We start from the raw sequence: 72,089 nt of genomic DNA on the forward strand, positions 1-72,089 counted from the left end.
GGAAAGTACTAAGCATATAGTGCTTACACTCATCGGTATACACGTATGTGGGTTAGACCAAAATGAACATTCTTTATCCCCGATGCAAATTTAACATCTATCAAGATTATACACGTTTTCCGACGGTGTACTGGCTGCAGTAACCAATGGCAGGTCGGGGTCGGGGCATTGCAGGGGTAAACGATATCGACAACCAGTGTGGCCACACGGCCATTTTCATCAGTGATTTGGAACGCCAAAGGGCACTCGTCAATATATTAATTAAAGGGGGGAAACAGTGGACCGTTGATTACTGGCTAGTTATATAAAGGACTGTGCCACTGTTACATCACCAAGCACTGACAAACTTTCTTCGTGGATCATTAACAAACCAACCTGTTTGAATATAGGCCTACTGAGTAAAATATTTTTTACGCAAATTTCTCTCAGCCCATAATGTTGTTTCGTTTTCTAGCTCATTTTGTTCATCCTTTTTTTCCACTAAAAGGCACTGAAAACTGTTGGCTATTTCTCAAAATATTTTTTTGCGTAAAAACTGACTTGGTAGTTATTGCTCCATGGTATTAAACGAGCAGTTGAGAGATGTTGATAGTATACAACATTATGAGAAACGGCTAGAGAAAGAAGTAACTTTCTCCTAAAATACTCGGAGTTTGATTTCTAGACCTCACAACTTTGTGTGACAGTGGTGTTTTTTTCTTTCATTATTATAACGACCTATCGTTATAACTCTGACGAATCGATTGGGGGAGGGAAGGGGGGGCAGTGGAAAAACGCAGTCCTTGTGCTACATTAACCGTTAGTAAAGTCATTCTATTTTAGGCGTGGCATGGTTTGCTAAGGCCTCTACGTTCGTGTCCATGAGCCAGCTCTAAAGAAGAACCGTTTGATCAATACCGATAATTAACGGTTTGAAATCCATATCTAAAGGTTAGATGGGATGGCCTGTGAATATATCAAAGTTGATAATTATCTGGAAAATAACAGCCAGATATTTTGATTGGTTTTGAACTGAACGATCACCAGATTGCATCCATTTACTGTCCCACATTATGTCAATACGCAGTCTCACCCACTCAATTAAATACGCCTTGTTTCGGACGGCCATACGAGGCAATAAGCCGTTTGCGAGTTAGATTTGAATACAGTGACTTGCTTAGTCGCAAGTAGCACCTTAAATTTTAATTCCTCAGAATTACCAAAACTCTAGAGAAATTATTTATGTGTGAAATACTGTCAGGTACGAGCAAAATTAACATTCATGGGTCCCCAACACACAGAAGTTTGTATACGCATGTAAGAGGCTCCTTTTGGTTTTGAACACGCTTTGTAACTCTGGACTTTCCCGAACCGTGGACCCTTTTGCCCTCTTTCGTTGAGGATATGCCTTTCTTAATATTTATGCATGCGGTACGTCACAATGCTAATCCAAAACGAGGCGATGGGCGCAGCCACTGCAAGTGGTGGGGAACGTGCGCCCATAGCCTCATTTTGGGTAAGATTTATGACATCATGCATAAATATTAAGAGGGGCGTATAGGTCCCCGGTTTGAATGTGTAACTACTCACGTGCTACAAATCACACACAAAATGGGTAGTTTTGTTGTGACCTTTAATGAAGAAAAAAAATCGCCGCCGTAAAAAACAAAATCGCAGCTTAAAAAAGGCCGCCGCTTTAAATGCAAAGTATACCTTTGGTTTTTCTGAATCGTTTGTTGTTATACACCATCGAATTAACATGCAAACACTTCACTTCAAAATGGTGGTCGCGCCTTTGAGGTTTACTAATTGGTATTTCATCGAAGCTAATGACGATGAAATAGTTTAGCTCATACCAATTAGTAAACACAAAGGAAACTGTATTTATTCATCATTAATATTGATATTGTCGAAAACTAACGCCTTCGCATTTAACTAGTTTGAGCATTGAGTCAGATAAAAGCCTTGAAAAGCTATTGTGTCCATTTTATCCTTACAAAAAAAAACATTCGAGAGCCGATTATTGTTCCCAATGGGAGCTTGTACTTTTATACAAACATTACCGAAAGGGTAAAAAATTGTGCATAAATATTAAGCTATCTTTTAAAAATTGAACTACGATTCCAGTTGTTTACTGCAAGAATCTTGAAAAATTGGTTTTCAGAAACTCGGGCGGTGCAGGGACTAGAGGGTTAAAACTACGACTCCCGAGGTGATCCCCGGACCGTTCCATTTTCCCTCGTCTCGTTCCATTTCCCTCGGCTGCGCATTTGAAAAATAGAACGCACCGGGATCACCTCGGGAGTCGTAGTTTTAACCATAGCACTCGAAGCAGTCAATATTTGTCGACCAAAACACGAGTTGAAGCAGTTAATATATGTTTTATATAACACCCCAACAGACTATTTATTATCTTCGTACACGTAATGTTCGTACGCGCGTTCCAGATACACAGATGATCGGGTCGAGGTGGGTAAAAAGCATAGAGCTTTATATATTGACTAGAGCGCTAACACCCAGTTATACACGCACTAAGGTGTTGAAGCCGTGTGGGCGCATCCATGTTTTTATGTACAGACAAAAACAAAAGCTTGAAATTTTGTACCGCAATTGTACGGCTATTTGCATGATAGTGCGCTTGTTCTTTTTTATGTGCCACCGAAGCAAAAAATGCAGTAAATGTGAACGCACAATCTGCTGATCAGCGCACAAACTGCGAGCGTCATGTGCGTCATGATTAAAAGGCGCGTTTACTCTTTTTAGTACGGCAATCAAGTCGAAGTTACGGTTTTCGTAGCGCGGACGTACGCAAGTGGACAGTTGCGTACGTATACCATGCATAGATATAGAATAGAATAACTAGATCGGCCGCGCGTACAATACGCTGGTTCGGCCTGTGCGCTGCCATTAATCACGTGCTGACGGCAACGCGCAACATTTGAAATGATGTGACGAGCATGCTTTCGACGACCAAACACACATTTTGACTAAAACGAGGAGCCAAACGTCTTTAAATTTCCGGATACTGTAGTCTCTTTCCATCCATTTTAGAATAGGCCTAACGTTTACCGAGTATTTCTTATGAGTCAGTTCAGGTAAATAATTGACATAGTTGCTCACGGTCGAAAAATGGATTTTTTTTTATACTTTGTTGGTGGAAAGGCCTTGGGGTGCAAGTAAACAAAATTGCATTTTCAATTCTATATATAGCCCGTTGCCATGGTTACGGCTCATTTTGTTTTTTGGCCATTTTAGGCCGATTTTGGGGTTTGAAAAACTGGTTTTTAGCTCATATTTTACACCCCACCAAAATGTAAAATTATTTCAAAAAACCTTTTATATCACTACAAAGTATCATCCTTGGCCTTCCTTGAGAAAACAATTTATTGCTGTAAATATCACCCTTGTGCTATTTTTGCATCATGCATTACAGTATGTTTTTAGAACTTGCAAAATCGACATTTTTACCCTATTTTTGGACCCCAAAATGTCAACTTGCCAGGGGTCTCAGAAAATATTCCTTTCGGCTGTGATTAGGGCCAACATTAGTCTTTCCATATCTGGTGTCAAAAACTTGGGCAATTGTATCCTGTTGTGACAGTACTGCCTCAAAACTAGATTTTTTCCCCAAAACGTGAAAAATGCCTTTTTAAGGGTCTTTTCACATAATATCGACATACGTGTCCACGGTAAAAAAAAGGAATATTTTTCTTATACTTTGTGGATGGTAGGGACTTGGGGTCCAAATAAACAACATTTACATTTCAAATCATAATATAACACGTTGCCATGGTAACAGTTCATTTGTGTTTAGGCCACTTTAGGCCGATTTTGGGGTCTGAAAAACTGTTTTTTTTAGTTAATATTTACAACTCCACCCCACCAAAAAACAAAAATATTTCATAAAACCTTTTACATCACTACAAAGTATCATCCTTGGCTTTACTTGAGACAAAAAAATATTGCTATAAATTTCACCCTTGTGCTATTTTTAGAACGTGCATTAGAGTATGTTTTTAGAACTTGCAAAATCAACATTTTTACCATATTTTTTGCCCTCAAAATTTCATTTTTTCAGGGGTCTCAGAATATTTTCCTTTCGGTTTTGATCAGGGCCAAAATTTGTCTTTTTATTTCTGGTATTAAGAAAAACTTGGGCAAGTGTATCCTGATGTTAACAGTACTGTCTCAAAAATAGACTTTTTTCCCCAAACAGAAAAATGCATTTTGAATTGTTTTTTCTTCATATTGAATTTCTAACATTAAAAAGTAATAATTCTATCAATCTTGCAGCTTTTCCTAAGCACTAGTGGATTACCCAACATTGATCAGGAACTGTTGATGACCTTAATTTTAGAATTTGCCCGGCCCAGCCCCAATCATATTTCTTGACATTGCATAAAACAATGTTTTGTGAATAGCGCTTCTTTTTTGAAAGTGTTCCCTTTCGGTTGTTATTGGTGTTTTCATGTCTTCTGGGTAGAAACACTGTGTTTATTGTATCCTGTTGTGACTGATCATGCCTTAAGTATAGTAATTTTTCCAAAAACAATGCATGCTTGTTAAAAATCTGGCACTGTTTCCATGCCCTTTGAGTAATTAATACAAAGTTTTTATTTAAACATAATGGTATCCAACCAAACCATAACCAATGTTTTGCCACTGAGCGTTCTTGATTTGGCTACTTTACCTATTGTACAGGTATGATTCCCATTGCAAGTAGAGTGTGATGAGCATTCTTTACAAGTTGTCTTTAATACAGGGCCTACTCTCCTTGGTCCCTGCCTGCTACCAAATGTAAAACTTTTCATAGAGATAGAGATCATAAACAATGTAGTTTCTGTGCTTGAGGCAGATGGTTTTGAGCATCCAATCATGTCCAACACAAATGTGGGAAATTAAAAAGCCCGCTTAAAAGTGTTGGAAAATTTTGCCAAGATCTTATTAAAAACAATGATACTAACGATTTGCAAGATGAGCGTAAGAGATCATTTAAAAGGAACACGTTGCCTGGGATCGGTCAAGTTGGTCTTTGAAATGCGTTTGTAACCGTTTGTTATAAAATGCATGGTTAGAAAGATGTTTTTGAGTGATACTTGTGTGGATCATTATATTCTACTTTTAAAATATCTTTCTAATCATATGCATTTTGTAATAAACGTTTACAAACGCTTTTCAAAGACCAACTCGACCGATCCAGGGCAACGTGTTCCTTTAATGAAACAACATTGAAAGAAGTTGTAAATACTTGCACCTGCTCAACATAAATAAGATGCATTTGCAGTGACAAAAGTTTATTCAGGCTAGTTTGATTATTTTTTCCATTCACTATCTTACTAATTCATAATTGTTATATATGTCTCTGAGAACGATCAACAAAAATTTACCTGCTGAATTGTTTATCACGTTAAATAAACCAACTCTTTTAATGTTTGCAACAGTACAATTGAAAGGAACACCTTACAGAAGGCCAAAGCAGGTGAATGGCCATTTAGATACTTTGGATACAGTACTTGCTCACTTTTATAGCCTCTTTGTTCTGATAGGGATGAAAATGTTTAGTTTGGTAGCGGGCAGGGGACCCAGAAGACTGTTAAAAGGCCATGTATAGACAAGAATAGTAAAGAATGCTCATCGCACTACTTCTCTTCTTGCAATGTGAATCATACCTGTACAACTAGGTAAAGTAGTCATGACAAAACAAGAACTCTCAGTGGCAAAGCATGGTTATAAACTTTTTATTTGTTACTTAAAGAGCATGGAAACAGTGCCATATTTTTTTAACAAGCATGCTCGTTTTTGTTTTTTATCAATTCAAACTAAGGGATAACTTCAAAATGCATTTTTATTGTTTTTGGAAAAATTACCATGTTTGAGGCAGAAGTGTCACAACAGGATACAATAAACCAAAGTGTTTCTCCCCAGCAGACATGCAAACCATAATGATCGCCCAATCACAACCAAAAGGGAAATATTCTGAGAACCAATAAAAAATTAAGACAGTACAAACTTTCTTGATGTGCAAGGGGAATTAAAAAATGTAACTTTCAAAAAAGAGGCGCTGTTCACAAAACTTTGTTTTTTTATGCAATGTCAAGAAATATGATTGGGCCGGGGCCGGGGTGGGGCCGGGGCGGGGCAAATTCTAAGATTTAGGTCATCAACAAGTCCTGATCAATGTTTGGTAATGCACTAAGCCTACAGAGTGCTTATGAAAAGCTGCCAGATTGATGGAATTATTACTAACTTCTTAATGTTATAAATTCAAAATGTTGAAGTTCTAAAAACATACTCTAATGCATGTTCTAAAAATAGCACAAGGGTGAAATTTATAGCAATATTTGTTTGTCTCAAGTAAAGCCAAGGATGATAATTTGTAGTGATGGAAAAGGTTTTATGAAATATTTTTGTTTTTTGGTTGGGTGGAGTTGTAAATATTAACTAAAAAAACAGTTTTTCAGACCCCAAAATCGGCCTAAAGTGGCCTAAACACAAATGAACTGTTACCATGGCAACGTGTTATATTATGATTTGAAATGTAAATGTTGTTTATTTGGACCCCAAGTCCCTACCATCCACAAAGTATAAGAAAAATATTCCTTTTTTTTTTACCGTGGACACGTATGTCGATATTATGTGAAAAGACCCTTAAAAAGTCATTTATCACGTTTTTGGGAAAAAAGTCTAGTTTTGAGGCAGTACTGTCACGACAAGATACAATTGCCCAAGTTTTTGACACCAGATATGGAAAGACCAATGTTGGCTCTAATCACAGCCGAAAGGAAAAATTTCTGAGACCCCTGGCAAGTTGACATTTTGGGGTCCAAAAATAGGGTAAAAATGTCGATTTTGCAAGTTCTAAAAACATACTGTAATGCATGATGCAAAAATAGCACAAGGGTGATATTTACAGCAATAAATTGTTTTCTCAAGGAAGGCCAAGGATGATACTTTGTAGTGATATAAAAGGTTTTTTGAAATAATTTTGCAATTTGGTGGGGTGGAGTTGTAAATATGAGCTAAAAACCAGTTTTTCAGACCCCAAAATCGGCCTAAAATGGCCAAAAAACAAAATGAGCCGTAACCATGGCAACGGGCTATATATAGAATTGAAAATGCAATTTTGTTTACTTGCACCCCAAGGCCCTTCCACCAACAAAGTATTAAAAAAATTCATTTTTTGACCGTGAGCAACTATGTCAATTATTTCCCTGACTGACTCTTATGGTGTAGATGAAATGGTGAATAATTGTGCAGCAGCTACATGTAAAAGCCGAGGGAGGAGAAAAGAACCAATCTCTCCCTAAACTGAGATACCATAGGTGAGTACAAGTACATGTACATGTACACTCATTATACAAATTTATGAGTGCACTATAGTTGGGATAAATGCTAGGCCTAACTTGTTGAGGGTGGTCGATGACACAGGAGTCCAGAGTCAGAGTTCGTTATTGAGGTTAAACTAACGGTTCTTTTCAGAAAACAAGAACAAAAGAAAGAAAAGAAATTTAGATAGATTACTAACACCAACGGTGTGCCCTACTATTAACTGGACAGTCGGTAACCATGTTACTAACCATGTTATAAACCTACCCTTGGTTGTGTCGATGCAATCCACTAACAGCACTGTCCTTTCCCTCCTTATTAAGTATCATTATCTCACGTGCAATAATAATTGACTCTTCAGAAAGCCTTGCCTCTGCAGCATGCAATCTAGTTCAAGAGCGAGGCCGGCTGCACCGTGTTGCATAAAGATATAATGAGTTCATAAAAAAAGGGGAAAAAATCAAAATATTTAAATAGCTCCTCTGCATATCGAAGCATGTGAACGAGTATCAACTAAGTAGGGTTGTGGTGACACCATGTAAAATCTCTTTTGTGAGTAGTGGTGGTGGCTCTGAGATGAGCTGGCTTGTACTGCTAGACGTTTCATTCAGTGTGCTCTGACCGTCTTCATGGTGTTCAAACTAGTACCAGCACGAAAACGCATTTTAACGACTGGAGGCAAGACAGTAGTTTTTCTTCGTACATGTTGTGCTGATTATACCATACTGAAAGTAACCGCACATACAACTTATATGAATGCGCCTAACTTGATAGATTTGTAACTGCATGGCGCATTGTTTAATGGAAACGGTCGTATATGGTGAATTTTAAGGACGACAATTTTGGAAATTACGGTTAGTTTAAGACTTGCCGTCAGGGCTACTGGAGCGTGTGGTGGATACATCCGTCATGGCCGAATCTATAAACGTGAGTATACATTTTGTATGTAGGAATATTGCACTGTGACAACTTTTATTTAAACATCTCTATTTTGACGATGCCAGCAATATATTGTTTTTGAAAAAGATTGTTCTACAAACTTAAAGGAACTGGATACCGTTGGTAATTGTCAAAGACCAGTGTTCCCAGTTGGTGTATCCCAACATTATGTATAAATTACCATATTGGTCATCGAAGTTACAAGTGAATGAAAGACAAAACGCCCTTGTTGCAAACTGGTATGAGTTTCGATGCCTAAAGCATTATTTGAGTGAGAAATTGCCTCTTTCTCAAAAACTACGTCACTTCAGAGGGAGCCGTTTCTCAAAATGTTCTATACTAACAGCTCTCCATTACTCGTTACCAAGTCAGTTTTTATGCTAACAATTTTTTGAGCAATTACAAATGATGTACAGTGCCTTTATAAAGTCGAAGTACTCTCTTAAAGGCAGTGGACACTATTGTTAATTGTCAAAGACTAGCCTTCACAGTTGGTGTATCTCAACATATGCATAAAATAACAAACCTGTGAAAATTTGAGCTCAATCGGTCATCGAACTTGTGAGATAATAATGAAAGAAAAAACACCCTTGTCACACGAAGTTGTGTGCGTTTAGATGGTTGATTTCGAGACCTCAAGTTCCAAATCTGAGGTCTCGAAATCAAATTCTTGGAAAATTACTTCTTTCTCGAAAACTATGGCACTTCAAAGGGAGCCGTTTCTCACAATGTTTTATGCTAATAATTATTTTGAGTAATTACCAATAGTATCCACTGCCTTTAAATCAACAAGGGTGGTTTTTACTTCCATCATTTTCTTGCAACTTCGATGACCAGTTGTAGTGTAATGACATGTAGTTGCAATTTCAAGTACATTGCTTAGCATGATATAAAATCTTACTCGACAACGAGCAACGGAGAACTGTTGATAGAATAAAACTTAGAAACGGCTCCCTCTATTAAAGTAACATAGTTTTTGAGAAAGACGTAATTTCTCATTCACTCAAATAACAAAATACTTTAGCTGAAGCCTTTTATTATGCATCTAAAAGCACACACAGAAATGCAATAAGGTTTTATTTTTTTCATTATTCTGTGGCAAAATCGATTACCAATTGAGCCCAAGTTTTCACAGTTTTTTTATTGTATGCATATGTTGGGATACACCAAGTGGGAGTAACTGCTGGTCTTTGACAATTACCAAAGTTGTCCAGTGCATTCCAAACTCGGCATCACTTGCACCAATAATTCTTCCATACAAATTGACCTGCCCATTATTTGTGTTGTAATTAAGATGGTATCATCAAATTGCCTAAAATGCTTGACAGTGTTTTATTCTTTCATTAACCTGTTCTTTTTTCTTCAAATGTTGTTTCCACTTAAAGACACTGGACACTATTGTTAATTGTCAAAGACCAGTCTTCTCACTTGGTGTATCTCAACATTATGCATAAAATAACCAACCTGTGAACATTTTAGCTCAATTGGTCGTCGAGATAACTATGAAAGAAAAAAAACACACTTGTCACGCTAAATTGTGTGCTTTCAGATACTTGATTTCGAAACCTCAAATTTTAAATCTGAGGTCTCGAAATCAAATTCGTGGAAAATTACTTCTCGAAAACTGCGTTACTTCAGAGGGAGCCGTTTTTCACAATGTTGTATACTATCATCCTCTCCCCATTAATCGTTACCAAGTAAGGTTTTATGCTTACAAATATTTTGAGTAATTACCAACAGTGTCCACTGCCTTTAATCACTCGCCGTGCATTGCATGACTCTATTGTTATCGTACAATCATCCTCAATTTGATAAATTACATCAAATTGTACAGGGGTTGTATTTTAAAGGCAGTGGACACTGTTGGTAATTACTCAAAATAGTTATTAGCATAAAACCTTTCTTGGTAACAAGTAACCGGGAGGGGTTTGTGGTATAAAACCTTGTGAGAAACGGCTCCCTCTGAAGTGCCATAGTTTTTGAGAAAGAAGTAATTTTCCACGAATTTGATTTCAAGACCTCAGATTTAGAACTTGAGATCTCGAAATCAACCATCTAAACGCACACAACTTCGTGTGACAAGGGTGTTTTTTTCTTTCGCTATTATCTCGCAACTTCGATGACCAATTGAGCTCAAATTTTCACAGGTTTGTTATTTTATGCATATGATGAGATACACCAACTGTGACGGCTAGTCTTTGACAATTACCAATAGTGTCCACAGTCTTTAATGTGATTTGAATGTTGAAATCTTACGAAACATGATGAGCCATCCCTTCCAACCCTAAAACGATTCTTTATTCATTGTATCCTTCATGTGTTTCTTTTTTAAAGACACGGGTTTCCCTGATCCTGGCATGTTTTACGTTCATCGTTTGGTCCATAAGTGGTAAGAAATATGATATTACTATCTTTTGACCGGAAACGAAGGGGGCAAAGGTCAACACTCGAATGACCTCTGTGACTCGTGATTCTGACCCTGAGTTAGATTGATATATAAAATGGTTTATTAAAAAAACTGTCCTCGCAGCACAAAGGCTGAATTACAACAATTTTAGTCGACCCTTGTGACTTAACTCGACCCGTGTGACTGGTGACTCTTATACTCTGTGGTGACTGAAGACTCGCTGTTGGCCTTTAAGACTTAAGGCCCTATCTAATCTCAAATTTGACTCTCGCGTCTGGTGACGCCGACTCTGCTTTCTGAAGACTCGGACTCGAGTTTTCACCCTTATGAATTATTACTTTGTCTCTGACTTGACACTTGTGACTCTAATTCGAATTCGACCCTTGGTGCTGGTGCCCCTGTTATGACCGAATACTCGGACTCGAATCAGACCCTTGTGACTCGTGACTCGTGACTCATTACTCAAACCCTTGTTTTAAAACCCAACCCTGACTTGACCCTTGTAACTCGTGATTCGGAGTCTGACTCGACCTGAGTGACTCAAGCGAGACTCCGATTTGATCTAGATGCATGACTAGGACCCGAAATGAGGGTTGTAGATTCGAGTAGCAGACTGCCAGAAGGCTAGTCTTTGACAATTACCAATAGTGTCCACTGCCTTTAAATGATGTGTGACGTACCTTTATCAATATGGCACATTATGGTACCCGTACAAAACAAATATATTCTGAGACATTAAACACGAATTATATAAGGCCTATTAGCAGTAAAAAAAAAAAAAGAAAAAAAGAAAAAAAAATAAGAAAGAAAAAACCCGATATGTGGTTAATTTTGTAAACGGCGTAAAATTTTACTGCGCTGCTTGAGTGAAACAATCGATGCTATTTCAGCGTTATGTTTATAGTTGTTTGTTTATCATGTAGGCTATGTATGTTTTGACACATCTGAATTTTTCGTAATTATCACACTACGAAATAAGCCCAAACCTCAAGGTTTCTAAAAACTAGCTACACGCTTCAATGTTTTCTCTGGCGAACCACGGCGCAGCTTAAAATGTACAGCTCTCCATTGCGTGTTACCTAGTGTAACGTTTTTATGCTTAGATACCAAACGTGTCCAGTGCCTTTAACAAAGAGAAGAAAGCAACACGGAATGTTTTTCCTATCGAACATCCACATGCCTCCTTCTGTGCCTTTGTCAACATTTGGGGTCTAAAGCATCCTCTGATAGGCTTTTTCGAGATTGAATAAAACACCGTTGTACCCATGAGTGCAACGATTTTGAAAATATAGCGGGACCGGAGCGGGCCTACAGACTAGAGCACAGTTTCACCAAAAACTTGCTAAACACAACAAAAAAAAAAGAATTTGTTTAATAAGTGTACATTGATGTGGCTGTGCCCCACTTAATTGTTGCTAAGCAAACTAATTTACCGCCGAGCAGTTTTTGTTCTGCTTAACTAACAGCTTTATGAATTTGGACCCACTTTAGGGTATAGGCTTTGGAGACTGTAGCCTAAGTTGATCAGTTTATTGGTTTAAAGGGAAGGTACACGTTTGGTAATTGTCAAAGACCAGTCTGCTCACTTGGTGTATCCCAACATAAGCATAAAATAACAAACATGTGAAAATTTGAGCTCAATTGGTCATCGAAGTTGCGAGAAAATGATGAGAGAAACAACACCCTTGTTGGACGAATTTGTGTGCTTTCATATAGGAATAAAAGACTTCTGGCTAGAAGTCTGTTATTATTTTAGTGAGAAATTAACTCTTTCTCAAAATCTTTGCTACTTCAGAGGGAGCTGTTTCTCACAATGTTGTATACTATCAACAGCTCTACAATGCTCGTTACGAAGTCAGGATTTGTAATTACCAAACGTGTACCTTCCCTTTAATGGTGGTTCATAGTTAAGTTATAGGGTCAGAGGATAATGGTCAATGTTTGACCAGAATTAGGATAAGATGGTCAGTGGGTAAAAATTTGGGTGTTTGTTAGAGTCAATGGGGGCGTGATACTGTCGAAAATTTGGTCAATAGATTTGGAACCTGGATCGTATAATCATATAGTGAAATAAAAACAGCTTTGTGTACGTCTAAAAAAAAAACATCTTATGTCTAGTTATGTATATCTCTAATATTGAGCCACAATAGTGACTACCAAAACAAACATCTCCTGAGTGTTACTTTAATAAACGTAACTATTATTTCTTAAGGGAACATTTTGATCTTTTTCAATACTTTTTTCCTCTTTCTTCAAACAAAAAGTCTGCAAAAACCCCGTCAGGAACTTTTCTTTTAATTTTTTCCACAACCGCTGAGTAGATGAGTTTAACGAAAGACAATGCACCGGACAACTAAAGCCCTTTTCACACTACACTATTCCCCGGGGTTGTCCCCGGGATTGTCCCCTGGGAAAAACGGCCAACCTTTTCACATTATGATCGCTTCCCCCCCCCCCCCCTGGTCTTGTCCCGGTCTGCCCCGGCAAATGGACATACCCCGGGGAATAGCCACCCCTGATCTTGAGTAGGGGTCCGGGTATTCTTGAAACGTGCAGTGTGAACGCCCACTTGGGTAAAAACAGCCCTGGTGCCTCCTCAGGGTTGTATTCAATGGGAATAAAAGAGCTTTGGTGTTATTACGGCTCCGATGATCGTAAAAAAAAAGTCATTCATTAATTTGCGTTTACGATTTTGCAGAGATGAAAAAAAACAAGGAAGCCTTGACACTTTTTTATTCACACACCACAGAGTGTTCGTCAGTGTCTACATACACTATCCTAGAAAAGGACATCAAACGGACTTGGGACGACGCAGTGACACAGTGTGCCAGAGTACCAGGCAGGCACATTGCCCTGCTAGACACTACCGGGGAGAAGGATCTATTGCGACAGGCAGCGATGGGCGTCGGTGCGACTTTAGGCTGGTACTGGATGAGAGAGGCTGGCGTTAGCGACTGTTACACTATGAATTTAGATAATCGGAGATGGAAGTCAGCTCAGTGCATTAAACCTTGGTTCTACATCTGCGAGCAAGAGGGTACACGACATTTTACATTAGAGATGTTTCGCAAGTCTACGGATACACATACAGATGATACTGATACGTCGACACTTTGTGTGTGCACGTGACGCGTATTCGCGACTATCGTGTTTTGCACACACGTTAGCAACAGATACGGGAGCTCATACACGCCGAAAACGGATGGTGTTTGCAGACTTTTAGTTGTATTTTAACAGTTGTATCAAAAACATTTCCCACGGAATTGCTTTCACTTGTATCGTGCTTGATATAGATACAAAATTGTTAGTTATTTGCAAGCAAAACGATGAGAAAATGCAGTGTGCAACGCTCATGATGAATGCGAGAGTGCACTCAAGTGAAACATACCTATAGTTTGCGAAACAAAATTCAACACTTGGCTGATGTGAACGGATACGGTTATCATATCCGTATCTGTATCTGTATCCGCACGCTTGCGAAACCTCTCTAATCAGACACTCTATATAGACAAACCCCCGGATCAGATTTGACCCGGATTGCTTGATCCATTTGTGGGTCAGGCTGACTCGGAAAGTAGTAATACAAATGTGATGTTTATATAGGATTCTGCGTTTGACCCATTTCTGGGTTGTTTTGATTCAGATTCCGGGTCACTGACCCAAAATGAGTCAGGTCACACGGGACCTGAATCCAGTTCTATTCTAACTCGGGAGTTTTTATTTATACCAAATTAGTGGCTACTCAACTACGGCTAAGACTGTTGCTAAGTGTGTTGCTAAGGACGTATTATACTTCAACGCATGATGATGCGGAAATTTAGCCGTAGCCGTAGCTGTAGCCGCTAAATCGGACATGGCCTAATGTATCTGAATTGGTGGCTACAGCTGCGGCTACGACTGTTGCTAAGTGTGTTGCTAAGGATGTCCTATACTTCAACGCATATTGATGCGGAAATCTAGCCGTAGCCGTAGCTGTAGCCGCTCATTCGGACACGGCCCTTACATGCTCACCGGTTGGTCATTGGTTTTTCAGTCCACAACAGAAAACCAAAAACCAATTGAGCGGAGGGCAATTTATTTTTTTAATCTTTAGAAACAAAAATAGGAGACACAAATTTTAAAATGTAGAATAGAAAGAAAACTTCTGAGAATTTTTTCAGAATGTAGTATTATGAGCTCGTTTATCATGAGCTTAATTACACATCTTTTTAACGACCTAAATGTACTCGGCCTCTTTGCAAAAATACCAATTTCAGGAATGTACCAGACTAATTTGTGTTTAATGGTTTACCATTACAGTATATGGCTCCATTTTGCCTTCTATATACGTCGTTCAACGATAATAAGTACGGTTCTGAAGAGTGGGGTTAACCTCGGTGTTTCCCAGGCTTGCGAGCTAAAGTGGTTAATGAGGCATTCATGGTTTCAAAACCGGAAATATATAGCAATGATAATAATACTATTACCAATTCTCTCTTTTACTTGTTTAGAAATCCACGCTACATTGTAAAACAATTTTGCTAAGTTTTGTTTTATGAACATGATATCTTCGCACTGCGAGGATTCGAACTGCATCTAGCTTCTTGGCAATATCGGTGGACTAGTTGGTATAGAATTGCAAAGCCGTGGGTTTGAATCCCACCCGAGGAATATGCCTGTGATTTTTGTTACAGAACTCGGGAAAGTAATGAGTAAATCCGTGCTGGCACACATCGGTGTATACGGGTAAAACCAAAATTGATATTCTTTATCCCCGATGCAAATCTAACATAATAACATGAAATCTACTAGCACAAAATTTTTCTGAATTGCTAAGGGAAAATTGGTCAAAGGCCAATAGTTCTTTCTTCTTATATAATTTTCTTGTTCATAGGTACTTCCCCGGCATCACCGCCTACTACTGCTGTTCTACCATCTAGTGCTGCGACACCATCAGGGTCACCCGATGTACAAACAGCAACAAGTAAATAAGAATTACTAATGTGCAGAAACAATAGTAACTCATACTATAACACTCTCTTTACTTGTTAAGAAATCCACGATACTTTGTAAAAATAAAAATAAATTTTGATCAAATAATTTTTATTAACATGATATATACAAGCACAATTTGTTTCTGAATTGTTATATTACGGGAGAATGTCGGTCAAATACCAATAACTTGTTCTTTTGATATAATTGTCTTGTACAATTCATAGGTACTTCACCGGCATCACCGCCTACTACTGATGTTCTGCCCTCTAGTGCACTGGTGACACCACCGGGGTCACCCCATGTACAAACAACAACAACAACAACAACAACAACAAGTGAACAAGATTTACTGATGTGCAGTAACAATAGTTCTGTTTGCTACCGTGGATACAGTACTAGTTACACGATATCATCAGCATCCCCAGGCCACCACATGATGAAGTCTTCAGACTATTCTATGGTCTCGGCTGATGACGCAACACACGATCGTTTTGTTTTAAAGACGATCAAAGGATGCCGATCCCGCCTCCGGTGTGCTACCGCCTGCCTGAAAGAGTCGTCGTGCACGTGGTTTGTCTACTTGGGTAACAAGGACTGTTTGCTGTCTGGAGAAAGTGCGATTGTGAATTAGATGAGGAGAAAGACACTGCTTGGCTGTGTTTCATTCTGTATAAATAACTAGATCGGTTTTCGATTATTTCCCAGCCTCGCTACCATGAGCAGCGCGCCGTATTGCCAGCTAGCTAGTTTGCGCAAGTCTATTCCTTGGTTCGATTTAAGATAAACAGACAGTCGCTTACCGAAATGAATTCAAGAAAAAGCGCGATCTGTCGGGTTGTAACGTTATGTTACGTAACGTTACGTCACGTAATGTTACGTCATATTACGTTACATTACGTTAAGTTACGAGTATGAGATAATGACGTATTGTACCAATACTACCAGAGGAGCTGCATACAACTAATTCCTCTTGTGGCGGTTACTCGGTAGAAAACAGAAGACTGTCGTCTTGAGAAGAAGCCTGTGGTCAAATGGTTAGACTGCAGCCGTCGATTTTACCACACTCTTCCTAACTTCCTTAGGACTTAGAATTCTTCCTTAGGACTTAGAATGAGTTAAGTTCCGTATACAAAGACGTAGGTTGCATTTAACCCATCCTAAGTTAGGACTAACTCGAGATAGGATTAATCCTAGTGTTTCGTGAAATCGGCTGCAGGACTAGCAATCACAAGGTTGAATTCACACCAAGCTAGCTGCTGATTTCACAATGACTAGAGTAAGTATTGTCATCTGGTTATTGACTCACAATCTATTGACTCGTCCAATTCATAATCATATACGTTGAACCAATGGTATTTGGCTGTTTCCAGCTTAGTGGTTATTAGTCTTGTGGGAGTTTGCCGAGCTCCCTTTATGGGAAGATCGTCAAAACAAACAAACAAACAAACAAACAAACAAACAAACAAACAAACAAACAAACAAACAAACAAACAAACAAACAAACAAACAAACAAACAAACAAACAAACACATAATCAAACAAACAAAACAAACAGACCCCAACCTGTCATGAGTTGCAGAAAGATGAGATTCGTTTGAACTGTAAACCAATTGTTTCTGATGCAGAATACTTCGAAGTACATGTACATCATTGTTTTGTTGACAGAGTCAAATTAATATTGAGAACATTTACTTAGCTGTTCTAAACTGCCAAAATGACCTACAATATTTGGTAGATATTAATGTTCTCTAGTTTGTCAACAGCCGAACTGTTTTTTTTTTCTTCAGATTTGCAGGACTTGCAATCACAAGGCTGTGGGTTCAAATCCTACCATGCTAACCGCTGATCTCACAATGACTGTGAAATTAGTATTGTCGTCTTGATACTGAATTATGACTTGTGCACTTCATAATCATAGATGTTTATCCAATGTTTGTATAAGAGATATTGGCTGTTGTCAGCTTGGTGTGGGAGTTTGCCATTTAGTGAAAGATCGAAAAACAATTAGATTTGGATGTCCTGCACTTTCCGTATGTGCGATTAAGGATGTGTATAATGTCCTATATCTCGGCCTAGTAACACTTTCATCCCATTTTATGGCAAAACAGCAAATCTCTGTACTTGCGTTTCGCAAAATCCAAATCTTTTTGAGAGGTTGTTAAGTTCACATGGAAGAGTCGGTCGCTGAATATACCATGTCTGTGACATCACATGTTTGCAAAAGAGCCACAAAGCCTGGACTGTCCTGCAGGCAAGATTTGTACCAAAAACAATAAATCTTATAAGTAGGTTGTCTGATCTTTATAAAAAAAATTATGAATAAAGGAGGCACTTCTCAAAACCTGTCAACATCTGTTATTTTGTATAACTGCCAGAAGAGGTATGCAAGGTAACTCTTTTCGTACACGCTTCCAAATATGTTGCTTTTAAAGCCATTGGACACTTTCGGTAAACAGTATTGTCCAAGGCCCACACTTCGTGTATCACAACTTATATATCAAATCACAAACCTGTGAAAATTAAGGCTCAATTGGTCATCGGAGTCGGGAGAAAATAACGGGAAAACACACCCTTGTTTCAGCACGTTTCGCCGTGTCATGGCATGTGTTTAAAATAAATCCGTAATTCTCGATATCGAGAATTGATATTGTTTTAATGTTTTCTAAAGCATTTCATGGAATAATATTTCAAGAGAAGTCTTTCACCATTACCTTCTGTATAACCCTGTAAGTTATTTGTAAATCTGTGAACTTAAACCAAAAAAAATTCTGTTCCGAAAATGTCCCATGGCTTTAACATATGGTTGCTACTCTTTAAACTTAAACTGTCTGTTTTGTTTATTAATAATAATATTCTTTCTTAATTTCTCTCCGTGCTTTTTGCTTACAGTTATCATTTTGTAATACATGACCTTTAGTTACGGGTTTAGCAAGTTTTTGTGCTCATAGGCTTTATGAAATTGTACCAAGGATATAATGACAGTTAGCACTAATTTAGTGTGGTCTTGATTTGCGACCCCGTTTGGTGTACTACCAACCGGTAGAGGGAGCTGCATACAACGGTAATTCGTGTTGTGGACAGCCGTCGCAAATCAAGACTGTAAGTTTAGTGTAGTTCGTGTGCTGCTGGGCGGGGGTTATATAGAATCGAGAGTAACTGCGCCAAATCTTGTGGATTCTAAACTCATTCACCCACCATGGAGGACGAAAATGTTAAAGAAAGCGAAAGCGGTAAGTTATGTTCCTTCAGTGTTCACAGTCAGTCTTATCGTAGAGTTAGAATGGTCCTCTATCTCCAATGGTCCTATCTCCACAAGTCATTTTGAGATAATATGATGGACCTCCGAACACAACACTATGACACTTGGTTAGGTATGGGTATTTCATGGTAAATCAACTTGTCTGCAGACACCCGAACCAAACGGTGCACTCCTAGCTAGTATCCACCGTCCATACCTCAAAACGGCTAGGGTCCTGTGGTGTTACACGCCACCTGATTCTGTACACGTCTTCACCATTATCCGGATCAATATTGGGTGCGTTCGTTTAGCTTCCCTGGGTCGACCCCGGTGTGTGGCGGTTTTTTTTTTCCAGGACGAACGTGGGTAATTATCTGCACACGTTCGTCCTGGTAAAAAACCTACCACACATCGGGGTCGACACAGCAGGGAAGCTAAACGAACGCACCCACTATTGTAGAAGATATGTTTGGTCTGAGTACTTTCCTTGTCTGGGCATTGATGACAGCGCCATTGTGATGCAAAGACCTCCAGATTGCATTCTTCTTCTTTACTATTGAAGATAAACCCACTGCAAGACACACCAGGGCGAACCCCTTCTCTTTACAATAAGTGTGTACTAGAGTCTCACGTGCGTTCATAGTTTGTATAACAACACACTAACGTGTGTGAGCATGGCACTATAGAAATTCCAGTATGTCTGAGTATGGAGGTGGTCTGTTTTAGGACCTAATCGAACTAAGTTTTAACAACATCTTATTGCAGTTCAATTCTGGGCCACATATCATACTCTAAAATGTTGCTTAACAATATTGTCTGCTAAGCAGAAATGAGAGGAAACCCGTCTCAAATTTTACATATGACCTGATAGCTTGGCTGGTAGCCTTGTTCTGGCAAGCATAACTTGGTAATGCTTAGCTACTTTTTGTGCTTAAAGCAGCTCTATGAAACTGGGCCCAGCTAAGCAGTAAGTTATGCAAGTGCCTGCATTGAGATTTAATCACCACACAAGCCAACGGTTTTGTCTCCTTTATTGAGGGATTTTTAAGAAGAAAAACCCCCTCTGACACCGCGAACAACAAATTAATGTTCACATCTTTTTTGTAAATCATTTTGTCAGAAGGTTAATAGGCCTATGTGGGCGTGCGAAGCTTTGCTTGGTTCCCTCTTGCTCTATGCTCCGAGGCAGTCGGGTACAAAACTACTATCCCACTGTGAAGAGTCTTGGCTGTGTGATATAGTTACGGGTCAAGGGTCACTACTGCAGCTGTACTTTTCACCAAGATGGGATCACTTCAGAGGTTTTAGTTGTAGCAGTACTATATACAGGCGCTGGACACATTATTGGTATTTATTGTCCAGTAGTCTCACTTGGTGTATCCCAACATGCATAATAACAAACCTGTGAAAATTTGGGCTCAGTTGGTCATCGAATTTGCAAGAGAATATTGATAAAACAAACACCCTTGTTGAATTACTTTGTTTGCTTTCAGATGCATGATTAAAGGCTTCAGTTGAAATATTTTATTTTTTGAGTGGGAAATAACCTCCTCTTTCTCAAAACCTACGTTTCTTCAGAGGGAGTCATTTCTCACAATGTTTTATACTATCAACAGCTATCAATTGCTCGTCAAGTCAGTCTTGATGATAATAATCATTAGTTCCGTAATGACTTGAATTAGAACCAAAACTGGACAATCTTTTAAAGGAACACAATGCCTTGGGTCGGACGAGTAGGTCTTTAAAAACAATTTGTTATGAAATGCATTGAGGAGAAAGATGTTTTAAAAGTAGAATGATCCACACAAGTATCAATCAAAATTGCGTGGTTTTCATTTTACGTCGCGAACAAACACGGTCGGCCATTTATGGGAGTCAAAAGTTTGACTTCCATAATGGCCGACCGTGTTAGTCGACGAGGTAAAAAGAAAACCACGCAATTTCGAAGCATATTTATGTGGATCATTGTATTTTACTTTGACATCATCTCTACCCATATGCATCTTATAACAGACGGTTACAGAACGCTTTTCAAAGACCAACTCGGCCGATCCAAGGCAACGTGTTCCATAAAATTTCCACCGGAACCTTCCCGCCAGCATTCGTTCCGTCCGGTGGTATTTTGATTCGGAAGTTCGGATCGACTATCATGATTAAGAACACATGTCTGCACATTTCAACTGGAACGTCACGCGTAGACGATAAAGAAGTTCGACCTTCAGATGTGAAACGAAAATAAATATGTTTAAAGACACTGGACACTATTATTTACTCAAAATAATAGTTAGCATTAAAACTTATTTGGTAACAAGTAATGGAGAGCTGTTGGTAATAATATTTAAAAAAACATTGTGAGAAAAGGCTCCCTCTGAAATATAACGTAGTTTTTGAGAAAGAGGTTATTTCAAAAACTCAACAAGAAGACTTCAGGCCTGATACCTTTTATTAGGCACAAGTTTGTGCGAAAAGGTTTAATTCCACCCCCCCCCCACCCCACACACACAGTAAAAAACAAAATTAAACGGAACTTGTTTAAAATTTGAGGCAACTGCACATGGACAACTGTTCAAACTGTTGAGCAACCAGGGTAGAGTTAAACATTGCTTTTTGTTGTGTTCAAAATTTCATTGTTGGGGGGTTTGTTTACACTGGACACTATTGGATTATTTTCAAAGACTAGTGCTCACGGTAGGTGTATCTCAACATATGCATAAAATAACAAACCTGTGAAAATTTGAGCTCAATCGGTCGTCGAAGTTGCGAGATAATAATGAAAGAAAAAACACCCTTGTCACACGAACATGTGAATCTGAGGTTTCGAAATCAAATTCGTGGAAAATTGCTTCTTTCTCGAAAACTACATTACTTCAGAGGGAGCCGTTTCTCACAATGTTTTCTACTATCAACCTCTCCCCCATTACTCGTTACCACGAAAGGTTTTATGCTATTAATTATTTTGAGTAATTACCAATAGTGTCCACTGCCTTTAAACAACTAGCGTTGTTTCCACTACTTTGTTTAACTTATTTTAAGCAACAAACGTTAAACAACTCGGGCTGTGGTCGAGTGTTTGAGATTTCACGATTTCGGAGAGATTACGAAAAATGGAACACACATTGTGAGGAGCGTTTATACGCTTCTTGGAGTCATCCTTTGGGGCATAATCTTTTTTAAAGGCAGTGGCCTAATTGGTAATTGTCAAAGACTAGCCTTCACAGTTGGTGCATCGCAACATATGCATAAAATAACAAACCTGTGAAAATTTGAGCTCAATCGGTCTTCGAACTTGCGAGATAACAATGAAAGAAAAAAACGCCCATGTCACACGAAGTTGTGTGCATTTATAGATGGTTGATTTCGAGACCTCAAAATCTAAATCTGAGGTCTCGAAATCAAATTCGTGGAAAATTACTTCTTTCGCGAAAACTATGGCACTTCAGACGGAGCCGTTTCTCACAATGTTTTATACCATCAACCTCTCCCCATTACTCGTCACCAAGAAAGGTTTTATGCTAAAAATTATTTTGAGTAATTACCAATAGTGTCCACTGCCTTTAAGGTGCTACAGCGAATTCAGCCATACCATATTACTTCGTAGTGAAATGTTTCTGAAAATGCTTTATACTATCTTTCTGCAGAATACATGTACTTCTCGTCTGCCTCGTTCTATCTAAACTACACGGGGTCTTATGAGTTCTCGATACCATGGCGATGGAACCTGACTGTTGTACTCATAATGGCCGTGTTTGGAATCGCAGTAAACATGGCCCTACTTCTGGTACGATGATATCTATGCAGTCAGGGCACTAGTTCATAAAGCTTTTATTAAAGACACTGTACACGTTCGGTAACTGTCAAAGACCAGTATTCTCACTTGGTGTATCCCAACATATGCATCGAATAACAACATAATTTGTCATCAAATTTGCAAGAGAATAATCAAAGAAGACACCCTTTTTGCGTTACTTTGTGTGCTTTCAGATGCATTTTATAAGAGGCTTCAGCCGAAGTCTTTTATTATTTGAGTGAGAACTTACCTCTTTCTCAAAACCTTCGTTTCAGAGAGAGCCGTTTCTCACAGTGTTTTGTACTATCAAAAGCTCTCCGTTGCTCGTTACCAAGTAAAGTATTATCCTAACAACTATTTTTTGGGTAATTATTAATAGTGTCCAGTGCCTTTAAGCAGAAAGTATTGCTTGACATATTTATTTGCTAAGCAAAAATTGAGTTGGGTATCCAGCTACAACAATGCAAATTTAATGTCAAATTGACCGGTATACTTGTTTCTGATAAAAACAAGTTTTCTGTGCTTAACACATTGTTTGTGCTTACAGGCTTTATGAAATTGGGCTGTGCACTCTGTGGGTCAGCCTTTCTTTGACAGAAATGGCATAATTAATTGTCGCTACGCTCTTAAAGGGAAGGTACACGTTTGGTAATTACTCAAAACAAATATTAACTTAAAAACTGACTTAGTAACGAGCATTGAGAGCTGTTGATAGTATAAAACATTGTGGGAAACGACTCCCTCTGAAATAACATAGTTTTTGAGAAAGAGGTAATTTCTCACTAAAATAATAAAAGACTTCTAGCTAGAAGTCTTTTATTTCTATCTGAAAGCACACAAATTTGTCCATCAAGGGTGTTGTTTCTCTCATCATTTTCTCGCAAATTCGATGAACAATTTAGCTCAAATTTTCACAGGCTTGTTGTTTAATGCTTATGTTGGGATACACCAAGTGAGAAGACTGGACAATTACCAAACGTGTACAGTGCCTTTAATACAGCTGTTACCTGTTAAGTCTACCAAAAAAACGTTCACGAGCCTCCCATTTCTAAACTGGTGTAGAAGATGATTATGTTGTTTGTAAAGGTATCAAGTGTTTCTACCAAAATGAACACAATACATCTGGCCTGGAATTTCATTTTGAACATATTGGAAGGGCACTTTCATTTTGCAAAGAGAGCTTCCATCTGAAAACCTGAAAGCCAATTGGAAACGTTTAAAGGGCACTAAAACCAAAACCAGGGGCTACGGAGTTGTCCTCTGTAGCCTGCGTGTACTCCCAGGCATAGATACACTGGGTGCATTCGTTTAGCTTCCCCGGGTCGACCCCGGTGTGTGGCGGGTTTTTTTTCCAGGACGAACGTGGGTAATTTTCTGCACACATTCGTCCTGGAAAAAAAACGCCACACACCGGGGTTGACCCGGGGAAGCTAATCGAACGCACCCACTATTTTCATTAAAGTCTGAGGTATACGTCTAAATACAGCGTGACCTTTCTATAAACTTGTCTTCCTATCTTTTCCGCAGGTGATTGTACTAAACCAGCACATGCGCACAATATCCAACCTGCTGGTTGCAAACTTGGCCGTGGCTGACCTCATCATGTTCTTTTTCTCAGTGCCCTTTGACATTGTCCAATGGAACGTCAGCACTTGGCCACGTGGTATTGGAGGTAAAATCCTCTGCAAATTGGGCAGTGCAGTATGGGGGCTCGCTCAGGTGTTATGCGTTGCGTCACTAACGGCAGTCAGCGTGGAGCGTTATTGCTCCTTGCGCTGGCCGCGGATGCAGGTGAAACGTTCCTTCCTCATACTTGGGGCGGTTTGGCTGATAGCTATCGTCTTCGCTATACCCATCTTGAGATTCGCTAACGTGGAACACTTCGGGAAGTACATCTCGTTCTGCTACGTTGTACCGCCGTGGGGTACGTTTGCACGGGCCGTCACCACGACGTATTGCGCCCTAACGTACGTCCTACCGGTGATTGTGATCTCGTGCTGCTACGTCGGCATGGCGTCGACGCTGATGTCTCGCAATGACGGCGCTGACACGGCGTCGGTGCGTGCACGGCGTCTACTCAGCGTGGTGGTGCTGATTCTTGCCATATCTTTTGTCGTGTGTTGGTTTCCTATTCAGTTTGTTAACCTTTATGTTCTGTTCATGGATCCATATTCCATGTCCTTTGAATTCATTATCAGTTGCTGGGAGGTTGGTCATGTATTGGTGTACGTCAACTCCTGCCTGAATCCTCTGGTTGTGTTCATCATCAGCGGGTTGCATCGTAAACCGTTGGTTGGGTGTTTCACTAAAAATCGTAAGAAACCGTCCACGTCCAATCAGAATGATCCCTATTCTCAGATACAAGAAGAGGCATCCTTAAGTGAAACGGAACATGTGGATTTGGAGCCTTTAGAATGAGAATGCATATGCCAAGAAGTTTCACACATTCAATACACTACCAGGTCAGACTTGATCCGGCTTAGAATTGACCTTGATCATATTTGACCCGGATCTGACCCGAATCCGGGTCCCATGGAGCCTGACCCATGTCAAATTGACCCAGAAATGGATCAAAGTGATGATGCAAAATCCGCGTTAAAATCGGGATTTTATTATAGAGTGAATTCAATCGGTCTCGTCACCATGGTGTGGGTTCGAATTTTGGTCATGACACTTGAGTCCTTAAAGGAACACGTTGCCTTGGATCGGACGAGTTGGTATATAAAAAGCTTTTTAATCGTTTTTTATAAAATACATATGGTTGGAAAGATTTTGTAAAAGTAGGATACAATGATCAACACAAATATGCCTCGAAATTGCGTGGTTTTTCCTTTTACTGTGCTAACCAACACGGTCGGCCATTTATGGCAGTCAAAAATTTGACTCGCATAAAAGTCGACGAGATAAAAGGAAAACCGTGCAATTTCGAGGCACGTTTGTGTAGATCATTGTATTCTACTTATACAACATCTTTCTACCCATATGCATTTTTTTAACAAAAACGGTTACAAACACTTTTCAAAGACCAACTCGTCCGATCCCAGGCAACGTGTTCCTTTAATAAGCAAGACACTTTACTACCATTGCTTCTTTATACCAGGGGTATAAATGGGTAGGCTTACCCCAGGGTAGAGGTTGATACTGTGTTTAGAAAAAAATGTAATGGTGCTATATAAGCCTTTAACGTGTAATAAGCATTTTTAAGCATTACATTTCGGTATTGCATGTAAATACTAATTAGTTTCCATTGTAAAGACATTGAGATAATGTTGTAATGTGCCTTTTCATAATATATGCTATTATTGTTTCAACTTAATACGAAAGCCCGCAGTGACATGCAAAGCATTGCAATACATACAAAGACATTAATTCGGAAGTGTATTTAAAAAATATATAAAAAGTTTTTTTTTTTCAACGTGTTATCTACTTGTAACGACGTCTAATTTGCTCGTTATTTCGACTTTGTAAGTTAATCTCCGGTATGGTCCCGTACCAGTTGTTATTCTGTGCTTTTACACGTAATGCGCACGTTAAACTTTGCGTTGTGAAACACTCAACGGCTTTACGTTCATGTAAATTACGTGCATTTGAAGCAGGCCTATTTACGTCGCATTAAATTGAAGATTGTAAATGCGTATTTTTTCAAAAATTTCACGAATGAAAGTAACTTAATATCTTGTTTGTACTTCTATCAACATTTCGGCGAGTATTGTGCTAGAACAATGATGTGTTGTTGCGAACAAAGCTACTTATGTTGTTACTACTTTGTAATTGTTATTTGCTGTAAGTCTAAGTAGCTTTTAGAACCCAATTCAATTTATTTTATGAAACTTTAAGTTGTGTTTCTGTATTATGGGAACAAAAAAGAACCAACTAACTTATATTTGTTGTTTTCAATCTGCTGGGGTGTTGGGGGTGTAAAACGACAGATTCACAGTCGACAAAGTGTTTAATGGCAAGGTCATCAATTTAAGGCAGATACATGTTAAAGTATACGAAAGGTACACACTTAACCTACCTTCATTGCTACCTACTCCTGTAAATATACAATGTACTATTTTTATATCTTTTGCTTTTTTTAAATTTACAACATCACTAATTTATATTTCTTGCTTTAACAAAAATTATAACATGTAGTTAATGTTAATTTTGTATCGTAGTTAATAAAAACAAAATGAGACCAAAAACTGAACGATGATTCGCGGACATTTTTAAGAAATCGTGTGTTAGATTGTGTTGAAAAATGTGTGGGACAGTATAAATGTTTCGGTTTTTTGGCTGGCAACCAGATTCTGCTAAGCAATAAATGTGCTTAAAAAGTGTTTGTGCTGACAGGCTTTGTGAAGTTTGGCACAGTTCTAGGCATAATGTTGACTAATAAATCATAATTATCACTGGCGAATTGTACTGAATTCACAAACGGTATTGTCGGAGCAAGCATTGCCGGAAATGCTATTGCTCCTTTCAAAGGCATAACAACGGAACAAAACAATGTCCAATGTGACTGCGGCCAAGTCAAAAAGGAAAGTTTTAAATTTGTTTGAAACTGTTCGGTTATTTAAATCCTATATAAATGCGGATATATTCAATGACACCACGGAGGTCTACCTCCATGATAAGACTAACCTGTTAACATTTAATTTCGAAAGATGGTTGCATTTTGGAGGTATCGCCGATATTCCTCGAGCGGTCACGTCCACACCGTTATTGTCCACACCGTTATTGTCCACACCGTTATTGTCCACACCGTTATTGTCCACACCGTTATTGTCCACACCGTTATTGTCCACACCGTTATTGTCCACACCGTTATTGTCCACACCGTTTATTGTCCACACCGTTTATTGTCCACACCGTTATTGTCCACACCGTTATTGTCCACACCGTTATTGTCCACACCGTTATTGTCCACACCGTTATTGTCCACACCGTTATTGTCCACACCGTTATTGGTATACACAATCTGAAACGTATCTAACAGAAACGTTTCTTTATGGTTTCTTATATTCAAATTTTGGGGTATGAAAGCTGTTTATGTTTTTCCAAAATTACATTACTTCAAAGTGAAATTATGTTTAATGTCAAAAGCTGCTTTACTTTCAATGCCATTAAATTAAAGAAATGATAGTCAAACGTACACCTTCCCTTTAAGCAAGTATAGCGAACCATTGCTTAAACAAGGACAGGTCAGGAGTATATTTTCAGAGTAGGTTTGATTGTTTTAACGGAAGTCCTGTGGCCTTGTATATATTTACCGCAATATCAGAGTATTGAACTGTTACTAATACAATACCTATTGTCATGTTGCACTTGCATGAACCGTTACCAGTGACGTAACGTGTGTGTGGGGGGGGGGGGCGTGACCCCTTATTATGTCTGTGCCCCATGCCCGGCCCACCCTTGCATTTGAATTAGGATTGGACATTTCCCAAACTAAATGATACGTTTCATACGCTTTAAAGTGATAATGTCGATTTTTTTTTTTTACTATTTTCCATTTTAACACAGATAGTAAGCATTTCTATATTTATGTCTATACTATTGCGCCAGACTTTCGTAAGTGACTAGAACAAAAACGCTTAAAACATGCTTACAATGTAACAATTCAGTATTGTACTAATGGACCCTTCCCGTGAAATATGCTAATCACATTCACGCATGCGTACACCCCCTGTTTGTTGGCAAACGCCATAGAGTTGTGCAATAAGCAGACGCGCAATCGCGTCTGCGTCACGCACCCATTAGCCGTGTATAAAACAGCGCGATAATTTTGCCAACCAAAATGTTAGTGCGCAGGCGCTATGTGCAATTTACATATTTCATGGGAAGGGTCTATTACAGACTTTACCTTTTGTTAATTGTTTACAACAACAAAATTGTAACGAAATTTCTTTACACAACTATCAGGCATGCAACTTTGCCTCGGATCAGCTGATTTCCACTTTTTTAATTCTCAGTTTTACCATTCAAATTTGAAAAAAATCATTGACAATTTTAATTTCCTCTTCTTTGGTGAAGTTACAGTTACATGCTTGAACTATTGGCCGGCTGAAAACTACACAAGGATCGCATGTGGTGCTTTTACTCATTTGCATATAAAGTAAAAGGTCAGTGAAAATCTAGCTTCAGTTTGCTGTCATTTCATCCTCCAACGTAATATAATGCAGCCGAGCCGTCAGACTGTAGCTGTTCTATGACTGAAGCTTCTTTAGACAGCAAACAGTCGTTGTTATGTGTGACGACGAACCACGTACAGGCTTCGCTGATGCAAGCGGCTGCACATTTTAGCATAGATCTATTGATCGTCTTGAAAACCACGTGATCAGAAAATGTCTTTCCTACTGTGTGTAGGTAGACGTTCTTCTCTCTACGCTTACACGTAGAGATGCTTAGTGTAGATGTAGACGGTTCACTACCCTGAGATGTAGTTAAGTGATCCTTCTCGGTTGAGAGTCTCCCCTCTTCATCACCTGAGGGCGTGGTCATGATGTCATCCTCAAGATGGTGCAGAGTTGTTGAAAGCTGCACTGTCTGGAAATCGCCACCCTCCCCTGGTGTCTCGGTTATATCTTCGGTAATGGGGACGGTTACGGGAGCTGTACAAAACGGTTGAAGAATGAATCACATTATTACTGTGCCCAAACCCGCTCTAATAACATTGCCTGATGTTTTATAGTTTTAGTTTTAAAACAATATCTGCGCGCATTTAAACACAATTTTTTTCCCGAGCAAACGGTACACTTTTTGATTACCATGACAAAATATATTAAGATCATGCAATACGAACCAGCTATGCATTCCAATTTCGTTGAAAAATTAAAATAACTTCTCTATAGAAAAGCTTGTAACACTTTCCACAATCCCTTGAGCAAACGACGGCATTTTAGCAATCAAATTTTACCATCCATACAGACAGCGGACCAGTCTATGATTACACCAACCTTCTGTGGAAGGGCGCCCTCCGGTTGTTGTACTCTGCTCATCGTCAGAATGTGTAATAGGTTGTAGTGTCTGGATAACCTCATCTCCCATTTCAGTTACGACTTCAGTTACAAGAACTGCAATTAAATTGAAAATCAAATAGGTCAATTGAAATGATGCTACAGTGTAGTTGGTTGCCTCCAAGTTGCCGGAAAAAACTGCCATGTGTGGCAAGGCCCTTAATATTGTATAATGAACATTACGTGCTGCTTTGTCACTCGTCATGCGTTCAACTATGTAATGTTTAATCCCGATGTTACTGTATTATAAGAAAGTCAAACAAAATATGTATGTAGTAATGGTGAGATGTCTTTATGTTTTCAGGCAGACGAAATTAAACCGAACAATTTGGTTCAACCCAAATCATTTATGTAAGCGCTTTGTGTAAACCAAAATAAGATTTTAAATTGTGCATGGTTGAAGTATCACTATAAGAGAGGTTTTAATATGACTATCTCTTTAGAGAAATGTTGGTTAACGACTCAACATTTTGATCAGATGCTTTGATTGTCTTCGGAAGAATGCTGGACTCTGTAAACCAAAATAAGCATTAGTTGATAATAAAAAAAATAGTTGACTGTTTTTAGATCTTTGGCACTCATAAAAGCTTTCTTGTTTTTAATCAAATTTTGGATAAACAAATTTATCATACAGTAGATCTACCTGATTTCCATGGTTTTTTTTATTTTGACAGTGCTCGTTTGAATTTTTTTTTAGTGAAACACCCACAAATTATTGACATTTTCGTCCTGCTGTGAATCATCGCACCTTCAGTTATCAAGTTTTCCTCTGACGTTACTGTCATGATTGGTGAAGACGTCTGGGTATCCACAAGTTGCACAACTGTAGTAGACTGCATGGTCTGAATGTTATCCTCGGCGGGTGTCTCCGTTATGATTTTCGTTGCGAGAATTGTTGATTGAGCTGTCACTATAAGCAATTAGGGAATATATTGTCAGTCATAAGGGTCATTGTTATGTGGTCATAATATGAGAGCTCTTCAATGAGACTCCGACTTCAGCTCTGTCAGCCATCTTGTAGCCATGTATCGAAAGCCGAAGCCGGTGTCCCAGGGAAATCTTGCCGCCGGAGATTCTATCCTCCTTATGGGAACTAAACGTGGGCTTGAGGAGGTTGACTCAAAAGAGGGCGCTATCAGAAGAAGTGTACAAAGTATGAGGGGACAGAAACTCCGTGGGGACAGAATCTCCTGCCGAACCGGTCTTTAGCAATAATGCCGTTGTGGTGTTTTTTACCATATAGCTATATAGCTCTATGGTTTTTACATAGAGATTAAATTAAAACACCCCTGTTGTTTGCAGTGTAATTCTATGCTTACCATTTTCAGTAGTTTTCACATTGAGCGTAGTGGCAAGAGTGGTTGTTATGACTTCTAAATTTAAGAACAAACAAAACATCGTTAAACAAAATTCTGTGAGTTATTTATTGATTGTTGTTACACAAGAGAACCACCAAGTTTTTTGCAGTTCAATTCTAAACTTACCGTTTTCAGTAGTTTGCACTTTGGTCGTAGTTGCAAGAGTGGTTGTTATTATTTCTAATTTAAAGAAAAAACACAAACACAGTAGAGTTGTCAGTAGTCTATGTGATTTATTTCTTAACAGTTCTTCCACCGTTGTTCAAAGTTGAATTGGGACAACTCATCTTCGATTTGGGAGAGTTTGTAAAATTCAATTCGTAATCTTTTTTTTAATCACAAGAAAATAACTTCAGTTGTTTGAACATTGATTCTAAACCAAGATCAAACAAAACAAATAGGAGAGGCTTTTTTCTATGACTTTTTTTTCACCGTTATTCAAAGTTGATGGGGTTAGCTGCCAATTATGAGTGACGTACCGATCCTTGCTCTATGCATGAATACACTAACAAGTTGTGGAACTCGTTAAAAGAACAACATGTGGCCCACTTGCTCAATGCATGTGACCCATTTGCTCACGTGTGGCCCTCTTGCTCACTTGGTGCGCAAGGTGACAATTCAAAATTTGTTTGTAAGTTTCGGGACTAACCGGACCTTATGAAATCTTGAACGGCTAATGACATGACATTTGTAGTTCTTTGCTATGGAAATATTTGTGCAGTTTAATTCTGAGCTTGCCGTTTTCAGTAGTTTGCACTTTGATCGTAGTTGGAAGAGTGGTTGTTGTTGTTATTATTTCTATAATCAAGAACAAACAAAACAAATAGTAGAGGTTTGTTCTGTGATTGTTTTCCTTTATTTTCGGTTTGGGAGAGTTCAATTCTTACAGTTTTTAGTTGTGAAGAAATAACAAGAAAATTTATTTTTAACTTGATCATTTCAAACAAATTCCATAAATACTTCCGTCTAAACATTGAAACTGTTAGGGGAGTCTTATTAGAAAGGTAAATATGGAATTACTATTCACAAAATAAAGACAAAATACGAACCGTTAAACTGGGAAAAGGATTACATTTTCTCTTCCTAAAACAATACGACATCATGACTATAATAGTGTCCACACAAAGAAATGAAGTATTTTTAGTGCATTTACTCGATTCCTATTGTATATGGGTGCTTTTGCAACCCGAAATTTACATTTCCAACACTCCAAAGAAAAATCCACGGCCGCATTGAACCAACCCTGGGACGCAGGGGGTCTGACACATGATTTGACCCGGTATCTCTGTCTAAACATTGACCCAGAAATGGGTCAAACTGATACAATAAAATAATAATAATATTAATAATAGCATTTATGAATCTGATGTAAAACCATTAAATTCAAATGCGTCAGTCAAGATGGAAAAGAGGGAATTCTCAAGTGGAAGGGAAAGCAAGTGTGAATAGGTGTCTTCAGTTTGATTCCCATTTTAAACCGGATCAGCCCGACCCAGAATGGCCCCCTTGTGATCCGGCACCCGTTTATACAGTGCAGTAACTCACCCTCCTCGCAAATATATTTCTTGTTGGAGTTACAATTGTGAGCTTTCCACGTCTGGCTTGATACATGAAGAGTAATACAGTCATCATCATCTCGTTTCCCGCTGTCCGGCCAGTTGGTGTACCCCGGGCCTACCCCATCCAACCATAGCCATGAATCGCCTCCAGTTCCCACGAGCCCCATCCAGTAGTCACTGGTCGAGGCACCGAACCCTACAATAGCATCGGACAGTGCTTGGTTCTCGTCGGCTGAGCTGACGTAAACAAGATGGCTGCCGGTGGCTGCACAGGCATCCCTTGCGTCGCTCCAAGATTGTTTGGACGTCACAATGACGTAGTTCGAGTTGGAAGTGGAATATTCTAATAGGGAAAAATAGGGAAATAATGTTTTAATGGATGTAATAAACACCGGGGATAAAAATTACTAATTTGGTTCTACCCTTACACCAATGTGCGTTAGCATTGTCTACTCAGTACCTTTCCCGAGTTTTGTGGACAAAAGATCCAAGGCATATCTGAACATATGATGCTGCCACAAAGCATTGATTCTCTATAAGAATAATATTGTAAGTATGCATTTGTATAATGCTAATCTTGACGCATATAATCCCTTCATGTTAAGACAATCATAATAAAGAGGAAGACATGCAGATGATGGTGGTATAATTTTCTATGCATCAAGATGTTAGAGACCGTACTAGTCATAGTCATACTCATAAAACACTAAACGTTGGCAAGACTGCTACAAGTTTATGTGTTATGATCTTTAAAGGCACTGTACACTATTGGTAATTACTCAGAAATAATTGTTAGCACTAAACCTTACTTGGTAACGAGTAATGGGAAGCTGTTGGTGGTTTACAATATTGTGATAAACGACTCCCTCTGAGCCATCGTTATTTTCGAGAAAGAAGGAATTTTCCACCAATTCGATTTTGAGCCCTCAGAATTAGGTTTTTAGACCCTCAGAGTTAGATTTTGAGATACCAAAATCAAGCACCTGAAAGCACACCACGTCATGTGACAAGGTTTTTTTTTCTTCCATTATTATCTCGCAACTTCGACGACCAATTGAGTTTAAACTTTTACAGTTTTTGCATAGGTTGAGATATCACCAAGTGAGAAGACTGGTCTTTGACAATTACCAATAGTGTCCAGATTCTATATTTAAATTAAGACAGAAGTAGTAACCTACAGAATCATTGTGCATTCTCTTAGAACTCTCACACACGGGAGATTTTTTTGAATGTTTTACTCTCATCCAAAAAGAGAACATACTTACGATATGAAGACTCTTCACTGCTGTGACAAGAAACCATGGTGATAAGCCATACGCATGTCAGAGCAACGGACACAGACTGCACAAAAAGACAAAAACTATAATTGTTCGGTCACAATTTCTATAATTATTAAGCTCAATTTACTCCTAAATCACAAACAAAGATTGAATATGGAATTTAGAAAGAATTAGGCCTGTTAAAATTCGCCTAATATTGTTTGACCGAATTTGTCAAAAAAGAAAAAAAAAGTTCGGTCACAATTTTGAAAATTACAAACAGTTAAGAAATAAGGAATTTAAGGAGAAATAGGCCTATTGAAATTTATATTCGGCTAAATTTGTTACCGTAATCGTACTTAAAGGCAGTGGACACTATTGGTAATTACTCAACATAATTATCAGCATTAAACCTCACTTGATAACGAGTAATGGGGAGAGGTTGATAGTATGAAACATTGTGAGAAACGGCTCCCCCTGAAGTGACGTAGTTTTCGAGACAGAAGTAATTTTCCACGAATTTGATTTCGAGACCTCAAGTTTAGAATTTGAGGTCTCAAAGTCAACCATCTGAAAGCACACAACTTCGTATGACAAGGGTGTTTTTTTCTTTCATAATTATTTTGCAACTCCGACGACCAATCGAGATCAAATTTTCACTGGTTTGTTATTTTATGTATATGTTGAGATACACCAAGTGAGAAGACTGATCTTCGACAATTACCAATAGTGTCCACTGTCTTTAAGTGTCAATGTTTTTTCTTTTGGGATGTGGAACATGAACTTCAATAACCTCACTATTTTCTCTTAAAACAATTTGTCTCCCAAACAACCCAACCGACGAAACACACACAACCGACGCGCCGATTGTGTGTGCACCTAAGCCACTATTTAATTACTAAGTAACTATTTAAAGGTACTGTGTACACTATTGGTAACTACTCAAACTAATTTTTAGCATGACAACTTTCTTGGTTACAAGCAAATGAGAGATATTGATAGTATAATGCGTGACAATTGCTCCCCTTACTCTGAAGTGACGCAGTTCTTGAGAAAGAGGTCAATTTCTCACTCAAATATTAATAAAAGACGAAGCATTTTTTGCAACGTTGGTGTTTTTTCCTTCTTTATTCTCATGCAACTTCGATGCCCAATTGAGTCCAAATGTTCACAGATTTGTAATTGTATGCATTCTCCATAGTACAACCAGTGAGAATATTGGTCTTTGTGTCCAGTCCCTTTAAAACAACCTATAACAATAAAATGTTGCTTACTTTTGTAAACTTACATAGAAAATCCATACAATTGAGAGTTTAAAACTAGTGAGAGATTTTCTATCAAATTCCACATCAAATTGTTAAGCTACTTACGATTCGGTTGGTTCTGGCCATCTTGTCCAGTAGGTTTACAGCACGAAATCAGTACCTTCAGCGAGTGGTGTGGAGTTTAATTACAACATTCATCAAACGATGACGTCAGTGATTGTGTGTCCCGGGACGCGCACACCCAAATCCATGTCTCCATGACATTTATACATCCATTGGGGACTTTCTTGAATGTTTATATCTCCATCGGGAGAATAGAAACCCACACCGTTAATTACCAACCAATAATACGATGTAGGATTTGTTGACTTGGCGGTTGTGTGTACACATTTTCTAAATGCAATAATGTCATGAGTATTTGAACGTTTTTATTGATCGGTCAACACTAGTAGTGATTTTAATATGAAGCTTGAGGGAAATGTTGTTATAGCATCGGGTGATTGTCAATTAAGTCACTGTCGTGTGATCGGATATTTGGAGAGAGAGGGGGTGATGGGTGTGGGGGGGGGGGGCAGAGGGGCGAAGTAGGTATAATTGGACAAAATGGCATGACGATAAAAAGAAAAAGAAAACAAAAAAGAAAAAAAAACGTTTTGGTGGAGGGTGGCAAAGGGGTAACAATTGTATTGTTTATGTGCAAATTTAAAAGCAATGGACATCTTTGAATTGTCAAAAATCAGTATTCTCACTATCCAAACATATGCATACAAAACACAATAATCTGTGAAAACTTTGACTCAATGGTCATCGATATTGCAAAGGAATAACGAAGAAGAAAAAATACCATTGTTGCACAAAATGTGTGTGATTTAAGATGCCTATTAATAAAAGGCTTCAGGTCTGAAGTCTTTTAATATTTGAGTGAGAAATTTCCTATTTCTCCAAAAATACGTTACTTCAGAGGGAGCTGTTTCTCACAATGTTTTACACATGGCCAGACGACCACTTCAAGGCGAGGGCTACATTTGGACAATCGACCAAATCGACTGCCACCAGGGGCACGTTGCCACCTGCTCATTGGGGCTGAAACAGGGTAATCCCTTCACTGTGCCTGCCCTTCACAATCCGTAAAGATGTAGGCATGTGCATCATACATGGCCACCGTATACAGGAGCCTGGCTGGAGCAAAATGCACTCTTGTCAATGTACACAGAATGTTCAGTGTTGAAATACTTTGCAGTTACGTAATATAATAAAAGACAACAATGGCCCAAACACTTTCTTTCGTTACATCTTCTGTGACACCTTTAATCCATAACGTATTTATATAGGACTTTTGGGAAGGCCGTTGTGTGTGAGCGGTCTTCACTGCAGTACTGAAGTTGTTATCTTTCAACGCTGTGGAGACTCTGAGGTCGAGTTGGTTCCACAAGAGAGATGGGGTGTTTTAGAAAGGTAACAAATGTTCATAAACGACAATTTATTATAACTGTCATTTTGTTTCATGCTTAGAAGTTTATCTGGTCATGGAACACACTTTGTTGGTTCTTAACTCACCTGCTATTTCCTAGAATGCGTTTACAGGCAATGGACACTAGTGGTAATTACTCAAAATAATAATAATAACTTACTTGGTAACGAGAAATACGCAATTTTGAGATAATGATGGACATCTACACTACTTTGTCTGTAGACACTCAAACCAATTTACCAAACTGTGAACTCCTACAGTGCTCACCAAACATCAACAAGGCCAATGGAGAGCTGTTGATATTATAGAACATTGTGGGAAACGGTCCCTCTGAAGTAGTTTTTGAGAAAAGGGGTAATGTTTCACTCTAATTAAACACTTCGAGACTGAAGCCTTTTATTGTGCATCTGAAACCGTACAAAGTTGTGAAACAAGGGTGTTTTTTTCTGTCTTTATTCCCTTGCAACTTCAATGACCAATTGAGCCAAAAATTTCACAGGTTGTTATTGTATGCATATGTTGGGATACACGATGTGTGATATGTTGGTCTATGACAATTACCAACGGTGTCCAGTGCGTTTAAAGGGGACAGAAGAATGTCGATGGGTTTTTAGCTGCCATTATGAATGGCATGAATACACTATTTGATGTGTGATATGAAACTAAATTTGATGTGGGCCTACATAACATGAAGTCCTCGATGACTTGGTTTGCACATACATAGAGGTATAGCCCTTTATGTGCATGGGTGATAAGGGTGTAAAGTGTTTGTACTTTTTGAAACCAACCGGACCTATAAAATATACCGTCAATGACATGGCTTACGACGTGTGTAGTTCTTTGTTATGAACATAAATTTATATTTGTTAAAGATGAAATCCATTTAAACGGGTGCTCGTCACACGTCCATGGCTTTTACAAAAATGTTGGGGGGTGTCCACGTGGACACCAGAGTTCCTCTACACTTCTGGGTTAACTTTTAAACAAACTTCGCTTCCGTTGATTTAAGAGTGGCGTTTTGATTCCCTGCGATGAATTTATTGCAGATAATACCGAGGCGGAAAATGGCGGTGGTTCTTGGCGTGATTGCCGGCTCTCTCCTGTGGCTCATGACGAATCACATCGAGGGAAATCCAGATTTGGAGCTCGACAGCGTCGACAAGGCAACTCTCTTGCAAGGCAGAAGCCGAGTCGTACCGTTTCCAAACGCCGAAGGACCCGTGCCGGCTCCGAACGCCGGAGGAGGACTCGTATCGGCTCCGGGCGCTGGAGCACCCGTCAAACGAGTCCTGATCTTCGGCGACAAAGAGGGAACGGAAGAGTGGTTTGAACTCAATGACATCTTATCTGTGTTTCGACAAAACAGTCAGGGTCTTTGGGTTGGCCGTTTTGATTGTCCAAAACACGGCACCACCATCGAGTATACATTGACTAGTGATGTAAAACAATTTGAAGGCAAGGACGCGATCATATTCGGGATGCTTCCGAAGATTTTCAGCTTGCATGGTGCTGCTTTGGTACAACTTCAACCGAAAAAAAACCAAACATGGCTTTACTACAGTACCGAAACTCCGTACAGAGTGGGTTCTTGGACTGGCTCTCTGGTCATGGAAAAGCTCAAATATCACGTCATGATGACGTATAGACGGGATTCTGAAATTCCAATTCCATTCGGTTACTACAGAGAAGGCGTACCAGCTGCAAATCATGGAAAAGCAGTACTTGATCTGACGCAAAAGAAGGATCTGATTGTTTGGATCGCCAGCAACTGTGCCCAAGTGACATGGCCAAGGTTTCCATTCATGGAGCAGCTAAGAGAACTTTTACCTGTTCGTGCTTACGGACATTGTGGCAATCTCACTTGCCTTCCAATGCGATCCCACCGCTGCAACCAATTATTCAAGAGCTTCAAGTTCCACCTTGCGCTAGCTAACAGCGAATGCCGGGAGTACATCACAGAGAAGTTCTGGACAAATTCTCTCATGTACGACGTCGTGCCAGTAGTCTACGGCGCACCCAAAGCAGATTTCGAGAAACTAGCCCCACCAAATTCCTTCATTCACGTCAGTGACTTTTCCACTCTGGAAGACCTTGCAGACTACATCAAACTTCTGGACCAAAACGACGATATGTATCTGAAGTATTTTGAGTGGAAGACAAAGGGTGCGGTGACCCCATATTTTCCAGTTACTCTACCGACACTTTGCAACATTGTACCCCATCTTTTTAACGGGACCACGCAGTCCATTAAAACAATCAAGAATTCGCCTTGGTATAACAACTGCAGAGAGACTCGACCAAACCCACATATTCCTTACAAAACATTTGTAAAAGAAATACAAATCAAGAAGTACCCTTCATGGAAACCATGGAAATTAGACGTTTTTAAACCAAATATTTCATCTGAAGTGCTCAGTCGTGCACCCTGAGTTTCAAAAACTGATCAACAATGTATTATATCCGATGTGTTTTTAGTGACCATGGCTTTTTTTGTTTTACTGTTTTGCTTAAACTACTGAGGCACAAGACAAGTTTGGTAAAATTGTCAAAGACCATTATTCTAACTTGGTGTATCTCAACATAATGCATAAGTTTGTGAAAATTAGGGCTCAATTGGTCATCATAATTGTAAGTCAGTATAATGAAAGATAAAACACCCTTGTGTACAATTGTGTGTGTTTTCAGATGCCTGAAAAGGCTCCAGGCCTGAAGTCTTTTTCATATTCAATTAATTTGAGTGAGAAGATTTTTCCTTTCTCAAAAAGCTAAGTTGGTCATCGAATTTGCAAGAGAAAAAATGATTTAAAAAAACCTTTTTGCATTACTTGGTTTGCTTTCAGTTGCATGATAAAAGGCTTCAGAAGTCTTTTATTTTTTGAGTGAGAAATAACCTCATATCTCTCAAAACCTACGTTACTTCAGAGGGAGCCGTTTCTCCCAATGTTTTAAACTGTCACCAGCTCTCCCATTGCTCGTTACCAAGGAAGTTTTTATGCTAACAACTATTTTGAGTAATAACCGATAGTGTCTCATTGCTCCTTTAAGCAGATATTATCGTTAACTCAGAAATATTTCACAGTATAGAGATATTTGTGCATCGAAATAAATTCCAGCACTTTTGAGAGAGCAGAAGCTAGATTTAAAGGTACTGGCCACTATTGGTAATTACTCAAAGTAATTATTAGAATAAATGCTTACTTGGTAACGACATAGAGCAAGGAACAGAAGGAGTTACAACTACATGGAGTCGTCTTCAAAGGTTCCATGTGTGTTACCGCGGGCGTATAACGACCAGCGCTAATCGGCAGAAGCATCTGTGGGCGCATTTCCTAACGAGCGAAGTGTAAAGAACTAGCTACCCAGTACGCCACAGAAAAATACACAGATTGCATTGCGTTCAAGCGTCCTTCTCAACCAACGACATACGGCGAGGATGATTTTAGCTATGAATAACGACATTTCAATGATTTTGACAAACAAAAATGCAAAAGGAATTACCTCTTTGTAGTATTCTTATTAAACAAACACAAAATCAGTCGAATAATTACGGCTCTCTCAATCAACTAACCAAAAATGTCCTACGCGAGATAATTGTATAAAAGTATTTAAAAAAAAAACAATCTCAATTCGTTTTCAACGGCCAGAGACCACCGACATTCTTTTCATGATAAAACAATCAATACCACATATTTCATAATTTTCCCGGTCAGCAAAACCTAACAAATGTCATAATTCATCACAGGAAAGGACGATTTTTTTGCTTCAAAATTCAGTCAAAAACTCAAAGTCAACAGTTCTAATGTAGCATTGTGCGCATGCAACGTAGGTGACAAAATGTTACTGCGCACGCGTTGAACTTGTGTGTTGCTACTTTGGGTGCGTTCGTTTAGCTTCCCTGGGTCGACCCCGGTGTGTGGCGGTTTTTTTTTCCAGGATGAACGTGTGCAGATAATTACCCACGTATTTCCTGGGGGAAAAAACCGCCACACACCGGGGTCGACCCAGGGGAGCTAAACGAACGCACCCATAACCACTCCAATAATTATGAATGGAAAAGGACGTGATACCAGTGACGGCAGCGAAAGGCGGTAACACACATGGGGTACAAAGAGCTCGCTGCGGTCGGATTGTGTACAGCCTTTTACAGTCGCTGCGGTTCACATCCATAGTGTTTCCACTGGAGGTGGATGCAGCACTATTCGGATTAATTTGAGCTTCGGGGTTTGAGACTGGAGTTGTATTCTCCTTCTGTTGCTCTTGTCTATGTTAACGAGTAGAGCTGTTGATAGTATAAAACATTGTGAGAAACGGCTCCCTCTACATTACGTAGTTTTTGAGAAAGATGTTTATTTCTCTCGCATCCGAAAGCATACAAATTTTCTTTCATTACTTTCTTGCAACTTCGATGACTAACTGAGTCAAAAATGTAACACATTTTGTTATTTTATGCATTTGTTGGGATGCACAAAGTGAGAATACATGGTCTTTGACAATTACTAAAGGTGTCCAGTGCCTTTAAGCACTGCATGCGTGCATTATCTTTGTGACAATATATCCTGGTGTCATGTGTTTTCAGTAGGATAACAGGGAAATTTTTCACAATCAAAAACCAAGTGTGTTTTTTTTTCAAATCATCTATCGATTTTTTTAACAATAACACTTACACTTCATGGTGTATTGAAATTTTGTAAGTTTTGGTTTTACGTTGCGAGAGACAGTCCGTCATTAACAGTGCTTATGCATGCACGACATTTGAGCAACGTCATAATATGACATAATATTATGTTTTCACACCTTTCATTGGTTGGTATTTTATTGAATAGTCAGAAGCTAGTATGGTTTATTACAGTATGCAGTTAATCCATTTGGCGTTTTCACTTAAAATATTTAATTTTTTTCCCCATATTGGCACACCATAGAATCCCAAATAGTAACCATCTCACGTGATCCATCTAGTGACTAAAGCAGAATGAAACTCAATCTAACTTTCGAGGTTGGATGATGTTTCTTTGACTCATTTGGATGTTGGCATAATAATGCACTAGTGATTAGTACCAAAAATCAATCATTTTATAAATGTTTAAGCATAACCGGGAAACTTTATTTTCAGCATGATTAAGCCTGATGAAAAAACAGACCGTGAGTAAACTGCATAGCTTCTGTCACCGGTGCAGCTTGCACAATCTCGCGGTAAACGGGAATCAAAGTCGGGGTTCGAAAACATATGAGGGTCGATAACGTATGACGCTACGATACGTTCGTTTAAACTATGGTAATATGGTGACCTAATTTATGGAACTGGGTCCAAATCATCTTGTTATAAGACCAATAATGTCTTTTGGTTTATTCATTTACTCTATCCATTAGATGTATATTCTCTTTTTTAAATGGTGTTAATACAATACAATGCCAAACGTCTATTTACACTCTAAAATATTACGGGTCACACTTCACCCGGATTTCAAAGATTCCCCATCCCTTTCTGATTCAGTTGACCCAGAATCTTTCAGTGATCAGTAATGTTTTTAAAACTGTACTTTGGACTATATAATTCCGAGTCACTTTGACACGGACTCCGGATCAAACTGACCCACAAATGCCGGATCAGCACTTTGAACCGTAATCCGAGTCTCTAATCCGTCAGGTTTTATAGTGTATTATGACCCTATTGTTATTTTCTTTCTTGTAAATGAATTGGACAGGGCCTTAACAGTTCCTTGCACTGTAACTTGTTGTCCTGAAGAAATATGTGAAGAACAAATCTTCAAGAAATCACAGTTAAAAGATGTGGAAGTAATACATGTCTTTTTTCTTTTTGTTTCGTCCCAAAATCATTACAAAAAAAAGGAAAAAAAAGTGCGATCTCAAAATGTAAATACTTAATTACATGTCAGGTGATTAAAATTAACATTGCTCACTAGACTTGTTACAACTGTATACATGTAAATACATAAGCTGACTAATTACGATTGGAATTAATTTATAAAAAAGTACAACTTGTAAATGAAACGAGAAAAAATAAACCATTGTTAATAAACTACTCTAGCATACAGTAAGTTTAAGAGTTTTCGGATATGTCACTAAAAAGATGCTCTGCAAAAAGAGAACTAGGCTAAGTGGCCAGTCAATTTATTCAATGTTTAAAAAGAAATCTAAATTGTTTTGACCCCGGCCAAATTTAAATGTTTTAATATTGAATGGCTTCATAAAACGATCCATACACTAATAACAAGGTGAAGCCTCAAATAAACTAGATTTTGTATTTTTTATTTATATATTTTTTTTATAGACCCAAGGTCTCAACACTTCCTGGTTTGAACAAACGACTTTGTTGTTAAATCAGGAATGGTGATAATCTTGCCAGCTTGGCCAGCTGTGTATGCTGTTCACTTCTTTGTATCGTTTGTTAAAGACAGTAGATACTATTGGTAATTGTCAAAGACTAGTCTTTTCACTTGGTGTATCTCAACATATACATAAAATAACAAACCTGTGAAAACTTGAGCTCAATCGGTCAAAGTTGCGAGATAATAATGAAAGAAAAAATACATCGTTGTAATAATGCGCAGTCCCATCATGCATCACACTCGCACTGCGCCATATTTCTATGCACTGTACGCATGACGTACTTCCTGAACAAGAATCTGCTTAAGCGTCTATCCCAGCGGTCCTGGATAGACTGGCCGCTGGGGCCGAGCGGATATTGGGGACAGAGTCTCCGTGGATAGATTTCCCTATAGGACACTGGTCTTTTGTCTCTCTTGTTTGACTACAGATTGTTCATTGTTCCCGCTGTATTAATATTGTTCACTTTTCTAAACTCTATAATATCTGTAACCTGGCTTCACAGTTAGCTCTTCATCGGGAAAATGCATAGAATAAAGCTCACAAAAACTGCTCAGCTTGTCTCTTCCTTCCGCAGACTTGTAGTTGAAGCTGGCACAATTATTGTGTCGAAGGCAGAAGGTGGCGCAACGGAATAATGACAGGGCGGACATACTCTGTAAATGGTGACTGCCCGTGGGCGCTGCCATGTTGGATGGGCTTGCTTTGAACACTGCTTCCTTTGTCTGTGGTGATGGTGCTGGGGGTGCTGGTAAAAGATTTCAAAAATATTGTGAGCTTTTTGCATTTTAAAAATATTTATATTAAAGTGAACTCAAACAAAACACAGACGTGCACGTACCCTCTACAAATTTAATTGTAGTCAAATGGTTGAATGACAATTGGTTTTTTTATGTTTGAAATCGATTTGTGGAACTGTAAGTTATAAGTTTTGGTTTAATAGCAGCATTGGTGAAGGTGCTGTGGCACAATATGCAGCCAACCAAACCAGGAACACCGGGCGAACCCAGTCGATAGATAAGTGCACTGGGTTCTTTTACTCACAACACGGGACCAACGGTTTTACGTCCCACCCGAAGAACGAAGCAATGGCAAAGTGTATTGCTTATAAGGACACAAGTGTCAAGACTTGGACTCGAACCCACACTCTGCAGATAAGATATACCAGAGTTGGAATTCGGTGCTTTTAAAAGCTCGACCACGACACTTCCAACAAGTGTTAAACTTTAAATACGCGTAGACTTTGCCCTAATGAAACACCACACATAGGCCTAGATAAACAGGGGTGGGTTTCACAAAGAGTTAAGACTAGTCTTATCTCGAGTTAGGACCAGTTACTCGTCCCAACTTAGGACTATCCATGCAATTTGTATATCTCCTATAGGACTACCTATAGGACTAGTCCTAACTCTTTGTGAAATCGACCCCAGAAAACATACCTACTGAGACTATACTCATTTCATTGTATTTTGCCGTTAGACATTTTTGAAGGCCGATATCATGTCTAACCTCTGCCGGTTTATTCGACGGTCAATTAAAGTCCTTTTACTCAAACATACCGAATTATCATATACAAATAATTGTACAATTTTATGTTGCAATTTTGAATTGTTCCCAGGTAGCCTTTATTAGTTTGTCATATGTATTTGTATTCTTACTGCTAATCACAATAGGTTCTCTAAGGCAGGCTCTTCTTTATGTTAATCATTCAAATAACAGCTGTACGAATATGGCTGTAATAAAATCTAGTCGTCATTCAAGTCAACAAGGCCATGCCATGCCCTTTTGGAAAGACTTTTGGCTAGAGGTTGGGTTATCTGTTGACTTGAATGACGACTAGATTTTATTACAGCCATATTCGTACAGCCGTTAATTGAATGATTAACATAAAGCAGAGCGAGTAAAAGCAGTCAATACTTGTTTTATAACACCCCAAACATTTCTAAATACTGTACTATTATTATTAAGTTACAGACCTGAATGCTACAATCCACGGACGACGCGAATACAGATTAAAAACACTTTTACTTACTGTGTTGCATGTAGTGTCGTGCAATCCGAAATGGTTACAGACTATTAATTTATCACCCTCGTACACGCAACGGACGTCTGGGTACTGCACGCCGTGTGCTAGTCTTCGGACTAGCGCATGGCAAACCGACGCACTATCACACGGCCCTCGTCTAGCGAAACTAAGACATGTCATGTGACGCGCCCTAAACCAATGAGCAGGCAGAATACTTGCAAGGGGTGTTATAAGACAAAATAATAAAGGCTACCTGGAATAGTAAATTAAAAATGGTTGTAAAATCCCGAGTTATAACAAAAATAAACAAGATGCACAACGTAATTTACAGCTAGACTTGCACAGTCGATCTAGATGTCACGCAAACGCTGCGGAGTTTGACTACATGTATATATAGCTTGTTTATCCAGTCGGATAAGTTCGCAAGTTACGTTACTGTTTCAAGATGGCGGTTAAGTTATGTGACACAGAGCGGGAAAGTTGTTATGTGTTTGTGATCACACACCAAAGCAAACTACAGGCAACCGGTTCCTGGCAATCTCAGAGAAGAAAAGGCATTCTCATTTAGAAAATGACTCATGTGCTACCAAAGTTGTCCCGTAGCATGCGCTGCAGCTGGTTGCCTCCGTTTTGCATGCCGTAAACATTTTCTCGTGCCATAACAGTCACCAAACAGTTCTTGGTGGAAACATAAAGGTTCATGCGAATTATATTTTAATTGTACTGTAGATTATGCAAGCTATAAGATAAATAAAAAAAACAGACGGGCCAAATTGTCAATTAAACTTTTACACTTAAACAGATTGTGTAAATCGCCATAAATGCGCAAAGAGTGATGACGTCACATCATCTAAAAGTCGTCGTTGTGCTTACCGTTCGAAAACGAAACCTATATATCTATTGACGAATCAATGACTGGACGTTATAGTGAAACACAGACCACACATGCGTGATTTAAACTGTAAGTTGACCAAAGGTTGACACAATAACCTGGGCCCAATTTCATGGCTCTGCTTACCGCCGAATTCTGCGCTTACATGCAAACGCCGAATTTCTGCGCTCGCTGTGCAAACGTAGAATGCCTATAGAACGTGGAGTACGCACGCGCACAAGCCAAATTTCCCTGCTAAAATGCGGTTGACGTAAGCGCAGAATTCCCTGCTTCCGTAAGGCCTATTCTTTGTATTCGGTAAGCAGAGCCATGAAATTGGGCCCTGATCCTTACCTGTCACAGATGGCGTCGGTGTAACGGCCTGGGTTCCTGTGAAGGAAACAAAATATATACAAGATCTGAGTTATTTTTTCCAACATGAAAAACAGTCCCAATGAACATTAATAATGCAAATATAACCGTGTCTGTGCTGTACGCTACTTCAAGAGTAAGCCGAACTGTTCATTGACTTTTCAAATGCTACGATCAAATCCGAAACTTTTCGGAAGATGAAGGCACTATGGTATTAACATGAAAACGATGACGATTTGAATTAATATTATTGTGAGCAACTTCCAAATAGTAATCAGGTAAGGTTTGCGGTATTAGAACCATGTGACAATCTCGTTTGAGTAGCGTGTCGGTTCTGAAAAGAACCGGTGGTTAACGACTCAACGTTTCGATCAGTATGCACTGATTGTCTTCAGAGAGGGGGGTGGGGGGAATGCTGGACTCTGTTTTCAAAAAGTACTTACTTTCGATTTCACATACGCTGCCGAACTCATGGCCCGTACACGGCCTGTCATTCCAGGAGTAATCACTGCGTCTACGGAGCCTGACACACGGCGACTTCTCGTCAAAGACTCCGAAATGATCCCAGGCCGTAAAGTTACCAAGTGGTCTCCCGTCCAGCCACTCTGGATGATCCTCGTCGGACGTGTACGTTAACCCGAACCAAAAGTCAACTGTGCTCTCCCCCGACATGATAAGCGACTTGAGAAACGTCTGGACAGACCGGTTCTCAATGAACGCTAGGTGGCTTCCGGGGTGGACATTGATTGCGCAAGCGTTGCGGGAATTATTGCCATCGGTTAGCGTTTCGCTGAGCAAGTAGTAGCAAGACGATTCAAACAGTTCGAACCCATCTGGACACACTGTGAATAAAACAACAAGTGTCTTGCTGTTAATTATATAATGGCGTTATTATTAAACCCTCTGATTAAACCGGTACTGATGCAGCCCGTAGACAAAAACAATATTTAATTACTCATCAGTTTTTAGCAAAGAAAAACAGGTGAAACCCTTTTCTGATTTATTATATCCTGAGTTCTATCTCCAGACAGAATCGATTGACATGGCCCCAATTTCACAGAGCTGCTAAATTAGATTATAGCACAAAACAAATTATGCTTGTCAGAATTAAGTTACCAGCTAAACTACCAAGTTACATGTATATTTTGTGACGGCTATTCTGCTCATTTCGGTTAACCAAAACTTTTTTGAGCAATATTGTTTGCTTCAGCAGCTCTATGAAATTTAACAATGGTCTATGATCAAATACGCCAGCTAGAAAACACTTTCCATAATAGGCTTGTGTAAAAACAAATGCGGTTTTAGAGTGTTAAAACGAAATAGTTGACAACAACAACAACAACTATTAAAAAACACATATATCTATTAATATTGGGTTTTCTTTGCCAAACTATCTCTAGACAACGATATAAAAAGGTATAGCTTTGATAAAAGTATTATAAATAATCATTGCAAATGAGGTATTCACATTTTACCAATGTACTGCACGCTCTATAGGTGAGCAATGACAGTCGTGTAGTATTTAACAAGGGCGTCGCAAGGTTTTAAAAGTGCTAGAAAGTAGTTTTGTTTTGCACAAAAGACATTCCTCCGTTGCGCAAACTTCAGCGCATTCTTTGCGTATCCTTTGTTCATTTTTATTCACGCTAGACTGAATTCTGTCTTTAACCATGGGTACTGACCAATGCACCTCATTTCAGACTCGTGCACGTTTTTATGCTGAACGTTGCAAGAGGCCTTTTACCTAATTACTTCCCCGTTTATTAAAATCTCAAATTTGCTGGAAAACGACGTCAACTGAAGGGGGACGTGCACCTGGTACAACTTTGATTTGAAAAGTTCAAACACTCCTTTGACGAAATGTTCGATTCCATTTCAACGCAAAACAAAAGAAGAGTAAATTTCCATAGGAGAACACAAAAATAAACTTGTAGCGAAGGAGCTAGAAATGGCAGGCAAAAGAACATCGAGCAGGTTGATTTCTACGGAAAGATAGGAATTATCTCTGGACAAAGCAAAGTTGACAATAATCCAGATGCAGAGATTGAAGTGCTCCAATAGCAGTTGGAATAGCAGAAAGCGAACAGGAAATCCGTTTGACGGAAGCAAGGGCAGTAGGGTGGCAGTCTCAAAGGTGAAGAAGAAAGGCCTCTCGGCAGAGCAGAAAAAGACCTCAAGAATCTCAGAGGAAGAGGCAGTGAAGGACTGAAGGATTAATCGACAGCCGAAACGCAAGAGACGAGATTCTCCGTATAATCATGGGTCCGACTCTACGACACATCTTGCTGATCGTCGCCATTTTGTTTGAGGTACAAGTTCACACTTTTGTGCTATACTTTTTATATATTTATTTAAGCTCTTATATCATCGTGCATGCGAGCCTACCTCCCATACTGTCTGAACAAATGAATATTTATAATAAACAGGTTCACATTTAACTGCACTTTTTCATATTTCACATTTTTATTTAAAAACATAGCATTATTTCTTAAAGTTGTCTCTTAAATGTTAAAATCATGCTATTTTTCTTCATAAAATATTGCTTGAGGCACAAAGTTAAAACCTGGTGAACTTAAAGGCAGCGGACACTATTGGTAATTACTCAGAATAATTATTAGCATAAAACCTTACTTGGTAAAGAGTAATCGGGAGAGGTTGATAGTATAAAACATTGTGAGAAACGGCTCCCTCTGAAGTGACTTAGTTTTTCGAGAAAGAAGTATAGTTTCCCATGCGTTTGATTTCGAGACCTCAGATTTAGAACTTGAGGTCTCGAAATCAAGCATCTGAAAGCACACAACTTCATGTGACAAGGGTGTTTTATTTCTTTCATAGTTATCTCGCAACTTCGACTACCAGTTGAGCTCAAATTTTCACAGGTTTGTTATTTCATGCATATGTTGAGATACACCAAGTGAGAAGACTGGTCTTTGACAATTACCAATAGTGTCCACTGCCTTTAAAGCCATTATACACTTTCGGTAAACAGTATTGTCCAAGTCCCACACTTCGTGTATCACAATTTATATATAAAATAACAAACCTGTGAAAATTTAAGCTCAATCGGTCATCGGAGTCGGGAGAAAATAACGGGAAAACCCACTCTTGTTTCCGCGCGTTTCGCCGTGTCATGACATGTGTTTAAAATAAATCCGTAATTCTCGCTATCGAGAATTGATATTGTTTTAATGTTTTCTCAAAAAGTAAAGCATTTCATTGAACAATATTTCAAGAGAAGTCTTTCACCGTTACCTTTTGTAAACCCTGTAAATTATTTGTAAATCTGTGAAAAAATTTTTTTCTGTACCGAAAGTGTATTATGGCTTTAAAACAAAATTATTTACCTTTTTTATTTATTCATTTTTGTTCAAACAAACTTGCCAAACTGCGTACTCGTACTTATTGCTGCATCAAACCATACTAAAACAAATACGCACACCTTTTTATTAACAATTATGTACTTCACTATTGGGAAAGCTGACAAAAATAAAAGTTCAATTGTGGTTCGAATTGATATAATTAAGGTCAAGGGATAGATTTTCTATCCCTTGTTCCTCAAGCCCAGCCAAAAAGATGAGGGGATAGAATTTTCTATCCTTTGCTGCTCAAACCAAGCAAAGAAAGAGGAGGGGATTTATATTTTTTATCCCTTGGACTACAAACATGACAAAATGTGCGTTATATTGCCAACAATTATCTGGAATAAGCTTTCCAAACAAGATTGATTTCTAAAATCTGGAGCATGCTTTTCACAGTTTAGAGGAAAAAATGGTAAAAGACAATTTGTTGCTTGAAAATCCTGTTTCGATTGAAATTTTCGGACTTTTATGACAACTTGAAGCAGTAAATTTGAATGTGAAAAAATGCAGTTAAATGTGAACCTGTTAATGTTCTATACAAGAACATTCTTTGTTTTTGTGTCATTTAATGTTTTGGCGTATTAAAACACATCTGTTTTTCATGCTTCGCGCAGCGAAGTAGGCCCCTGTAGCATGAAATGTTGGTTGTATGTAATTGGTTTTAGAGTGCGTCATAATGTTTGTCTTGTATTTACCATTGCAAGCTAGGCGAGCGCAACGCACTATTATTGAAGTAATTCAAGTAAAACGTTTGACACACACAGAGAAAAGAAAGAAGAAAAAGGAAACAAAAAGAAGAGAGAAAAAGAAGGGGAGAAGCGAGATTGAAGTGAGCTAGGCTAGGACCACCACATGAATTCAAAAGCATAGCACTTGAAACAGTCATGTTGTATACTAAAATTATCACTGCAGTGACTATGACCCCAAAGCTGTCTAGTATCATTTTTTTCTTGTACAATAAAGTGATTAGATTGGTATTTTGTAATGCGATGAATGGGCGAGGTCATGTTCAAGGACCATTGGACCTACCGTCCTCACCGTCTTCTGCACTGTCGCTGTTAGGAGCGCTGTGTGAGGGTGCCGCCCGGCCATCATCCCGTACTGTGGTTGGTTGTGGTATCTGTGAGTCAGCTAGGGAAGTGTTTTCTTCTGCTAGGTTGAGTGGCGTTACTGTGGCGTTAGCTGTGTTGCGAATTGCAAATAGAAATTAGAAGTTCTATCAACCTTTAATCTTTCCCTGATTGGTATATGCCAAAGATTTTGGGTCCAATGGGACCAATTCATCCAAACCAATCTTAGTGGATGATTCAGTAACATACATTATTTTCCTTGGTGACCGGAACTTCCGGAAGGGTATAGGTCTGCACCGAGGTAGGGGTTCGGGACTGGAACCCTTTTCAAAAGTCAGCACTGCTTCAATAAATCTTGTTAAATTTTCCAGTTGAAACTGGTTGTTATAGCTTACTTGGAACCCCTTGCCAAAAAGTGTTATCTTGGTGTAAAAGTATAATGCACTTATTTTCTCTGCAAATTTTGCTTTAACCGATGGTTCTCAAAGAGGAATGTATGTGTGTGTGTTAACTAGCCTGCAACTCCCGACAGGAGTTGTTAACTTTGTATACGGTGACAACCATTATTGGGGCGTCCTGTTGGTTGAATCATTTCTTGAATAAAGAGTGGTTTTTATAACAGACATTGGTTTTTGGGTAAACTTCTGAACTCCAGCTTTCATATCATTTCATTTATTCGGGTTGTGAAGCCAATGCTTATCAGAAGAGCAAGTTAGCTTAATCAGTGTACTAATCAAAAACCCATTGGGAAGAAGACCATGAAGGAATACTCAGTTTTAGATATGGGAGGAAAACCCCAGATAGTTATTCCAGTGAAAACCAACGCAGCCAGTCGTGACTAAAAACCATGTGTTTGGAACCGGGTCTAAGAGGTGGAAGGCGAGGAAAGATACCACTACGCCAACCCGACTATAAACATAGTTGTCGGCCCCTGTAGTGTTATGGTACAACGATCTATAATCAACGTACCAAATTCCCTCTCACAGATGTAGTAGTTGTTCTTGTTGCATTTCTTAGTCCTCCACCGTTGCGTCCTCATGTAAACGGTAACGCATATGCTGTCTTCGTCACTTTCACTGCCCCGGCCACTGCTCCCACCCATATCCCACCAATTGGTGTATCCCAACCTTCTACCATCTTGCCATTCCCACTCCCCATCGCCAACAACCACCAGACCCATCCAGTAGTATTTAGTCGGTAGTTCAGATCTAAGGACAGCTTGCTGTAGAAGTTCACTCTCCTCGGCCGAGTTGACGCAGACAAGATGGCTGCCGGTCAGTGCGCATGCGTCTTGAGCGTCGTTCCATGAGAGTTTATTGGTGACAATGGTGTAGTGTGATGTGGGTGAGGATAGTTCTAATAACATGAAATAGGAGAACAATCTCTTTAGATAAAATATTATTTACGATTGTCATATATTGAGTCTTTATGGACCTCCCGGACTACGCACCATTACCGCGAATGCTATCCAACCCGGAGTTATGTAGGTACGGGATGTATTTGTCATTATACAACATTATGATTTTACTGGAGATCCTTTGGGGGTGTTTCAGTTCAATGTTGTTTTATGTCCTTGGTTAAATGGAAGTGCACCTTCGAGTGTTATAAATATGAGATTGGGGTTTCGCCATTTTGGATTATTGAGTTTTACATGAACATGAAAGCATTTTGATACCAAGTACTTCTGCGTTCTGTGTGTGTCTTATTTGACTACCATACATGTTGATGTTGTTTATCTCTTTGTAAATAAAATACTTTAATATAATTGCGTCACCAAGTATATCGCAATTCTCCGATAGCTGTGCAAGCGCCAAATTTATGCTAACTGTGTCAGCGAACGTGAACGTTTTATACACACGCACACAAGCAAACATTCCCTGCTAACCTTAAAATACGCTTGACGTGAGCACGGAATTCCCCACTTCCGTAAGCGCCGATTCTTTGCTTACGGTAAGCAGAGACATGAAAGTGGGTCCAGGTAAATTCGCATTGTTCTCAGCGTGTGCACATTTCAAAGAACAAAGGATTTTCCTTGTAAGTCTGCCGCCACTAGAGTCCTGAAAAGTATCGATTACGATAGTTTACGATGTGGTAACGGTCGTAAAACAATGTTTTGTTTCACTACCGTTTTTCTTTTCGTTCTTCTTTGTAAAACAGAAGGGGGACACACATCAGTCCAGTGCTTCAAAGACGGACAAAACCTCTTTAATAATTACCATCATACACAACAAAAAATACACATATTTTAGAAATCTAACAAAATGGACCATAAATTCATAAAGTAATTATCATTATAATCATACTTATTGTGAAATGGCATATTGAAAGGGGGAAAAACACGAAAAGTATAATTTATGTTGATGCTGAAAGTATGGTACTTACAACGGTATACCGAAGAAATGCTTCAACGTCATCAATATAACAAAGCCTTTTAATTAAACAAACTCATGTTATTATATGTTGTTTGTTGAATGTTGAACTTGTTTGCGGGGGAATCAATCGTGCCGCTACAATGGATTAATGGATTAATAACAGTCGAATGAGTACGATCGTCATAAATCTATTACACCTTGTAAAGAGTCGACATAATAGTCTGTATTGTAATTACTATTATTCCTTCCTCGAAATATCTAACAGCAAAGGCAGTATGTACTTTTGGTAGTTACTCCACGAGTCAATGACCATGAAAACTTACTTGGTAAATATTTAAACATGGTTGGAAACGGTCCCCTTTGAAGTAGTTTTAGAGAAAGAGGTAATGTTTCACATACACAAATTTAATGTGAGAAAGGCGTCAGGGTTGAAGCTTTTCTCATGCCTGAAAGCATACAATTCTATACAACAAAGGTGTATATATCTACAGGATTGAAACATTCAAGCGTTTCCAAAATCAAAAAGGATACTTTGCCTTTAAAAGGCACTACAGGGAAGGTCCAAGAAAATTTCCCGTTGCGGTCCTGTTACGTAACGAACTATGTTTTACGCAATTATCATCCCATGAAGTAACAATACACAAATTATTGTACATACATAAACTTCCTGCATGCCAAACATTTGAATAACAAAAAATAAATGAAATTGGAGCACTATAATTTCTTAATGTCTCATACGTAAATGGGTAAATTCTTTGACTTTATAAAGCTTTCGTTTTATAGGCATATTAGAAAATAGTAGTTTTCTTTAAAGACACTGGACACTATTGGTAATTGTCAAAGACTAGCCTTCACAGTTGGTGTATCTCAACATATGCATAAAATAACAAACCTGTGAAAATTTGAGCTCAATCGGTCATCGAAGTTGCGAGATAATAATGAAAGAAAAAATAACCCTTGTCACACGAAGTTGTGTGCGTTTGGATGGTTGATTTCGAGACCTCAAGTTCTAAATCTGAGGTCTCGAAATCAAATTTGTGGAAAATTACTTCTTTCTTGAAAATTATGGCACTTCAGAGGGAGCCATTTCTCACAATTTGTTATACCATCAACCTCTCCCCATTACTCGTCACCGAGAAAGGTTTTATGACAATAATTATTTTGAGTAATTACCAATAGTGTCCACTGCCTTTAAAGCCATTATACACTTTCGGTACAGAAAAAAAAAAAAGTTCACAGATTTACAAATAACTTACAGGGTTTACAGAAGGTAATGGTGAAAGACTTCTCTTGAAATAGTAGTCCATGAAATGCTTTACTTTTTGAGAAAACAGTAAAACAATTTAAATTCTCGCTAGCGAGAATTACGGATTTATTTTAAACACATGTCAGACACGGCGAAACGCGCGGAAACACAGGCGGGTTTTCCCGTTATTTTCTCCCGACTCCGATGACCGATTGAGCCTAAATTTTCACAGGTTTGTTATTTTATATAGAAGTTGTGATAAACGAAGTGTGGGACTTGGACATTACTGTTTACCGAAAGTGTATAATGGCTTTAACTCACTTGTAATTTACATTGCACATAAATTTTTTTTTAAGTTACAATTACCCGAGTGTCATGTAGGAGCTATGAGGTGATTTGACACAATTTTGCATCAATAAGTGCATAGGTCACAGACCCAAGATCCCTGAGTCACCTATACGGAAAGGACAAGCATCGGTGCATTTTTGCAAAATTCTCAAAAAACGCTTCACCGTGAAACATTACACCCTCGCCTGTAACTTACAGGCAGTGGACACCTTTGGTAGTTGTTAAAGACCAGTCTTCTCACTTGGTGTATCTCAACATATGCATAAAACAACAAACCTGTGAAAATTTTAACTCAATTGGTCGTCGAGTTGCGAGAGAATAATGAAAGAAAAAACACCCTTGTCGCACAAGTTGTGTGCTTTCAAATGCTTGAGTTCGAGACCTCAACGGCAATGAGGTCTCGAATTCAATTCAAATATTTTAGTGAGGAATTAATGTTTCAACAGCTCTCCATTGCTCGTTACCAAATTTGTTTATGCTAACAATTATTTTGAGTAATTACCAATAGTGTCCTGTGCCTTTAACCTTCATCCGTTTTTCAGCAGACATCAATAATGTTATCGAACCTAATGTCAGTTATGTGTTTGTTTATTTGACAGCTTCTTTGTCAATGCGAGCATTTTACTTTTACGGGTAGCATTTGTAACACTTCAGTAATAGCTTTCTGGTTTTGTGAATCTTTCCTGTCTCAATGTTTGTATGCAGACCCAGTCGTTTTCTGATCAGACTACTATAAGCTTTGACATTGATGGGATAGACTATCCCTGTATATAAACTGAAAACAAAATGTCACTTTAACATGAGTACATTTTCATTTTATTGTACAAATACTAGAATAGAAGACCTGAAATTGTGACTTACCCACTTCTGGATGAACTTCAGCACTGTGAGACTTTGCTGATACAAAGAAACTCAGAACGAGATAGCATGCAAGCTAGAAAAAAATTAAGCAAAGGAAAAGTCTGTATTTTTTCATTTGGAAAACAACTCATAGCGATGGTGAAAAAGCAAAAATGGATTTGTGAATACAAAAATTCATTCACCTTCCACGATGGCCAGACGTGACTCAGAGTATAGAATGAAGACATAACATGGAGTCGAACTAATAGGTACAACGTAAGCAGAGAAGGGCAGGGGAGCACACACGTAAGTACGTGTTGAACCCCACGCAAACTTCCCCAACAAACAAACAAACCAACAAACAAACCAACAAACAAACAAACAAACACACCGACAGAAATAAAACCCCAAACAAACTCCCACAACAAACGCCCAAAATAATCAAACAAACAAACTAACAAACACATTGAGCGTATTGCATTTCCAGGAATATGTTTAAAGAGCAGTAGGCCCTATTTACAACAAGTTTTGGGCCTATCATCAGGAAAGGAAAAGTACCCCACAAATACTCACCCAAATACTAATATATGAAGGTACTACAAAGTTCCCCATTTCCGCTGTGCCTTGTGATCAAATTGGCAGCTGATGGTGGGGAAAACCGACAATATCCCGGGGTATGTCCGACTCCGTCAGCGGCAAGACCACTTTTAACCTACCATAATGTACGGTACTCGTTGTAGGCTTCAGATCGAACCAATAAGCTTTACGCTACATTTGTTTCTAGAGAACAAAATACTTCTCGTTCTGTCATTTGAATACTAATTAAGTCTCAAAGCCATTTGAACCCGCTGGGCCGGAATAACAATAAAAGAACCAACAATATACAGCGATCGTTAAAAGTAAAATTTAATTAATTTAATTTAATTAGAAAGTAAAAACAACTCCGATGTGAGGCAAATTGAAAAAAACTCTGAAATTATACCGCATTCCGTGGAAGCTGGACTATAAATAAATCGATTATGGTTGAATTATGTAAGATCATATCTGGTGAACATATGCCGTCTGGCGTCGTTGGAACATGGTGGACGTGTGTTTTACCAAACTCGCCTTGCCCAGGGGCAGGGAAGGAAACAGTGGAGACATTTATCATAAATGATTTATTTTATTCCTTCATTTATTCATCTATTTTATCTATCCATTTCAGTTGCAAAAATCACGCGTATACTATTCTATCGTTTAAAGGGGGGAAATACTACCAGATTGATACGAAAAAGGCTAAACAAATAGCTGTATTTAAAAATGTTTCACAAGATGTAAGTAACAGTTATAGACTAAAAAAAATACATTAAAGAACAAAACAAGAATGTGAATGTTGCAATTGCAAAGCCAAGTTTGCAATACCATAAATATTCGAATCTATCAACCGCCCGGGCGCCCCCCCCCCCGCTCCCGAAAAGTGATTTCCGTCCTTGTCTCGACTTCCCCATGACTTAGTTCTCAAACTTTCATCAACTCTGGTGAGTCACTTGTCGAACCGGATGGCTTAGACTCCACACTGATGAGTCGGACTCGACACTGCCGACTCGCACTCGACACTGCCGGCACGCACTCGACACTGATGACTCAGACTCAACACTGACAACTCAGACTCAACACCCCTGACTCGCACTTGACACTGATGATTCGGACTCGACACTGACAACTCAGCCTCGACACCCATGACTGGCACTCGACACTGATGATTTGGACTCAACACTGACAGCTCACACTCGACACTCATGACTGGCACTCGACACTGATGATTCGCACTCGACACTGACAACTCAGACTCGACACCCATGACTGGCACTCGACACTGACGATTCAGGCTCATGAACCTTGAACCTTGAACCTTGAACCTTGAACCTTGAACCTTAAACTCAACACGGACAACTCAGACTCGACACCCTTCACTGGCACTCGACACTGTTGACTCAGACTCAACACTAACAACTCAGACTCGACATCACTGACTTGCACTCGACAATGATGACTCAGACTCAATTCTAATGACCCAGACTCGACACTGATGACTCGCACTCAACACTGATGACTCGGACTGGAAACTGACAACTCGCACTTGACGCCGACAACTCGCACTAAACACCCATGACTCAAACTCGACACTGACAACTCAAGACTCGCCACCCATGACTCGACCTCGACACTGTTAACCCAGACTCAAGACTTGGAGTTGACACTGATGACCCAGACTAAAAACTGACGACTCGGCCACAAAACAGGGCCCAATTTCATGTCTCTGCTTACTGCCGAATTCTGCGCTTACATTCAAGCACCGAATATCTGCGCTAGGCTTGTAAGCGTGGAATGCATAGTAACGTGGAGTACGCACGCGCAGAAGCCAAAATACGCCGCTAACCCGTGAAATATGCTTATAGCACAGAATTCCCTGCTTCCGTATTAAGCGCCAATTCTGTGCTTATGGTAAGCAGAGCCATGAAATTGGGCCTTGATGATTCGAACTCAAAACTGATGATTCGAACTCAAACTGGTGACTCAAACTCAGACTCGGGCATGCAGCTACTTTGTATTTGAAATAATTAAACAAAGACATACAACACCTTCATAATAACTTACAAGTTTACATGAACAGTTGAACCCAAAACACAACACACGTGACGGATGTGGATAGATACGTTTATTAAGCTTATAGGCCGCCTTTTTCAGGCTAGCTAGGCCTGCTGTTGTTTTTGACAATTAATGCGCGTGCTATGCGTTCGCACTTAGGGCTTCACGAACGGAGCCTGATCCCGAATCCAAAGCCGAAACCGGGGTTTCGAAAAGGGCCATAATATGAAGTGCCATCACCACACTTTCCTGGATATCAACATAAAAAACTTACTACACGTGATTTAAACTCTGAATATTTATCTTGCAAAGACAACCTTAAGTTGACTTGTAGAATTATTATATAGGCTAACAGGTTTTTTTTAGCATGACGCCACTTCCATATTTTAATACGCAAAGTGGTATCGATACTGCATGTAGTGAGTTGTATGTATACTTTGTAACATAGGTAGCTTCCAATTGCTTATTGCAGCTATACAATAATTCATCCCATTAGATTCGTGAATGCGTCACTTAGAGTAAATTGTATAATGTAGATCACCGGAGCTTAGCTCGGTAAACACAATTTATGATGATGTATAAACAACTGCTTTTAATTTATGGACCCGTACGAATATATAACTCCTCTTCAATTAAATAGAGTACCCCCCAAACTAAATACTGTTTACATTGAAGAAGAAGCTATTGGCATATTGTAGGAAATAAAATATGTTAGGCCTACCGTAATGGGAAAAGGCAGCAGGTTAATTTCATCAGAAAGCGACTGGACTACGTGACGTAAACAATTGCTACCTTTCACAGAATAAATAAAATCCTTTCACTCCCATTGCCTCGTTTTGGATTAGCATTGTGACGTACCTCATGCATAAATATTAAGAAAGGCGTATTGGTTCTGGCAAAAGCCATTGAGTTGTGCACTAAGCAGACGCGCAACCGCGTCTGTAATATTTCACTATCACGATGTGGCCATCTTGATTTTACTCCATTCAACCAAACTGAGGCTGGACGAAATAATAGTCTGGTGCCATGTTTGCGCAATAAATGTTAGCATTCATTACTGTTGTGGAAACAGGGAACATGACCAAGATGATGACAGCGTGATGAAGGTCTATTACATAGGGTCATCGATACAAGCCCTTTGGGCTTCTAGACGGCCCTCCGCTCAATATGTCTTATTTTCTTCAAAGCCAATGTTTTGTGATATTGTTAACTTGAGTGGAAATTAATAAACAAACAAACAAACTATGCGTGACGTGCTCCAGATGTTGTTTCATTTCCTAGCATCCAGCTAGCCGAAGGTGTTTTAATAAACCATGACTGATACAAATACATCATCAATGCAGATATTATGTGACTCCCCAACACATGCGTCACAATCTTCAAACTACAAGACAGCGCCTCGTTTGCCTAGTTAATTGGATTGTACAGAAATGGTAGAAATATTCTGTCACCCCCCCCCCCATCGACGACAAACTGTGTGTACAAATTTCTTCTGCCAAAGTGCAGTACAAAGTCATGTGGATATAAGCAGAAGTCTTCTTCATCAACGCTACTTTATCGTTAAAAAATGAAAAGTCTCTTTACCAGCGGTTCTTGTGTTATTGTTTTATTTGGCAATTGAAACGCACACAATAATGCTATTCTTTCAAAATCGTATTGATCAATATAACATTTCGGTTTACGTCTATTTTGGGGCTAAGACACCCCCTCCCACCCAACTCTTTCACCTAAACAAAAAGTACAGACGAACTTTGTTTTCGAGAAAGACTCTGTTGGGATGGGGTGGAAACGTGGGGCCATTAATCAACGTAATTGAACTCGCTGTTTTCAGTCGTCTAATCTAAACGAGAAGCACGATCTTTTGTGAATAATGATAATGTGTACGCGAATCCCCGCTATTGGGTCTTTTTCACAATGGAAGTTGAAACCACACATAAACAAAAATTCTAATTCCACCCACCAGAAGAATTCTTTAGAAAAAGGAAAAATATAATTAAAAATTATAAGTTGTGATACACTAAGTGCTGGACTTGGGCAATACTGTTTACCGAAAGTGTATAATGGCTTTAAGAAAGATCATGTAAGCGATAAAGGTAGTCCCAGCCAATTTTCTGTACCTTCCGCTCGGGTAGTACAACAAGCAGGACATCTCTTTTCAGAACTGAGAACCCGAACAACCCGATAAATACTACTCTGCGTTAGTATAACATAGCAAGACAGTTCTCTAAGAACAACTCTACCTGCCATGGCAATTAGATACACACAAGGGATTACCACAAACCCTAAGCTTGGAATTATATCAATTAAAGGGAAGGTACACGTTTGGTAATTACTCAACACAAATGTTAACTTAAAGACTGACTTGGTAACAAGCATTGGAGAGCTGTTGATAGTATAAAACTTTATGAGAAACGGCTCCCTCTGAAGTAGGATAGATTTTGAGAAAGAGGTAATTTCTCACTTAAATAATAAAAGACTTCTAGATAGCCAGAAGTCTTTTATTCCCGATCTAAAAGCACACAAATTCGTCCAACAAGGGTGTTTTTTCTCTCATCATTTTCTCAAAACTTCGATGACCAATTTAGCTCAAATTTTCACTGGCTTTTTATTTTATGCCTATGTTGGGATACACCCAGTGAGAAGACTGGTTTTTGACAACAACCAAAGGTGTACCTTCCCTTTAAGGAAAACATTAATTTGTTGACTGGCAGGCTGTTGGCTTGTCGTCTGTCATGAGCTTTTTGCACATTAATTTAGTGTCTTTCTGGATTTTCCATTGAATTGTTTACATGAACACTTTTAAAGTGTCATTCTTTTCTTTATCTATTATAAGGAACCAATTGACATAGAATATTACGTCATAATCTCAAGTCAAACAGCGCCCTCACAATATTTGTGTTTTGATTATGCCAAGCTGATGTTTGTCGTATGTATGTCATGTAGGTACACGTATACATACAATGTGCAATGTTCTTTATGCATTGTTCTTATGTAAACAAGTACATATGATTTGACTGCGAGTCTCCGTGTGAAAGGACCGCGAGGTCAAAGGTACATTTAGAAGGGATTGACGGATAAAGGCTAAACGCAGGATTTTGTGAAATTCACGAGCCTCAAAGTGTGACGTCACTGGCAAGGAAAAAAATGGCGCGGCGAGATCGATAACCCCTGGGAACGAGGTTGGATAAAATTGTGCGCGTGACCTCAGCGTACCAGAATGTTGCGCGTTTAATGCATTGGGTCTCCCAAACGCGCAGAGATCTACACAAAAAGAACCCCAACAAAAACTTACAATCGAAATTATAATTCATCGAATGCTACATGAAAAGCATAAAGCTTGGGAAAACTATTTGAAAGTCTTCTGATTTGAGCTGAATTACAAACGTAAGTGTGTGGTAGATTTAGTCTAGGTTTAAAAATGTGTATTCAAACGCTTTATGTAACACTATTCACCACGATCTGAGCCACAGAATTACAAAAGTCATCCATATAGCCAAAAATGATCTTTTAGAAATTACCCTGCTGTTTCTTTACAAATTCAGCCATGCAATTCTATAATTTCAAAGCTAACGACCTCAGCCACAGAATAGCAATATAGTCATCCATAGCCAAAATAATCTTCTAGAAATTTCTCACCATTCTACCTTGCAATTCTAGAACTGTTTTGTAAATGATGCTATGCTGTTTCTTCACAATTATTTAGCCATGCAATTCATTTCTAGCAATTCATTTATTGAATTACAAAGTTAGCCAGCGAACCCACAGACAGCACAGAAACAAAATGATGTTTTAGAAATTCCTCTGCTGTTTCTTTTTCAGCCATGCAATTCTAGAATTTTAAAGCTAACCAGCTGACCCAACAAAAGCCTTCCATAGCCAAAATGATCTTTTAGAAATCTCTCTGCTGTTTCTTGAAAATAATTCTGCCTTGCAATTCTAGAACGGTTTTATAGAAACGATGCTCTGTTGTTTCTTTACAATCCAGCCATGTAATTTCATTTCTAGAATTTGAAAGTTAACCATCTGACCCATAGACAGCACATCTAACCCACAGACAACACAGAAACAATGGCCGTCCATAGCCAAAATGATCTTTTAGAAATTGCTCTGCTGTTTCTTTCAATTCAGCCTTGCAATTCTATCTTACAAACAAACACCTGTTCTCTCGAGGGACCACACTAACTGTTATTATATCTATTTAATTATATTTCCTAACTGCAACCATGGAAACGTTTATACCCCCAACGCAGGAACTATACGTGCATGTTGAAAAGGAACCGAGCTATTCACAGAATTTAGCGAAGTGAATTCAGACACTAGAAATGTTCTCCTGCTGTGGCCTTTTTTTTTGTCAGAAGCACAAGGGATCATAGGTTCGCGATTATTTTCTGCGTGTGTTCAGTGAATTAAAAACCAGAAACTTTTGTTATGAGAGTTCACGTACAAGTTAACCCGTCTGTCCGAAAAACACACCAACTATACGCATAGTGAATTTTCTGCGTGATATACAGGTTGCAGTTCGAGTAGGAGGCAAGAGACACCGAGGTATAGCTGCCGTCTATCGCATTGTTTCACCCGCTGACTGAAGATGGGTCTCGGTGGTTGCTTCAGGGTCCTCCTGTTTATTGAGAACTTAATTTTCTGGGTATGTTGTTCTTTTCATTTTTATAATGAACAAATAACTAATATATATTTCAACGTAATTTTCTGTTCATTCGTTCATGTTTTCAAGAAACTACTCAATTAATAACGTCTTTTTTAACAAGTGTGTTGTACAAATTTCATTACTGGCTCTCGCGCGATTTTGAACCCAAAAAACGATTTCTGTGTTATTAAATGTCTTTAAAAAGATTTAAAAAGTCTGAACAGAGTGACCGACAGTTTGCGTTGTTTTTGTTTGCAACATGTAAAAGAACCCGTTAACTGCTTGTATGTTCTGTTAGATATTTGTTTCTTCTTGTTAAATCCCGTGAAGGTAACCAATAATACATTAAAGGCAGTGGACACTATTGGTAATTACTCAAAATAATTATTGGCATAAAACCTTTCTTTGTGACGAGTAATAGGGAGAGGTTGATGGTATAAAACATTGTGAGAACTGACTCCCTCTTAAGTGCCATAGTTTTCGAGAAAGAAGTAATTTTCCACGAATTTGATTTCGAGACCTCAGATTTAAAACTTGAGGTTTCGAAATCAACCATCTAAACGCACACAACTTCGTGTGACAAGGGTGTTTTTTCTTTCATTATTATCTCGGAAGTTCGATGACCGATTGAGCTCAAATTTTTCACAGGTTTGTTATTTTATGCATATGTTGAGATATACTAACTGTGAAGGCTAGTCGTTGACAATTACCAATAGTGTCCACTGTCTTTAAATGTTGATTTACATGTATTAGTTTTCCCAATGGCGTAATTGTAATTTTGTGGTATCTGCACCGTCTTCACAAATGAATTCCTACTGGATTTGCTTTAATTGAAAATAGACATCATCCAATACATGACGACAACATGCAATAACCAATCGAAGTTTTGTTTCTAAACACAGCCAGACGATTGTCGGATCTGAAATAGCTCAATTTCTTCATACATTGTATCAACATTCGCTGTACTGTTATTAGTGTTGTTATTATTATTCCTCGTGTCAAATAACCGTAGATAAAACCTCAAAAATGCTCTTAAATTATAAGCTCGAACAAAAAGTTAGTTATATTCCTCTTGGAATGTTTGAGGCGTTTTTATATTGGAAATTAAAAAGTACAATCTCAATTTACTTCACAGTTTAGGATTTTATTTACAAATATTGAAAGGAAAAACACAAACACAGAACAGAAAAAAAAGTTGATACTTTCCCATTTTTGTTATAAAAAAATGAGTAAGGCCTGAATAGTATTATATTGGCACCTGAAAGCAAACATAATATTTGTGTTTGTTTGTGTCATTATTTTCTTGCAACTTCGATGACCAATTCGGCCCAAATTTTCACAGATTTGTTATTTTATGCACATTGTCTTTGGCAATAACCAAAAGTATCTAGGGGTCGATTTCACGAAGAAAGTCCTAACTTATGACTAGTATGAAACTTCAGACAAGTCCTAAAGTTATGATATGTAGATCACCCTAACTATATAGTCTTTTCTTCTTGAAATCCACCCTGTAACTTTAAAAAGATTATAGTGATTCTCGTTTCTCCGTCGCTAAGTTTTTGTTCAACTGTCTTGGGTTTTAACCCTCACGTAAAAGGAACGCGGCATGGGACGGCTCAACAGAATAAATCATCCATAATAAGAAAGCACTGAATGATCGAAGTTACTGTGAAGGGCCAAAGGGTGATAATTTAAACGAATCTGGCAGTCAGATTTTCTCGTATGGCGTATCCGGGTTCACCCAATTACCATGAACAGTCAACACTTTAAAGACATTCAAACGTATGTTAATAGCTGTAAATAATTACTCCTAAATGATAAATGACGTACATACATGGGAGGGGTCCTAAAATGCCATGGGTGTTGTCCATATAGCTATGCTCTATTGTGTTGTCACATGTAGATGCCGAAGAGAGAATCAACATTATATATTGCTTTTCGGTCGAGATGTGTATAAAACTTTCAGGAACGATAAATAAGAAATCAGAACCATTTTGTTGAAATTTTAAACGCATCATATTACATATCTTTAGTTTGATATGAATCAACAAACAGTCGTGAATCCATGGCAGACATTTACCATTTTCAATGATTCACTTTTAGTAAGTTTTTTTTTTTTTACATAAAGTAGAATGTTGCGCCTATCTTCAATTCTTCAACTCTGGCAACATGACAACATGCCTCCACACTCTGAAGTCACCAATCTCTCTGCATTCAACCTTTTCCCCCAGGGGTGCCAACCGGTCTAACCCTCGTCCCAATCGTGATTTTGACATAACTTATTGTTTGGGCGATATGGCCCAATATTCAGAAGTTTGTCTACTCGTTGTAGTATAGTGTTTCCAATAGTATAACCAGCAATATGAAACTATACTTTAAAGACCCTGGACACTATTGGTAATTGTCAAAGACCAGTCTTCTCACTTGGTGTATCTCGACATATGCATAAAATAACTAACCTGTGAAAATTGAAGCTCAATTGGTCGTCGAAGTTGCGAGATAACAATGAAAGAAAAAACACCTTGTCACACGAAGTTGTGTGCTATCAGATACTTGATTTCGAGACCTCAAGTTCTAAATCTGAGGTCTCGAAATCAAATTCGTGGACAATTACTTGTTTCTCAAAAACTACGTCACTTCAGAGGGAGCCGTTTCTCACAATGTTTTATACTATCAACCTCTCCCCAAGTAAGGTTTTATGCTTACAATTATTTTGAGTAATTACCAATAGTGTCCACTGCCTATAATTCACTTTAGATGATGTTTTCCACCAAACAATAATGTTGCATATTCCTTTTGAGTAAATCCTGTACAGTTACGCACAATAACAATTAATTTGGTTGAACCAAAACTTTTTAAAAGCTCAGACAACCGTTCTTATTTTTTTATTTGGCCATTAAACATACACAAACAGTTGGTAAAAATTTTTTTAAAAAATTAAAAAATAAGTAAATAGTTATTCGGTGAATAAAAAGCAAAACAAAACATAAAGGTAAAATAAATTTACACAACCAACTGTAATAATGTGAGGGCCGGATCAACACCACTCACATGCAAGGAGGCAAACAAAAACACCCAAAATACCCTCTATGATAGAACAGTTATATAGAATAATTATAGAATCTGTAAACACAAAGCACAAACTGGAAACTAAATAAACTGTTAAAAAAAAGTTAATCGATGACGATAAGAAAATATAAAGGCTTAAGCTTTACAGAACTGTCCGTATCAAACCGGGAATTTGATCGGAAAACATTATACATATATTTCATCTATTGTCAAAACACCGCGAGTAATGTATTTTAGAATGCGCGCTTTGTAAATCCGTTATAATTGTTTTCTTATTGTTTGTTTTTCTCCCTGAAGCTGATTGGTATAGCGTTGGTCGCATTCAGCTCTTACATCTTACTGGCCCCAGAAGTTCCAATCTTCTTACAGATACTACAAGGGTCGCAGGTAAAGACCTAATCCAATTCCTATCAAACATCCTCTATCTCAAATAGATTATAATATAATATACAATGTATGGTTAACATTCTGGTTAAGACTGCATGCTGCGTCCTTCGAATGGGACGTAAAACCGTTGGTCTAGTGGGTTGTGCAAAGCACGTAAAAGAGCCCGTCTGTACTTATCATGTGTACTTACCGGTTCGCCCCGGTGTTCCTGGTTTGATTGGCTGTAAAGGCATTTGTATCCGACTTCAAGCTTCACAATAGCTTACAGGAAAATACTGTACGTTGGAGCGCTTGGGCGTCACTGAGTGATATGAACACTATCGCTGGTTTTTCGCCTTAAAGGAACACATTGCCTTGGATCGGTCGAGTTGGTCTTTGAAAAGCGTTTGTAACCGTTTGTTATAAAATGCATATGGGTAGAAAGATGTTGTAAAAGTAGAATACAATGATCCACACCAACATGCCTTCAAACTGCACGGTGTTCCTTTTACCTCGTCGACTAACACGGTCTGCCATTTATGGAAGTCAAATGTTTGACTCCCACTAACACGGTCGGCCATTTATGGGAGTCAATGCCGACCGTGTTAGTTCGCACAGTAAAAGGAAAACCACGCAATTTTGAGGCAAATTTGTGTGGATCATTGTATTCTACTTTTAAGACATCTTTCCAACCAATGCATTTTATAAAAAACTGTTACAAACGCTTTTTATAGACCAACTCGTCCGATCCAAGGCAACGTGTTCCTTTAATTTCGGCTCTTACGGACAATCCTCGATTGAACCAAGTGTCGTCCCTGTTGTATTGTTTCATGTTTGTGTAAACTTGAGCATTGCAAATAAAAAAAATTAAAAAAATATAAAAAAAGTGTCGTCCCTTCCTTGTTTTCCCATTAAGGTGCTCATTCAAAAACAAGTGTCATAGACAATGGTTATATGAAATATGTTTTATAATAACTAAACAAAGTTGATGTAATTTGTTGACTTATTCACTCACTTTCTCTGACAGGTTATCTGTTATGTTGCCATTGCGTTGGGCGTGATCCTGTTCGTTATTGGTAAAGTATAAAATGCAGCTTTTACTTTTAATTGCAAACAAATAATAAATGTGTCATCTTTGTATTTTATTCAGTCAAAGTACCTTGACAAAAATAAATTGCATATAATTTATCTGGATGGCGACTTTCTAGAAAGCTATAGGCCTTCGTCTCATAGTATTGCATATGTAACATTTATAACTATAATAGTCTTAGGATTTGAGGCATGGGGTATCAATATTATTTGGTTTGCGGTAACACCTATATGTATCTACTTGCCAGGTAGAGTTTGTTCTTAGAGAACTGTCTTTCTTTATTCTACTACCGCGGAGTAGATGTTCGAGTGTTCGGGAGACTTCTCAGTTCTGAAAAGAGCTGTCCTGCTTTTTAACCATACCCGGGCGGATGGTATAGATAATAGTCTTTTTAATGTTCAATTTGAGTGTTTTAGAAGTGAACTTTTTTATTGTTGTAGAATGTGATGAAATAAATGCAATTGAAACCGATTCGAATCATATCATTGGTTCGACTATAAAACCCTGAGTGTACTGTTGACGTCATGGTTTGTTAACTGCATCGCTTAAAAGTGTAATGACTGGGTAGGCTAATGCATTCCGACAGTTGTGCAGAAACACAATGGTTTCTCACTAAAGGTATAAACGGAACAATGTGTGTTCTGATTAACTGCATCGCTTAAAAGTGTAATGACTGGGTAGGCTAATGCATTCCGACAGTTGTGCAGAAACACAATGGTTTCTCACTATATAAAGTGGTCAACAAACTGTGACGTCGTCGGTACTTAGTTAATTTATCATCACACGAAGCTCAAAAGACAGATCATGACTTTCAATTTCATAACCATAAACCATTCTTCATATTAAAAATAATAATCATACAATTGGTTTGCGGTAAACACCGTGTGTTTATCTACTTGCCACGTAGATTTAGTTCCTTTAACTGTCGTCCCTTTATTACTCCCGCGGAGTGGATTTTCGGAATTCGGTAGTGAAGTATAAACCAAAGAAATCAATGCAATGCCTCAAATCCCAAATAAAAATAGTCATAATACGATATTCATAATGCTACCGATATTTTTTTTCAGGATTCCTGGGCTGCCTTGGTGCGTTCAAGGAGAATACTTGTCTTTTAAAGACGGTAAGTTCACTATGTTGTAGATTAGCATTTGGGGAGGGGTAATTTTTTTCCTTTTGTGATGTATGTTTTATTTCCATTTGTGAACGATTCAATTTTTGTCACACTGAAATACTGAGAGATATTTGCTGTGTAGGAGAATTAAACGTCTGGTAATCTTTCTTAAAGACACTGGAGACTATTGATAATTGTCAAAGACCAGTCTTCTCACTTGGGGTGTCTCAAAATATGCATAAAATAACGAGCTCAATTGGTCGTCGAAGTTGCGAGAATGAAAGAAAAAATACCCTTGTCACATCCACACGAAGTTGTGTGCGTCTAGATGGTTGATTTTGAGACCTCAAATTCTAAATCTGAGGTCTCGAAATCAAATTCGTGGAAAATTACTTCTTTCTCGAAAACTACATTAAACTATGTCACTTCAGAGGGAGCTGTTTCTCACAATGTTTTATATCATCAACCTCTCCCCCATTACTCGTCACCAAGTAAGGTTTTATGCCAATAATTATTTTGAGTAATTACCAATAGTGTCCCCACTGCCTTTAAAAATTAATGGCAATATAACTGTTGGTTAAAAGGCAGTGGACACTTATAGTCTATTGATAATTACTCAAAATAATTGTTGGCATACAAACTTACTTGGTAACAAGAAATGGAGAGTTGTTGATAGTATAAAACATTGTGACAAACGGCTCCCTCTGAAGTAATGTAGTTTTCGAGAAAGAAGTAATTTTCCACGATTGTGATTTCGAGACCTCATAATAAGATTTTGAGGTCTCATCAAGCATTTGAAAGCACACAACTTCGTGTGACAAGGTTTTTTCTTTCACTATTATCTCGCAACTTCGACGACCAATTCAGTTGAAATTTTCAAAGGTTTGTTATTTTATGCATATGTTGAGATACACCAAGTGAGAAGACTGGTTTTTGAAAATTACCAATAGTGTCCTATGTATTTAAAAGACATATTGGCTGTTGGAAAGGAAATAAAAATATGAATTTATTTTTATGTTTATGATTATATAGTACGCATGTTTGGTCATTGTTGTTGCCCTGTTGGAGGTGGGTGGAGCTGTGCTCATCTGGCAAATGGAGGAAAAGGTGAGTAAAGTTGACGATCGCTTCCATTTCTTGATATATTTTGTTTATAAATAAGCTCATACACTTTATGTATAGATTTATGCATTAAAGTGTGGGTCAAAATAAAAAGACACCTGGCGATATTAGACAATTTTGTTGTGAGGTTTTCAATTTGATGTAACTGCAAATTTAAATAAAAGCGGGGGAAGTTGAAACATGCTTTTTGAAAGTGTTTTTGTTTCGTTGGCTGCTCTTTGACAAGCCCCGCATCTTGGAACTTGCCTCTGTTTCTATTGACTGTACTTTTTGATGATGATATGTTGAAATAAATATTGCTTTGAATTTGAATTTCAATTCATGCAGAGTTAATAATATTTAATCTTGAATTATAACGGGTTTTTTTAAGGCAGTGACACTATTGGTAATATTGTCAAAGAATAGCCTTCACAGTTGGTGTATCTCAACATATGCATAAAAATAACAAACATGTGAAAATTTGAGCTTAATCGGTCATCGCAGTTGCGAGATAATAGTGAAAAAAAAACACCTTGTCACACGAAGTTGTGTGCGTTTAGATGGTTGATTTCGAGACCTCAAGTTCTAAATCTGAGGTCTCGAAATCGAATTCGTGGAAAATTATACTTCTTTCTCGAGAACTACGTCACGTCAGAGGGAGCTGTTTCTCACAATGTTTTATATACTATCAACCACTCCCCATTACTCGTAATCAAGAAAGGTTTTGTGCTGATAATTGTTTTGAGTAATTACCAATAGTGTCCACTGCCTTTAAACACTGATTGTAATTGTATTCTGCCCTGTGCAGCTTCTGTCTTTTCTTCACCTTGGATGGAACAACTTGGATGACACTAGTAGGAATACACTTCAACAACAGGTTTGTTTTCCTATTTTTTGATGTTTTGTCACGAAGTGCACGACAAATGCCTTTCATTTGGGTGAGCCCCTTACAAGAGCTAATCGAACGATCACTCACCCTTTCGTGGTGACGTCATGTAGGCTACCTGGGGCCAGCCCCAAATGTCCTACTCCACAAGCAGGGCACTGGGGGCTGACCCGGGTGAGCCCCTAGAATGACGTCAAAGCTGTTTGAACGTACCGAGGGCAGACCGGGGTCGACCCAGGGAAGCTAATCGAACGCACCCCACTGTATGTAAATACTTCGCTATTTATTTCTGTTTTTTGTTTTCTTTTCTTACGATATTGTTTGTCTTTGATGATTTGGGGTTCAACAAGCAAATTTGCTTTAAACTGGATTTGAACCAACGACCTCTGAATTACCAACTGAGCTATCTAGTCCTACTGGTTAATACCTTCGTGTAGGGTGCCAGTCAGAAACCATGCTTAGTCATCTAAACAAACTTTGAGCCCATGTTTTAATGTTTTGAGCCCATGCTGCAATGGATTATTCAAATAAGGCCAAAAATAAAATACCAGTTGATCGTCCCCGCCCGAATCCTTTTTTGGGGCCGCATCCTTTTTTTTTTTTACTATTTTTCGATTTTTGTAAAAAAACACACACAAAAAAACACTTGTAACCGTCTGTTTCATAAAACAATATTAGTGAATGCCTACCAGTAAATCTTTTTAGTATTATCCGACCCTGGTAGTGGTAGTGTTAACACAGGTCCTCTTGCAACTAAATATGTATAAATAAGTTTGCGGTTGATTCAAACTGAAGAATTGGTGGCCTGTTTGATTTGAAATACTTAGTGGCCGCCATAGTAAGGCCCTCATCCTCCTCTTTTTTGAAAAATCCGGACGATCAACTGGTATTTTTTGTTATTTTGCCTAAATATTGAAGTCCGGTTAGAGTATGAATTCAAAACGAATTGTGAATTCACCCATCATCACGGAAAGATTAAACTAATAAATGTAACATTATTCTTTAAACGGTAAAGGGTCTGCACTTTTTTGTTTTAAAAATGTTTTATTATGAGTCTTCCTCCAGAGTAATTATTGAGAGAATATTTTGATATCGGGAAACCAATAAAAAAAAGACAATATCGCTCCATATGTCTTGTTTAAAGGGAAGGTACACGTTTGGGAATTGTCAAAGACCAGTCTCCTCACTTGGTGTATCCCATCATAAGCATAAAATAACAAGCCTGTGGAAATTTTGACTCAATCGGTCGTCGAAGTTGGGAGAAAATGATGAAAGAAAAAACACCCTTGTTGGATGAATTTGTGTGCTTTCAGATAGGAATAAAAGACTTCTAGCTAGAAGTCTTTTATTATTTTACTGAGAAATTATCTCTTTCTCAAAAACTACGTTACTTCAGAGGGAGTTGTTTTATACTACAAACAGCTCTCCAATGCTCGTTACCAAGTCAGTTTTCAAGTTAATATTTGTTCTGAATAACTACAAAACGTGTACCTTCCCTTTAAAATGAGTAACAATTTTTGTGTCCGTTTGAAATTCGTTTCAGTTCGCTTGTTGTGGTTTAAGTACTCCTGGTAACCAAAGCAACACCGTCGTCATGCCACCAGCAACTTGCTCCGACCCAAACACAGGCGAAACTTTCCAGGTAAATAACGCTATTAATGCCAGTCAAAAATTAGTTTGTTCTTTTTAGATTTCATGAATATCATTTTGTGAATATCGCAGTAACACAATTAGAAAAACTCGAAACTTCAAACGAGATTGGGAGACTAGTAATCAAAACA

At 38.5% G+C, this 72,089-nt stretch overlaps 5 protein-coding genes across 6 annotated transcripts in view; 3 read left to right on the top strand and 2 right to left on the bottom strand.

The window, feature by feature from the left end:
- The first annotated feature begins 18,716 nt into the window (after positions 1-18,716).
- Positions 18,717-25,220, top strand: LOC117291783 (allatostatin-A receptor-like). Of its 2 annotated transcripts, XM_033773688.1 has the most exons (3): positions 18,717-18,855; positions 22,502-22,641; positions 24,178-25,220. In XM_033773688.1, exons 1-3 carry the CDS (start codon positions 18,822-18,824, stop codon positions 25,066-25,068), a joined length of 1,065 nt encoding a protein of 354 aa, XP_033629579.1. In that variant the 5' UTR covers positions 18,717-18,821; the 3' UTR covers positions 25,069-25,220. The 2 variants fall into 2 exon arrangements, with proteins under 2 accessions (XP_033629579.1, XP_033629580.1); XM_033773689.1 differs by lacking the exon at positions 22,502-22,641.
- A 3,247-nt stretch (positions 25,221-28,467) lies between these two features.
- On the bottom strand, positions 28,468-35,204 carry LOC117291659. Its single transcript, XM_033773501.1, has 8 exons — positions 35,198-35,204; positions 33,834-33,909; positions 32,555-32,911; positions 31,136-31,189; positions 30,971-31,024; positions 30,400-30,561; positions 29,592-29,708; positions 28,468-29,246 (listed from the first exon to the last, which is right to left on the bottom strand). The coding sequence occupies exons 2-8, from the start codon at positions 33,868-33,870 to the stop codon at positions 28,792-28,794; spliced, it is 1,236 nt and encodes a 411-aa protein (XP_033629392.1). The 5' UTR covers positions 33,871-33,909; positions 35,198-35,204; the 3' UTR covers positions 28,468-28,791.
- A 1,175-nt stretch (positions 35,205-36,379) lies between these two features.
- Positions 36,380-39,141, top strand: LOC117291658 (alpha-(1,3)-fucosyltransferase 6-like). Its single transcript, XM_033773500.1, has 2 exons — positions 36,380-36,547; positions 37,610-39,141. The coding sequence occupies exons 1-2, from the start codon at positions 36,530-36,532 to the stop codon at positions 38,990-38,992; spliced, it is 1,401 nt and encodes a 466-aa protein (XP_033629391.1). The 5' UTR covers positions 36,380-36,529; the 3' UTR covers positions 38,993-39,141.
- A 4,055-nt stretch (positions 39,142-43,196) lies between these two features.
- Positions 43,197-56,091, bottom strand: LOC117291769 (C-type lectin lectoxin-Phi1-like). Its single transcript, XM_033773670.1, has 5 exons — positions 55,986-56,091; positions 55,434-55,506; positions 46,621-47,019; positions 46,160-46,195; positions 43,197-43,656 (listed from the first exon to the last, which is right to left on the bottom strand). Exons 1-5 carry the CDS (start codon positions 56,022-56,024, stop codon positions 43,379-43,381), a joined length of 825 nt encoding a protein of 274 aa, XP_033629561.1. The 5' UTR covers positions 56,025-56,091; the 3' UTR covers positions 43,197-43,378.
- A 6,258-nt stretch (positions 56,092-62,349) lies between these two features.
- Positions 62,350-72,089, top strand: part of LOC117291120 (23 kDa integral membrane protein-like) — a 13,197-nt gene continuing 3,457 nt past the window's right edge. The window contains exons 1-7 of the mRNA XM_033772653.1: positions 62,350-62,685; positions 66,052-66,141; positions 67,148-67,196; positions 68,278-68,330; positions 69,354-69,428; positions 70,231-70,299; positions 71,852-71,950. Of these exons, the coding sequence (XP_033628544.1) occupies positions 62,629-62,685; positions 66,052-66,141; positions 67,148-67,196; positions 68,278-68,330; positions 69,354-69,428; positions 70,231-70,299; positions 71,852-71,950 (492 nt within the window). The 5' untranslated portion in view covers positions 62,350-62,628. The remainder of the gene's footprint in view (positions 62,686-66,051; positions 66,142-67,147; positions 67,197-68,277; positions 68,331-69,353; positions 69,429-70,230; positions 70,300-71,851; positions 71,951-72,089) is intronic.

This window comes from Asterias rubens, chromosome 6 (genome assembly GCF_902459465.1).
Source record: "Asterias rubens chromosome 6, eAstRub1.3, whole genome shotgun sequence".
NCBI lineage: Eukaryota > Metazoa > Echinodermata > Asteroidea > Forcipulatida > Asteriidae > Asterias > Asterias rubens.

What these genes read in the sequence shown, in the direction of transcription:
- LOC117291783 (XM_033773688.1), top strand. Translation starts at nt 18,822, where the DNA reads ATGGAGGACGAAAATGTTAAAGAAAGCGAAAGCG. An exon ending in TGTTAAAGAAAGCGAAAGCG is followed by an intron (nt 18,856 to 22,501) that starts GTAAGTTATGTT and finishes ATCTTTCTGCAG; the next exon opens with AATACATGTACTTCTCGTCT. An exon ending in TAAACATGGCCCTACTTCTG is followed by an intron (nt 22,642 to 24,177) that starts GTACGATGATAT and finishes TCTTTTCCGCAG; the next exon opens with GTGATTGTACTAAACCAGCA.
- LOC117291659 (XM_033773501.1), bottom strand. Translation starts at nt 33,870, where the DNA reads ATGGTTTCTTGTCACAGCAGTGAAGAGTCTTCATATC. An exon ending in GGAAAACTTGATAACTGAAG is followed by an intron (nt 29,709 to 30,399) that starts GTGCGATGATTC and finishes ATTTAATTGCAG; the next exon opens with TTCTTGTAACTGAAGTCGTA. An exon ending in AGGGCGCCCTTCCACAGAAG is followed by an intron (nt 29,247 to 29,591) that starts GTTGGTGTAATC and finishes CGTTTTGTACAG; the next exon opens with CTCCCGTAACCGTCCCCATT.
- LOC117291769 (XM_033773670.1), bottom strand. Translation starts at nt 56,024, where the DNA reads ATGGGGAACTTTGTAGTACCTTCATATATTAGTATTTGG. An exon ending in CTTCATATATTAGTATTTGG is followed by an intron (nt 55,507 to 55,985) that starts GTGAGTATTTGT and finishes ATTTTTTTCTAG; the next exon opens with CTTGCATGCTATCTCGTTCT. An exon ending in ACCGACGCCATCTGTGACAG is followed by an intron (nt 43,657 to 46,159) that starts GTAAGGATCAGG and finishes ATCTTTTACCAG; the next exon opens with CACCCCCAGCACCATCACCA.